Source organism: Leptosomus discolor, chromosome 1, assembly GCF_034619465.1.
Source record: "Leptosomus discolor isolate bLepDis1 chromosome 1, bLepDis1.hap2, whole genome shotgun sequence".
NCBI lineage: Eukaryota > Metazoa > Chordata > Aves > Leptosomiformes > Leptosomidae > Leptosomus > Leptosomus discolor.
Window position 1 is genome coordinate 69,790,028 of NC_141391.1, and position 72,089 is coordinate 69,862,116.

Here is a 72,089-nt window from a genome sequence, read left to right on the forward strand (position 1 = left end):
TGGATTTTCAAACAAACTATTACTATCTCCAACAGCTATAAATATGACTATCCACCTAAAATAGAGAAAAACATAATCAGCTATTGCTTTGGCAAGACACCAGCACAAAAAATACACATTAGGCATTTTTTTGTTGTTATATACAATGTGTTGGTGCGCATTTGGGTTGCAATTGCAGTGTACTTTGGAGAACGGTATTGCACGATGGATTTACTTGTTACTTAAAAACCTGTTCCGCCTAGGAGCAGCTAGTGAATGAACAGCAGCATTTACCTTCATCCTGCTTTTACTCTGAAACCTTTATTCACGTGGTGCAGGTGACCTATAACGCTAGTCAGGACCATGCACCCTGTGCTATTGCTGGTTTACACTTTCCCACTTCTTAAAAAAGGCACTGAATTTTGGATGTACTGAAGAGAAAGGAATAGAAAGATTCACAGTCCCTAGTGCATTCTAAGAGCTGAGACTTACTGTAGCAATACACCTTTCACAGCTTATCAGTATGCTAGCAAGTTTCCATTTAAAAATGAATCATCTCATCCCACTGGAGTAGGAAAACAGAACTCATCAGATTCCAATTCTGGAGATTACACAGGTTTGATTTACCTCTAAATCACTGAATTCAACCAGTTTGAGACCAAGAAGGAAAGTCCTTACAGTTTGGTAGGTTTTGCCAAGTAAATTACCAGACCTAAATCCAAAAGAAGTGTGCTCCCTTTTCTAGTTTTTGATTTATAATTTAGGCAAAATCTGACCCATTTTTATAAGTAAAATTGTATAGTGGTATTTTAAAAGTATTTCAGCTTTGTGTTATAACAAAAATTATCATTCTAAATGTGGAAGATCTCCATTTCCCCTTAGTGAAACCATTAAACCAGGCAGCAAACTTTACAGTATAGAAAAGCTGCAATAAAGGCTTAGAAGAACAGCTGTAAACTTTAAGGATTCCATATAAATTTACGAGACGACACCTGAATAGAGAACAGTGAACAGAATCATTCAAGAGTGGGACTTTTCATTACATTCATATAGTCCATATTCACATTAGTTACCCAACCACATGTCTTTATTGCCTCTTCTCTCCTTACCCCAAATGCAAAGACTAAGCAAACCCTTTGCTTTAATACAGTAGCTCCGTGTGAGTTTACCTGGCATGCTCTTGGTTCATTCTTAAGATTAATCCTTTAATAGTTTGCCCCCACCTAATACGTGACTACCCTCAATACTAAGTGAGATCAGCGGTGGCCACCTGGTACCCAACTGCGCACAATTTTGCTGACAGGTGCTCCAAGCCAGTTGAACCCTGCACAGCTATATTAAGCATTTTTGCTGTACTCCTTTCCAAGACTCTCAGGCTGAGACTCAGCACCACGCCATGGGTTCACACTTCTTCCAGTTTGGATCTATCTGGTGAGTAGCTGCCTGGCTTGGGACCTGTGTAGAAGCTCGAGGGCGTTTATCTGCAAACCAGTGTAAACCTTGAAGCCCTCCAATGTTTTTGGCCAAATACCACCGTCAGTAACAGCATCGTGGCAGCGTAGGCTATTGTGCAAACAGCAGCAGCTCCCAGTTGGCACAGGGCTACAGACCACTCTGGAGTGGCTGGCATATCACTAGTGTCCCCACCCCTTGGAAAATATCTCATACGTGCATACTTTCATAAGACTGAACCTGGGACCAAGGACTACACTGTCGATATTTATGAAGAACAGCTACCACAGCATCCTTTAAATAAAACATCCTTGGAAGGGGAGTGCTACAGAACAGGTGGGCTGTGACGTGTAAGTCCAGAAACGACAGGACTTTGACCGACTCTTTGTGCCTGCCCAAGGTAGGGCTGTCCAGTGGTACCACAAATGGTCACAATAACTCAAAGACAGAGCTTGTCAAAATGCTCCCGGAGCTAAAAGTGAAAACACGGATCTCAAATTCTTGCCACTGCACGGGAAGTACAGCAACTGCTACGGATTGAGACAGCTCTTTCACATTCCTGTGTCAACACCCACAAGGCAAGGAAACATTAACAGCTGTAGAGGAATAATACTTAGAAGTACAACTTATGCACCCATATGAACCAGGTATGATGGGAAAAGCCAGACTGAATAACAAAGAAAAATCACTTCTACTCCATCAGAAATTATTTGAGACTTTAATGAAAACTGCAGATGAAGAAACTCAGGTCACCACAATTCCTCTCATCTTAAAAAAAAAAAAACCCCAAACACCCCAAACCCCAAGCTTTGACAAAGAGGCTTTAAGTAGTCAAAAAATAAGGGTGAGGTTTTGTCAAATGATAGAAAGGTACATTCAAAATAGGAAAATAAAAGTAAAATCTGTGTCTTTTGCCCCTTTATTAAGCAGTTAGTACTGAAGATAGGTAATGTTTAGGCCCAATCCAGCAAATGAGGTCAAAAAGGCAGCAAAACTTGCAGAAACTTATCTCAATTAGTAAAGATGGGAACAACACAAGAACTACTAATGAGCCTGTTGAATGGAGAGCATGTTGATTAAACACAGCATGGGCAAAAACAAGATGAGGCTTGTTTAAAATAAAAAAATATCTCAAGCTCGTCATTCACACTGCTGGATTGTAAATTAACTAACTGCTTCCAAAACAAAATACTTTAACAATTCACATGTCAATACACAGAAGCTGTTTACAAAGGATGAGGTAACTAAAAAAAAAAAAAGATTTGATAAATCCATTAAAATATAAATCATATGGTAAAAACTTCACTTACATGTCTGTTTGGTTTAGTTCTAAGCTACTAAGACTAGAAAGGGGTTAGGAACTAACAGAGCTTGTAAAAAGGGACTATAAAAAATGGTGAAAAAAAGGATTGCAAGAGGCATATGAAGGCTCCTGGAATAGGAAACATGGGGAACATTTCAGAAAAATGAACAAGGGGCATGAAAGAGTAATTGCAGCAATCAGTTTACTGAAAAGGAAAACCATTCCCATATATCATTTTTCCAAATACCACAAAGAGTCAATGAGACTGAAAAGCAATTCACTCAAACCTGAAAATGCTCATACAACATACAGTTGACTTTGCTATCATCGTGCCATACTTGGTACATGCTTAGATTCACCTAGAGAAAGAACTAGGTGTTAGGAGGCAAAAACCTACATTCGCTGCAGGATTCACTTAGGACATTCAAGCAGCCCACTGTGGAGTCCTTCTGTAGGTAGATTGTAAACAACTGGTACTTCTCACCAACCTCCTAAAGAAAGCTTCTATATTCATAGGAGATAGTCGTGCGTAGGCACTCTGCAGGATAATGCATGACCATTCTGGATTACTCTGTATCACTGTTTTCCTTCATTGAGCTGGAGCAAGAAGTGTCACTGCCCAATTTTTCACGTACAGAAAAATACAGTTGTTAATTCAAATGCAGTTGTCAGTTCAGATAACCTTACAGAAATGATTTCAAGAGTGGCAGGAAAACAGTACGTGTGTAGAACTTCAAAAAATTGTACTTGCCTCTCGGGTCTCAGCAAGACTGCAATTCATGCGCAGACGCACCAGTGCAGTTTCCTGGCAGTGGTACGACTTAACAGCAATGCAAGCCAGACAGCGCTGGTGTCTGCTCAACCTACACTGGAGTTATGCACAGAGGTAGTTGTACTACCGCCGGCTGAAACACAGAACAGGTAAGGAACATGTTTAACAGCAAAAAAGGTATGAGGAAACAGGTCCATCTTGCAGTTTTCATTAAAGCTGTGAACAGACTTACTTATCACAGAAACAAGTAACACGGAGCTCATTAGACACCGCCTCAGAACAAACTGTCCTCTGCAGTTGCAGAAGTTTTCTTTTTAGGCCACACAAATTCCAAGACAAACCAACTCATTATTCACTCTATTTCACCTTGCTAAAACAACACCGGGACTACCACCCAAGGATAAATCCAGTACTCCATCATGACATAATACCTTTTTTATTACAATATCCAAAAAACTGAGTATGCAAGATTTTGAGATCTTATGATCCCTTCTTCAATCTCAGGAATGTGCCATCTAAAGACTGTATATTTAAACCATAAAGGAGTTTAAATGTAAAGAAAAGAGAAAAATGCATTTTCTTCATAAACATTCTGTGTGTCTCTTCCTACCAACCACACCATCCTCTGTAAAACCCGAAGATTTCTTTACGTAAAGCAAATATATATATAGTGTTGGTAGCCCGCCCCACCCCATCCCAAGATCAGTTTTTATTAATCTTCTGTATTAGTGTCAACAATCAGCTACAGATACATATTACTTTGAGAATTAAATACATAATCGTTTAATTCAAACAAGCAGAAGGGCAAGAGGAAAAAGCATTATGTGGATGGCACATTTGGTTGTAGATTACCAAAACATTCAGCCTTTACAATTCAATGATTCTTTCTCTAGTAATTAACTTTCAAATAAAATTTCTCTTTGTTGCAATTACAGACCAAAATACACTAGATAGTTTTCTTTTACTACAATCTTACCATAGTAGTTTAAGAAGTACTATTACAAAATGCTTTTAATTAGTGTACTCTTTACAAAGAGTCAGAGAGGCAATGTAATAGCAGAGTACAGTGTAAAGAGTGCTTCTAGGAACTAGGAGTTTTTGTAATATACTACTCGGTAAGCGATATAGCTACAGAACTCACAGCCACAACTGTTATGTCTACTCTCTCTCACTTAAGTAGCTGCAGCTTCAGTGCATACAAACTGTGCCCGATGTCTCTGAACGGAGAGTTCTGCCTGTGTGAGCAATCTGAACAGGTTAACACTGGTTTGAATTGAAAACGCCCCTCCTTGATCTGAGCTAACTATGTAAACGTACACAGGAGAGGGGAGTTTTGAACTCAGCCGGGAAGGTGAGTGCTTGCCATGGCCACCTCAGGGAAACTCTCAACCTGAAGAGAGGTGGTCAGAGATTAACAGAACTGGAACACAAAAAGAGGCTGGGGGGGGAGGAAAAAAAAAAAAAAAAAAGGACAAACAGCAACTGACAGAGCAAACACTTTAGAAAGAGCCTATTCCTCAAGCCTGCTTCAGATATTGCTCTGCTCTATAAAAGTGAATTTAGGACCTAAGGCTTGTAAGTTATAAGAGGCCCAGGTGGCCAAGTCCATCTTCAACGTCACTGAAGGGCTTTCACAAGATATAGCTTTTCCCCGTGTTCACTGGTGAAGATGGGAGCCTTTTTGTAGTGTTCCACCAACTCATCCATAGTATTAAAGCGACGCTGCCCAATACAATAGACATTGTCCACGAGCTGCACCTTGAAATGTTTGTTCTTCCCCGATGCCTTTAGAGATACCGAGAAGTCACTGGGCTGTTGAGAAGAATTCAAAAAGAAAAAAAAAAAAGTTACATAAAAGTGAACAAAATGAAGGCATAATTTTGTGGTTTCAGGAACAAACTGTGTCATACAGTTGATGGTAATTTATGCTAGTCTTTGTTCCACAGTTCACTGCTTCAGCTACTTAAGAAACCCAATAGTCTATTATTCAATAAATAATTGCCGTCATTATTAACGTGCACAGTTAAGTCAGTTAAGTGAAAGCTCCCCAGATGCACAGTCTGAACTTGCCAATTACATGACTAAATTGCAAATATTATCTTAGTTACTTAATCTAGAAGCACGAGAACGTCAAGGAGAAGGGAAAAAAACTTTCATCATGTATGAATTCCTTGCCAGAGAGTCCTGGAGAAAGCAATTATTGCAATATTGCTTGGGTGAGATGAAGAAAATTCCCCTTTTTTTTTTTTATAGAGCCATGACCACTAGAGGGCCGTTCATGCTTTGCATTGTAAAAGACAAAAAACACATTCACCTTTTATCTTCATTACCAAATGTATGGGGAATAATTTCTTGTATCAAGTACACACTTTTTGTAAAAAAAAGATAAAGCTATAGAATAAAAACACACTACAAATCTCACCATCAAACCACCATCCACAAAAGACAAATTTTAAGCACGAATTAATTTATCCAGGACAGGAGAATTTTATGATAAATCTCTTCATCTTGGCAATCAGTTTCTTGTTGTCATCCATACAGTTGGGATAAGACCATTCCACCTTCTGCACCACATGCCACCGTAGGAGGGTAGAAAGGACACACTGTCCCTCACTTCCAGCTGAACTCCATCTCTAGCCATTGACCGCTGCTGGCTGGCCATTGACATGGCAGTACGGGCTTTGCCCCACGAGAGATGGCTGCAGGTGGATGTCACCAGCCATCAGGAAAACAGAATAATAAAAACAAAAAAGCACATGCACCAGAGTTTGTAGCAAGCACTTAATAGAGGTACGTAATACCTGATGTGACTCTGGAGGTACTGCTGCAGGGTCTCTGCCCACTGAAGGCATGGCCTCAGGCAAAAGCCATTGAAGGTACGTGCCAGACTTCAGACTGAGCCTTCCTGCAATCCCTTGGTCCTCCCCCCATGCCATGCTGCTGCTTCAGTCCAGCCACCACTGTGAACCTGAACTTGTCCAGGCTAAACAAAACCCACGAGGGACTATCTGGTTCACAGCATTGCCTTACCAACAACCCCGGGCACAGCTGCGGCACAGCAGAGGACCAAGCAGGGGGGAGCAGGAGCCCTTGGACATTACTGCAGTCACTAGACTTCAGTTCATGAAATTACAGCCTCTGGAGTCCCCTATACTGCGTCTGGGGGTCAGATATGCACTGAGGATGTACCCAAGCAAGCTGAAGGACAGCATTTTCTCAGGCACGCTGTTTTTTTCCTGCAATGATGCGGGTCTCTGCCCCACATACCCCCCACATTCTGCCTATCCTGAAATCTCGCCCCTTGCATTTCCCCCTCACCTGTTTTAGTACCGATGCCATCTCTCCCTTCCCCTCTGACTCTGTCTGCCCTGCCTAGAGCAAACAAAGCTCCTGCTATGCCTGCTGATCTGGCTCTGGCCCAACTCCCCAGACTCACGCCTCAGCTTTGACCAGCAGCCCTTCCCCTCTTGTGCTATTCAAGCCAGCAGCTATCTCCCCACACCTCTGGACTAATCCTCTTCTACCTTGAGCCACTACATTCCCAATCCACAAGCATCACTTCTTTAAAAATTATTTTACGTATCACCCATAGGAGAATTACTTCTTCCATCCACAATCCAGAGTCACTGGGCCTTGGCCAGGTCAGTGCAGGCTCCATCAGGAAGGCTGCCTCAGGCATAGAGCAACTCCAAAGTCACCAGCTCAAAATACATGCAACAACCCCATGACTGCCAAGAGCAGAGGACTGGGGAGGGTGAGTGAAAGGGATGGAAATAAATGTGCATAAGAGCTTATCTTTGGGGTTTCCAGTGCTCCACCCAAGATAACATTTGAGCCCTGTCATCCATTTCTAGCTCCAAGTTTGAAAACTGCTATTTTAAGCCAGCTAGCTCTGATACTAAAGCCCTCCCTCAGGAGCATCGCAATCAAGGCTGCACAGAGCTCACACCAAGACTGACCTATTTTCAACACCTGTCCTCCCGGGTTAAAGCTAACCCGGTTTTATCAACACTGTGCTGTGGTTAAGACACCAAATGCAGCGTGGACAAACCCTCCGGCAGCCATAAACACACAGACCTAGGAACTGTTTCAGTGGACATCTCCATAGCTCTAAGCAGCAGTCCTCAAACGGTAACAAAGCATAGGCCTGCACACACAAAGATCTTGGACACCAGGCTCATGGAAGAGAAATCTAAGGCACAGGCCTGGGCAGCGTGCTGACTGCTGTGCTCTAAACACAGGCTACCAGGCAGGTCCATAGGGTCTCCTCAAGGACAGCACTGACAGGAGCACTTATGGACTAGCTGCTTCAGATTCAAAACACAAGATCAAGTCTTGCTGGCTAAGTTCTGCTGCTTTCACGGGCAATACCTACACCAAACAAAACACAGTAACCAAAAGGCCCTCATTTAAAATAGAGGAACTTACACATGGGCAGTTCATAATCTGAACCAAATAAATTTTTTTCTTTTAGGAATATGAAAAGATGTTATGACAAAGGTTTAAAAATAAGTGAAATAGTCACTTCGGACTCAATGTTTTCTGACAAAGCACAGTTGTTTTCAGCATGTCAAAACTATGATTTTTCGAAGCTCCTTGTATCTGCTAAGAACCGTCACCTTTAGACCAGAAAGGATGTGTTAATGACACGCAGAGAGGTGCTGGAATGGGTCTTAGACCTCTGATCTACTGTCCTATGTCCCAGGCACTGCCCAGACTTAGATCTTTGTGAGGTGATCTACACAATACATTAAATACTTTCCCTGCTTTTAATTACAACTTTAATGAATGAACATTCTCCTGAACTATTGACCGTTCTTCCCAGCCTCACAGCTGCTAATTAGATTGATGCATAAAATAGAGGACATTATTATTGCTTATTTTCTCCAGAATATGTTACAAAGTTTATTCTTTTTGTGATCTGATTTAATTAAAAGAAAAAAAAAAAAAAACACCAAACCGGAAAGGCTGTTCTAACTCTTTTGAGAGCCATCATCCGGTGCAAAGAGATGGAAGAGCTCAAACAGCTGTTGCAAAAATGCTGAAATCCTTTATTTGCCTCAGTGTAGTAACTTCTACAGGACTCAAGAACAAACAGCAAAAGCAACTGGACTTAAATTTGTTTTTATTTTAGTTCTTTCCCACCCTAACAAACATACAAAATGGTTAAAAGGACTATTTAAAAAAAAAAATCTCTAGATAAACTACTGCTCTTAACATTACCATTTCAAAGTATGCTGGTTCGATGCAGCTTGAACTGGTTCCCTGCTGTCCTCCTTGGATTTGCTCCAAAACTGTTTATTTTATTTACTGTTTAAGCTATGTTTCAACTGCTGGCCAATTTTTCTCCCTTCTCCCTCTTAAATTAATTGCTATGTTTGGATGTTTGCACACTAACTTTTCCAGGAATAAAAGCCTCACACACACCAAATAAAGGCACATCAGAAGTAAGCTTTAATCTCTGAAATCTGTAGAGGAGTTGATACTGATGCAACAGAATTACAGGGCATAGCTTTGTGGCAGGGAACCTGTGAATATTTCTGTACCTCATAACTGGGAAGACCTAAACCTGAAGTCAAACCAATTCCTAAAACTGAAAATTGAAGATTAGCTGTTATGCATCTGCAGCTCTTCAGTCCAAGTGTAGTACTCCTTTGAATTTTTTCGTATTCCTTTATTTTAACTCTTGCTTATGACTGAGATGACCATAGGCTAGCTGGTGCCTACAGCGCGTGGAAGATAATGAGTAGGAAGATGTTCCTTTAATTTTACTTCTTTGGTCAGAAACTTCACTGTCTTTTAAAAAAAGATGGAATACTTTATTTGATGATGATGAAGACAAGTTATAAAGCGATACAAGGGAGAACAAGTGAAACCGGGAAAGAAGGCTCCTTCTTTACAATCTCCATTTGAGAATGAAACAAGACAACTTTATCATAAATGGCAATGTTGGGAAAATAACTCGCTCTGAAAGCGTTTTACTGATTCTATAATCTTTTCTTTGTCCTTTCAGTCCAGTTCCACTTGCAATGCCCTTCCTCCACGGAAGACATTCTCATGCACTCATTCTTCAGACTATTCTAGACCCTTCGAGCTCCCATCAGTGAACCTGCCCTGGAGCTCTCCAACTCCTTCTACTTCCATACCCAAGTTTTCCCTCACTCCTCCTTCTAACCAGTCACCCAGCCAAAAAAATCAAGTCGTAGCTCAATGGTCTAAGGTCAGGCTGGACAGAACCATCTGGGAGGGTTAAAAATTCCTTTTTCTCCCCCTTCCACCTCATTTAGATATAAACAAATACCCTTCCTCTATGTAATGTTCACCATGTTCCGAAATCAATGTTACACAGGTCAGAAACATGAAATGGCTCCATCAATCTTCAAATACAGCTCTAATAAGATTTCTATTCTTCCATTTAAAATAAACTACTAGGATACTTCCTTAAGCCTGTTTTTAAAGATAAACTTTCTCCTCCTCTCTGCTGTACTCATCAATCACAGCATGTCACAGAACATGACAAATGCTTCAGTTTTTGAACAGTTGCCACATTTCATTGCTTCCATCCAACACTTGCAGGATTAAAACCCCAGGAAAATGTGGGACACCCTGAACGCTACAGAATTAGCATCTCAAAAAGCATACAAACTCTCAACCTGTGCTTCCTTCCTCTGCTGTCACCGTTGCTGGACAAAGAACACAGAAGCCAAATGTGATCTCAAAGGGCTGACAAATCCAGTCACACTTACAATCGTCAGTACCATCTTAATACTATACCCTGCAACCTCAATTTAGGATCAGTTACTATAATTTGATAGTTGTGATACTATTGGCAGAAGGTAGCCATTTCTTCCTAATGAATAATTGCTCCTAAAATTGTCCAAAAAATTGCATAGATCATTCATGCTAATAAACAGAACTGACCTGAGAAAAACATCATCTATGCTTCATGGGAAGACATCGTAGGGCTATGAAGCAGTGGTGTTTGTCTAATCACCAGTTTCACACCCACTCACAGCAGAGTGCAAGGGGACTGCAAGTCCTGACAGAAGCTCCTTTTGAATTCTAAGGGTGTCTGCAGCAGAGCATCTGCTCCGAAGCTAGAGGTGTGGTGTGGTTGCCCTCCCTCATCACTGGCCACAATCTATTACTGCTTCCCATTAGCTACAGCACTAGCAAGCACACTTGTTCCCCGGGGTGAATCTGAACAAAACCCCTCTTCCTTCCAAATTTGCTTCTCTCCCCAGTGGAATCTTAGATCTCCAAAGCATGATGATTCCTTACCCAACCCAGGCCAATGGTGTCAGCCAAGACTTGTTTGTCTTGTGTTAGGTACTACACAGAGAGAACAAAAATCTGACCACTAAAGAGGCTGCAATTCAAATAGGGTAAGAGGTGGCTGTACAGAGACCGTGTAGATTAAATCTGCATTATTTGTTCAGAAGCGCTACTTAAACGAGACAACATACTTCAGTTTTTATCAACCAAACAGCCTGCAACAGAAAAAACAGATCAAGCAGTATTTCTAACACTGTATATTCCACTTCAGTCTCCTCCTTTGCATCTCCAAAACTAAGGTGACATTACCCAGGTACAACAGAGTTGGCAAAAATGTTATCAGTAGGTAACTGTGCCTGTTACATAAACGATGGGCTTAAATGGTTCAAACAAGTTTATGGTTCTAATAATAGTATTCCGTAATTAATGAAGATAATCAGGCTTCTAGCTACCTGGCAAAGTTCATCTCAGGATATTCTCCAGTACGGCAGCATCCCTTAGATCTAAGTGTAACTGAGGAGAATATTTCTGGCTAAAGGAATCTAGCTGAGACACAAACATCTGGTAAACTAGATCTAGAGAAACATTGTGAAATCTTGCAACTACTAAAATCTGAAATGGAAAAACATGACAGTCTCATCAAGTGAATACAGAATAATACAAACCTTCATCTATCCAAGGAAGCTTTTCAGAGCTCAGTAACAATAGTAAAACTCAAAGAAAACTACGGAAAACTTCTATACAGGTGACTTTTCATAACTATGGTGATGGAAGGCTATAGAAAATCTTAACACAGGTAGAAAAAAAAAAAAATCAGGCACAGGATTCGCAAAATGACTCACAGTTTCATCTATGGGCCTTTTTAGAAAGGAATAACCCCTGCATCCACAGATTTAATAGGTGGGTTCATAACACAATTTAATGGGAAGTGGTGGTCTGGTGGAAAGTTGAACAAACCGGAGACCTGACAACTCTGCTTTGTTCAGTCTGGTCTCTCTAATCAAGACCTTTTGCTCTGACTGTGCAGACACTCCTGGTGACTCCTGGTCACAGCACGAACAGACTCTGTAAACGTACATGTGAGATACGGCAACTGTGAAGAATTTAAGAGTTACTCCTAAAATCTTTCTTTGTTCCATACGTAAGCTTGAAATAGATCTTTTATGATCTTTTTCTTTATGCTATCAAGTATGTCCATTTGCTTCTTATATCACTCCTGGCATTTCAGAAAAAACAACAAAACTGAAACAAACTAGCAATCCCCAATATTTTTGTAATTCACACAAATTATATAATGGTGTGCTATATAAAGATTAGGGCAGACAAAAGTCTGAGATGTAGCAAAATATTTCTTTAAACCCAGTAAAAACTAAAACTCTCAAGTAGCCCTAGGACAAAGGAGGCATCTACATGCAAAACTATAGTTTTTCTCACTTATCAAAAAAACCCCCAAATATAGGGTCTGCAAGACCAGATCAAAATTAGAAAAAGAAAAAAAAAAAAGAGAAGTTCCTCAATTCAGCATTTTTTTCTGCATGCATGTGCAAAAAACTTGCTGTAATACGAATTGAGTAAATTTTCTGGGATTCCACTAAGTGTTAGATGCTGGAAACAACTCGAAGACCACATTCTGAACGAATGTTTTTGTGCTCCACAAGCAACAATTTCCCCAGCAACAATGCAGGCAGCAAATTGAAATTGCTTTGAATACAAGTACATTTAGTGTTATGATGTCATATTAAATTAAAAGGTTACTGTGTCCTTGCAAGGAAATTTACTCCAGAGGTAGACACTTAAGAGCAAAGAAACGAGCCGCAGCACAGTGGTCACTGTGACATGGTGCGCGCTGAGAAATGGCTGTGCATTATTACATTTTAAGTAATGTATTAATTTTAAAACCGCCCTTCTGGCACTTTCCCAAAAGACAGAAGAATATTGATAGCTACTGTCTCAGGAAAACCCCAAATGCAGCATCCAGACCTGAAAGTGAACTTCTACCTGCTGGACAGACACACCAAGGGTACACCGCACCCAGTATACCTGCCTGCCCCTGACATAAAGGGTGCTACCTTGAAAGGACAGCTGTAATTTAATGATTCTGCATTTTAGAAGACTGCATGCCCCACCTCAGTCTTTTCTTCTGTTGACTAAACAAATTTGATTCTTCTCAGCCTCTATAAGTCAGTCATGTTTTCTAAATTCCTATTTTTCTTCCTGTTCTCCTCTGGTTTATTTTTATTTAATGTCTATTTTTCTTCCTGTTCCCCTCTGGTTTATTTGCTTTTGCCTTTGTTTGGTGATTACAGTTAACTAAGAGCAGAAATAGGAACTCAATGACACAGAGCTTCAAAGAAAGGGTAGTTTGACAGCTATCATGTCTTCTGAAGAGTAAATTCATCAAGGAAAGATATCTGAAATTTAATTTCAGATACAATCCTGTATCCAGAAAAAAAAAAAAAAATATTTAGGACTATTATAGAATTACATTTTGTCAGTAATGCTACATATAATGTAAAAATTTCAGGGAATAGAAAGAGTCCTAACTTCAATAATAATAAGCTACTAAACTTTTCCAAATATTAGAATGCAAAGTTTTATTTGGATTTAGAAAATCCTACAGCATTAACAATTTCCTTGCCTTTCACCTGTTGTTCTGCTGTTACAAGAAGCTTCTGTTCATCTCCCTTGCCAAGAACCAACATGCCAGCCAATCCCAAATTTTAGTATTGCATATGAGGAACACACGAAAAGTCAAATTAAGCTTGAAGTATTTAGTTGCTTCTCCACTAGAGAGAATCCTTTAGTATGCACTACCTAACGAATGTGCCTCAATACTACCTCAGATTTTTACTTCATTCTGGGACTTCTTCTGAGTAGCTGAAATTGTAACTTAGGAGGAACAGAATCAGCAAACGAGATATGAAACATACTTCCAAAAAAGTATGGGCAGCTAAAAGGATATTTCCTCGTCTGAGCTCAAGCTTAATTCTCGCCCTTACTTAAAGCAAATTCTTTGTTTTCCAGCACGCAGTCATGCCAACACCTACTAGTGAGTAGTTACTGAAATAATTTACATGAGGAGTAGTATATGGGGGGAACTGTTTTCCCCCAATTTATAGATAATTATGACAAAGAATATCACAAGTTCTAACCAGAAGTGATATATGCAATCAATACAGCCTTCTGAAGACACCAGAGTCAAGAAATCTTTTAAAAACCATATTATGGCTCAAACTATAAGCAGTTAATGCTGCTTTAGTTTTTATTCACAACCCACGTTGTAAACCAGGATAGCTCACAATATGGGCACGGTGGAACCTCATATAAAATATGGCATAGAGACAGATGTCCGTAGCTGTATAAGGTATACTTATGCTAGTAGTACCACACTCAAACTAGAAGACTGAGCTAATACAACTATATTAATTTTGAATTTTTATACGTGAAGCAACAAAATACTTAGATGGAAGCATCTACTACACAACATTTTATCTTCATGGAATGGCCCTACAATTGAAGCAATAAATGCAGAAAAGCCCTAATCACAAATTCAGATTTGATTTTTTTTTTTTTGGTAGCTTTTGAAAGATGCATTAGGGAATTATTAAAATCTGTCACCTTTCAAAAATCACAGTCAAGGGATAATTAAATTTTGAGTGCTTTAACAATGAATTCTCTGGCATCAGCACACATGAAAGGCCTTTCAGTGTAATTTTAAATTTGAACTTTCAGAATTACAGAGATCCCTAATCAGCATTACTCATATCCCTCTGATGTCATCAAGGCTCAATTTACAAAGCATATGAGCTGCTGACTTGACCCTCTCTGCTGTGTATCAGAAGCTTAATTAGATACAATAACTTTACCTCATTACAACCTAAATAACCTAAGTAGAGCAGAAATACATTAAAATGGGGGTGTAACCAATAGCTTAAAGAACATATGCTATTATTCAACTAAAAGCAGAGCAAAACTGACCAATACAACGATCCCATTTGAAATTAGCTTTAAAATCAAATTAATGACCAAATTTGCAATTCACAAGAATTCTTTTAACTTGTAGCTCTGTAAATTTGAGGAGGATTGCATACGAGGAACATATGAAAAGTCAAATTGAAGCCTGAAATATTTACTTGCTTGTGCATTAATTAAAAAACCCTGGGTAATACAGACCACAGCTGTTAAATTTCAGTGTAAATGTCACTGCACTTCAGTAGCAGACCGATTCTCACGAGCAGTAAGCACAACAGTTGGTAACGCCGAAGCGTCAGTTGCTTCTTTAAGGCTGAAAAGCCCTTTACTACAGACAGGGAAGCTATTAGCTGTCATGCTTGCTAACCCAAGCATCGGGTATTACAAAGCCTGCCGGGCTGAGTACCACTTACCGAAGATTCACTATCTCTAACAAGGAAGTCTCCTTCCACTCCCCTTTCGTTCAGGGCACATTCTGCTTGGTGTCGGGTAACATTCCCGTAATACCACTCTCTTCCAGCAAACCGTCCGGTAGAAGATGGTCCCGTGTAGCTTATCTGAGGCGGATGGGAAGTGTTAATGGTAGGACCATCGCTAATGATTACTACATAGTTTTTAGGAACAAGACCAATTTGCCCTCTGGAATTTTTACATTTCCACCATTCTGGGTCATTTTCCGGCTTTTCAATGACTTCCATTGTTTCCCCTTTTTCAAAATTGAGCTCTTCTTCTGTGACGGAGCTGAACGGATACAGTGTCTGAACAACGTGGAGTACTTTGGTGCCCTGGCCGTTACTCATGGAAGCGCCTTTCCTTAAGCTGAGAAAGCTGGGTGAATCTGCAGTTGCCTCCTCAACCTCCTCTACCACATAGTTCGAAGGAAACCAGCCAATCTGTCCATTGTAGCTACCTCTCCACCAGCCGTCGCTGCACTTCTCCATGACAATCACTCGGGATCCTTTCACGAGGGACAGTTCATCCTCCCTCTCCGCCACATAGGCAAATTTCACATAGGCTGGAATGTTAAGATCGTAAATCCGGTCGGCGCTGCTGCCGTTGGATGGGTATTCTGCGTCCGTGCTAGGAGTGGGTGAGGCGTCTCTCGCGCTCGTCTTTCTCTTGGTTTTCCCCAAACCTGTTAAAGAGAGAAATGTAAAGTGGTCACTTGGAATGCTTGTCCCCAGATTGCAAACGCTGGATTTGGTGCCATGCTCCTTCGTCACTTTAACAACACTGTTAAATAGAGATCTCTTCTGTAAGACTGCATAGTCAGGAAACAGTAGCACCTTTGAGAGATTATCTTTAACATCCAGCCGATGAACCATTAGGTAAGGAACAATTTGCGTTATAATGGCTCTCTTCCCTTCCCAGAAGTACCAGAATTTTTACAGACTTAAAACCAGTGTTTTTTTCACTACACAACAGGTAGTCACTGGAACGGTTGCACAGCTTGCTGTTACGTCTCTTAAAATATCCAGCCAAAGGATCACGCTTTTGAATTTTAGTTACGACTTCAATTTGGCTAAAGTAAAACATGAAAGAAAATCTACAGAAATAAACTAGCACAGCAACAAAAGCTTAAGTTTCCCTGCAGATTACATTTTACTCTCTTCATTCTTCAGTCAGTCCCCAGGCAGCTACAGCTGCAACTTCTTCCAACTGCAAGCCCTCTTTTAAATCCACACCTCTTTCATCTACATTTCATCACGTGCTATAAAAGCGTCAACCTGATGGTGAGGAAGACCATTTGCATATTTTCCCCTATAATCTGTAAATTCTGATGTACTGTTTGGCTTTAATTATAGAATGAAATACAAAGTATAGAAGAAATAACAATAAGATTAAATACATAACTTTTTTTTTTTCTTTATTAGAGGAATGATGCTAATATCAGTCTAAATATGGAAGAAAAACTGCACAACGCACTTAGTGTAGTTTTCAAACTTTTGCAGCAAGGACTGCTTAAGCTTATATATAAACAGAAAGATAAAGTGAACAAGTAGCCCTCTCTTGTGACATTCACTTATAAAAGTTCTGAAGAGAAAACAAAAGATGAAGTCTCTGTATAGCACAAACCAAGCAACACCCAAAATGCCATGCAGGGAACAGAAAGCTAAAACCAACACAGAAATGGGAGCTTTTGTACTTTTCTCCGTGCTCCCGGAGCCTTGCTGGCAGGCAAGAGGTTCGCTTGAGACACAACGAGTACATGCTGAATATGGCAGATTGAATGAGGAAAAAAAAAAAAAAAAATAGGACTTTGCTTTTGTTTCTTCAAATAATCTGATAGAAGGAGATGTATGCTATTATATTTTTAACAATTCAGGACTATTTAATCTGGCCACTCCACTGCTGAAAGGCATGTTCATTTTTTTACCAGATACACATATATATATACACACACATGTGTATACAATAAGTATCTTTAGCAAAGCTGTTTGTTCAGCGCATAACTATCTGGTTTTTTTCCACAGGGTTAGCTGTACAGCACAAACAGCACGCACACAACCACACAGGGATTGCTGACTAGAAGGGTTAAAATATATTCATTAACACAGTTTCTTAAGGTCTCAGAAGACAGCAGAAAATTCCGGTGATCCTAAAGTGTTTCCTGACCTTCCCCAGCAGATCCTTGCTTCCTGCTGGAGCCTGCATACATCCTAATGTCATTCTAACTACATCATTTCAGCCAAGCCGGTGGCTGCACTTTCAGGCAAAATAAGGGAGAGCAGCTTATTGTACTAGGGGAGACAATTGCAGGAAAAGAGTGTCCAAGCAAGCGCTAATCGGAAGCTGGCCAGGCTCCGATCTCTGCCAAGACTGGATATTTTCATCAGTTTAAAGATCATTTTCAACTAAAAGACAAGGATATATCAGAACTAAGGAGCATTAAATTAGGGTGTCATAAACAAACACAACTTCAGGGCTGTTCTTTTAGGAAAGGAGGTAAATCACTTCTAACTTCATGGAAAACAAACAACTGTCTTTCAATAGATTCACTCCACATAAAGCCCTACACACTGAAATTGAACCTTCCAGATTAAAAGCTTAGGTTTTGATGTACTTTGTACTGGAGATATGAGCACCACTTCTTGGAATTACAGCAGAAGAACTAATAAAATAAACAAACAAACAAACAAAAACAGCTGATGAAGTAGCCGGCCAGGAGAAAACCAGAGCACAGAGATAACTGTGAGATATGGGGATGTAGTGTGACAAGAGAATGCCATAAACTGAAGTAGGTAGAGAAAACAATTGTTACCAAAGAAGTGAAAAACTCAAATCCTCAAAAAAATTTCTGAAGTCCAATAAATGTATCTAAACATTTAGCAAAAGGTTATCATTCAAGCACTTTCTTTCGCTTGGAGCTCTGTAAGTTGCATCTATTTCCATAAACTTTCCAATGCTGCATCTGACTTTTTAAATTTCTATCCTCCCTGTTCAACACAAACCGTAACAACATAAGGAAAAAAAATAATCAGAAACTTCCTGGGTTTTCTTTCTCAATAAAGACAGTCGGAGCTCTTCAGTTTAAGCTTAACATTTAATGTAATCAAACTTTTTCAGGCCGATAGCATGGAAATGGTTAGCCTTTTGCAATAGCAGCAACGCACAGCAATGACTGTGTTCGACCAAGGTAACTAACTATGCAGAGACCCATCTGCAGCCAAGCACAGCAAAGGGTGTGCACAACGTTACCCGACACTCATTTTGACTCTGAGGTTACAACATTTGTAATTGCGTCTATGACAGAAGAGGAAACAAGTTGTTCCATGAGCAGAACGAAGGAAATCTGTTCCCGTTTTTCTCTGTACACCTCCTGCTGCACTACTCCTTCTCTGCCTCCTCCATCTCCTGCAGGATCCACAATAAGCCCCCTTACCATATGACTGCCTTCGCATCCCCAGGTCCTTCTCATACCTCCAGCTCACCACTACAATCTCCAGACTGCCCCCAAAGCATACTCCACCTCCCCTGGTGTTGCCCTCCCTACCTTCGTTACGCTGGCCAGCCAAGCACGGTGCCCAGCGCCCCGCTGTCTTTCAGCCCTGCCTGGGCTGAGCAAAGAGCTGGGGTTGCTCTGGCTTCTCCTCCAGTGACGGACACCAGCAATGACCCTCCCAGGCACCGAGTTGGAGAAAACTAGTTAGTTTATCTCTGCCAGTCTGTCAAATTTGCTTAAAATTGGCTGAGTTATCAAGGGTGGACAGATGGACGGACGATGACAGCTGACTGTGACAGCATGACTACTGTAAACTTCATTTCCTTAGGAAACAAGTCTAAAAATATAATTGAGTAGGATGGCTGGTCATAGCTAAGCAAGAATAAAGTTAGGACCATTAAGAACTTCATATGCATCTATGACAAAAATTACAACTCCATTAAAAAAAGGTTCAATCTACATGAGTCACCTCTGGAAGTGTAAACACTGCCATTACTCGCTACTGACAGAAATGTTCACTTACTACTATTGTAAGGGTACCACTATTCTTATGTGTGAAGGGAATGAAACTCATTTAAGGAATTTCACAGAAAACAAAACATTCAAGCACTTCGGGAGTCACATTTGGAAGAGTCATATAGACTTGTGACTGCAGTCATAATTTTAGAATTTTTATTGTCTTTGTTTTAATGAAAAATTATCTACTGGTGAAATACAACTGTATTTTCCCATTCCGACTCATTTTTTACAGTTCTCTGTAATCCTCTGTAATACAACTAGTTGTCACAAGGAGAAACCTAAAGCAATGGATTAGCTTTCAAGTGAGTGGAAAAGAACGGGAGCAAAAGCACTGCAAAGCAGCAGAAAGCCTGTTTTATGTTACGGCTTCTCACAGGAAATAACACTGTTCATAATCTACAGCTGACCCACACTAAAGCAGTTCATTTTCACTCTTACAAACATGTTGCCAAGTGATGTGAGTAGGTTCAGTTTTTAAGGTGGATATACTGCTGAGATTAAAAAAAAAAAAAAAAAAAAATTGGTTAGCATCATTTCCAGAGAAGAGATCCACAGCAAATCCTCCTTCTCTCTGCAGTGAAAGAAATGTGAAAGAAATTCTCTGGCCCCAAGGTCAGCCCTAAGGAGACTGGGAAATGTGCCTCCCGCATTACTTCGTGCCCTCTTCCTTTCCTCGCTCAGTTGTGGCTCTAAAGAATAGCTTGTTTTGCGAGCAGCAGGCCAAAGGAAGACCAGTTTCCTACGAATTTGCTTCCTGTCTCTTAAGTCCCCATAGTGCAAACCCCAGCTTCGCACCCTTTCGTTACCAGCTTGTCCCCGTGACGGCTTTCCCAATCTATCTGTAGGTCCTCCAGTTAGCACCTCCAATGCCCCCTCCTCCCTGCAGCACTTCCAGCCTTGCCACTCTGTGCTCCTTAAGCTCCCCCAGGAATTGTCTGGAGTTCCCCCCAACGCCAGACCTCAAAAGTGGTGCAGCTTCCTTCTGGTGACTCCCCTTTGGCCCGATGCTGTGGTAGCATCCATTCCCCTACCCTTACCTATGTCCTCTGCCATGCTGGCCACGCTCCTGGCCCAAAGCTGGGCAGCCTGTGAGACAGCAGAGATGCCTCAACTGCTCGGTGTTCTCCTGCTAAAACCAAAACGATTTTTCTCTCCTCCTGCCCTCAGTGAAGGCACTGAAACAAGGCTGCTTAGCTACTATCTTTATGAAAACTGGTGCTCAGGACAAACAAGCATAATGATCTTTAAAACATTTTCCTAACGCATACTCCAACAAATATATACATAACACTTGTACAGAAAGAGATTTTTTGACCACTAGTAAAAATTCGTACGCCATTTGCTGATTATTGTCTATATTACATACCACCTTTACTAGAAAAGGCCCATTTACAAAACAGATATGTTTTCCTAATTTTAGGAAGACTCTTTGATGAGTCTTTCCATGCTCCTGTGAGCTGGTGTCCTTGCCTAAAACTGATGAGTGACAACATTTTGTATTTTACCTGCTTTTGCTCATCCTCAGAGACGAAAGAACAGATTCACTGACATGGCTGTATAATGCATCTCCACAGGCTTGTCTGCACTCACATTTATTTTATTAAGTTTTCTTTAAGAATATCATGCACAAAAAAATGAAGATGCTTGCAGACAAATTTTCTTCCTCCCAAGACTGCTCCCTAAATTTATTACTTTTCATATGTAGCTTAACTTTATATAAATACAGTTGCATTTCTTTTCCAGAGGACTTTTAAGTTTATTCGATACCTCACATTACTGACTTTTCCACTCTCCCATCTTCTGTATAGAAAAAAAGTCAGTCAATACCCAAAGCCAATTTCTGAAAAATAGTTGGAAAGTGAAACTAGTGTCATCTGAATTCTCCCACCTATCTTTTCTAAAACATTCTCTGATTTTAATAGATAAATCATGAGCAAAAAGTATTTTCTGCAGCTTACCTGCACATCAAATCAAATCAAAAACAAAGAAAAAAGGCCTTTCAGAAAAAGGTGCTATACAAGAGAACTGTATTGCTTTGAGAAATCGTAAAAGCAACACTAAACGATTTCCAAAACAGAATTCCTCAATCTAGAACTCAATGAAACAGACTATGCCACTATACATGCCAGATACAACTGCTTAAGAAGCCTCCAAAAACTTCTTATTAAAATAGCAAAAGCAATTAAGGAAGGACACCCCCCCCCACCACCCCAAAATAAATGACCTTTAAACTATAAAAAACATTGCAAAACCAACAAAAAAACCATTGCAAAACCAACTTCCAGTAGTTCTGGAAGCTACTTCCTCTTTAACGGACTTGATTTCTACTAAATGGTGTCCTTTAAATATCCTGTATCACTTCTGAAGTAGCTGGGTTTAAGTCTAAATACACAGCTGGAAATAAAACAACAAATGCTGCTGAGTAATGCTGTTACCTTCCCTCTCCCCTGGCAATTAGAAAACTAGCTTTTCATGTATTTTCTTTTATTGCTATATTTACATATCTTAATTGATTCTTTTTCATAACAAGTCAGAATTGATTTTTGTATCATGTATTCAACCTTTCACGTTCAAAATCAGTTTTCCATCATCACTTACTATATATTTTATTACAAAGTTGTAAATCAGCAAAAAATTAACTCAAGTATGATAAGGGTCATCCAATAGATATCTTAAATTAATACTGCATCAAATACTTCCAGGTACTTTCTTTCATAGTCTGTTGAGAAAAAGCTTGTTGCATTTGTAAATTAAAAAACTTAATTATGCTGTATCAACTAGTCGAAACACAGGAATTGATACTGGAGCTGAATTAAAAGCACACTTATCTACAGTCAAAACCAATAGTGGGTAAAAAAATGGTATATCTCATTTTTATCTCTCCAAACTAAATTTTGAAGATGTTTTTATTTTTTAAATCCTCCAGAAACAAAAAAGTGATGCTCTGCCCACTTTGAAAAGCAGGCAGGGCTAGTGAGGATCCCTCACTTCCAACCTCCTGGCTCTTCACCAGCCTCTGAGTTGCCCAAAACCAGCCATGTCTTCCCCAAAGACTGGCCCTGCAACCATGTTACTACCCAAAAATCAACGCATGATGCACGGTTCTGTCAGAAGTTGACTAACTAGCATGATTTTAGCAAGATAAATGCAACGCGAGAGTGATTTTGATGGGTCAGCCGGAGCACTGAGGTGCACCTCAGCCCCCTCCGTGGTGCTGAGGCTGTAGTTTGTGGGGTAGAGTGTCTCATTCCTTCCATGGGATAACACCCTTGCCCAACTTCCCAGTGTGCCAAAGCCTTTCAGCACAATGCTCAGCTTCAGCACTTGAGCTCACAGCTATTCAGTATCAAACTAATACATAAAACCAAAAGTATTGAAGAGCGCAGGAAAAAAGGAGAAAATTCTGGGAGACAGTTCCTTCAGCTTCTGCCTTAAATCTTATCCGTGCTGCTACAACATAACATGAATGAGTATTTGAAAAATTATTTATGGGAAAAAGTAATTTAAAGGATCTTTCATTGGCATCACAAATTACCCAGCATCTGAAACTTCTTTACATTACTGGTCATTCTTCTCCGAATTTTTTTTTTTTTTAAAAAAGTAGTTAGTTGTAAAATTTTTCATACAAATTTTATTGCATCTCAATTTGTGTATCCTCGTTCTAGAGTAAAATGCTTTAAACAATACTACTTGCTTTATGGTTAAAACCAAATTATCACAGAAGCCACCACAGAGACCATAAGTACAGTATGTTTTTCATGAAAATATTTTCATTTTAATCAGATTTTTAAAACAACGTTTTTTCTTCTTTAAAAGGAAATCCATTATAATTCAAATTGAAACAAGGCATTCCACAGCTGAAAAATTTAACATTACTATAATTTATTAAGACAACTTCTATTAAACAGCTGAAACATTCAAGTGAAACAAATCTGAGGCTGATAAATTTAAGTCAGTCAAACAGATGACCTAGAAGAACTCCCAGTATAAATACCTAGAGCAAGACCTTGTCCAAGTAACGAATAATAATAGTCATCTCTGAAAGAGTTAGAAAAAATATTTTTAAAATAATTTCTGTTAAGTTTAGTGACTTATATTAAACATCAAGAAATCAATTTCAGCTAAGATGGAAATATGGTTAAGTTCCGCCAAATATAAACCCAAATTTTACAAAAAAGCTCTCATAGTTTTAAAAGTCTTCAAAGACAAGGAAACCAGAAATTCTCATTCAATTTATTATTCAAGCATTTTGTGTTAGATGCAGCACAAACGAGTAAGTTTATCAGAACCCATTTTTATTTAGAGGTAACATTTATTTAACATTTTAGCCAATTTTTTTGTTTAAATCTTGATTTTTCTGTGCATTTTAATAGCATTGCAATTCCATCTGGCTTCACACACAAGCAGTTAAAAAAAAATCCTTTTCTGTTTACCAAGTTATTAATCTCCTAATACTAAGGCTCTGAACTATATTACATATTTATGCATACAGCTAAGAAATATGCAAATAGTACATGTCTTAAAACTAAGTAATTAACTTTTCAGGAAAGTTCTTAAGAAAAAATATAAACTGATGTAAATTAAGTAATCCATTCACCCAATATAGAGATAAACACAACTTTTTGACAGTTGGAATGTCCAGATCAGACATTCATTCAGTTTATGTTCGTTATTATTATAATTTTTATTATTTTAAATTAATTTGTCTTTGCTTTTTTATTAAAATGGAATTCAGCAGACTGAAGTAGAAAGAAAGAAAAAGAACACAGAAAGAAAACCAAAACATTTCTGCACATTGTCAGTCTGCAGCCTTCCACCCCTTCTTCTCCCTCTCCACCTACACATCCAATTTCCAAGCGAACATTCAAAGGCCAAGATCCATATGGGATAGTCAGTATTTTAGAAGCAACAGCTCCATCAACAGCACTCTTAAAGGACACTGCTATAAATTCCAGAAATCGTCAACTGCATTTGTGATACAGAAATGAAGCCTTACAGCTCTATTAATGACTTTTTGTATCTTCTTCAAGAAGCTCAATGTCAAAAAAAAAAAAAAAAGCCACACTAGAACAAATCAGAAAATGGAAACTTTTCTTTAAATGTCAAAGTGAAATTCTGACATTTCAACAACCAAGCTGCTTTATCACTCTGTTTTTCAAATACAGGAAAAAGTACTGTCAGAGTTTCCCATACATCAAACAGTATGTGGTATGGACGCTTCCATAACAAAATCAACTCAACAATCATATTAAAAACAACTACTGTGTTAATTCTTCTAATTTAGACTGTGTTAAACATGCCTATCTGTTATCAGGAAAGGTACATTCAAATTCTAATACCAGAGACAGAGTTTACTGTACCAAGAGCATTTCAGAGCAAGAAGTTAAAATGAAAGATCTACTACAGGGCCGTATGTGGACAGAGTTTTCCAAAGACGTTAAACACACGATCCAAAGGTTTCCATCAACTGCCTCATGTATGTTCTTACCCCAGCAGAAAAGTGAAGTCAATGAAGTCTTACTGGGCAAACTTAAAACAGTCTGGGGATTTAGAATCCTCTATGGAACAGGAAAACGGCATGCTTGGTCTCAAATGGAAGGCATATAAAATGAATGGGGTTTCTCAATATCTATGGTTCCAGTTTCTGCCTATAAATTTAAATTGAAGACAGCTTGCTTTAAATACACAGTCTTTGCTTCCAAATAGAGATCATTTAAAGATATTTCCACCTACTTTGTAATCTTATTAATGGTGCTCTCTTGGTTTTGTAGGACGCCCTGATAAGAAAAAAATAACCAGGACTACCTTAAACCTAAGGCAGCCCTATCATTTTAAGAACAGATTTATAAGGTAAGGGGAGAGGGCACAGTAGCCCTTTAGGACTTTCCAGTGCTTTCTGCTCCCTTGACGTAGAGAAGGAAAGCTACACCATTTTGCCTCTCCTTCACAAACTCTAACACTATATTGACAAAGAAATCCCTAATATGCATGAACCTGTACCCAAATACATGCTCCTGTCCCTCAGTAAGCATACAACAGCTTATGTTCCCCCTCCTCCTCCAGCATTTGATGGAAAGATGATTTCTAGTTTGCTATCTTGCATTTCTATGAAGAGAGTTGCATGGGACAATTCAGAACACAAATCCAACTCACTAACATGAACCCACTCAATTTTTTTTTTTTTTTTAAATAAATAATACAACAAATACAAAGTCGACTACCTTGAATGTAAGATGATGACCCTCCAGTTTAAAGACTCTCTCAGATAACTGAGACTGAATCATTCTATTTTGGACACAGGCAATTATAGTACTAGCTTGGTCTTTTCACTTCTTGTTTGCTCAAATTTGCTCTCAATTCTGTACACGAAAATGAAAGGCTTAATAGGTGTTACAAATACAGACTGAAGTTCGGATCATCGAGCCTGAACTGACCAGATAAATTACAAAGCAGTAATTATACAGCCCCTCAACTCAAAGAAATGCATTAGAAGACAATGATGCAAATACTGAATAAAGGGCCATCTCTCAGCATCAAGAAGATAAAGGTAGTTCCTCCTGAATGTTACATGGTCAGCTGCTCTTCGAGGCTATAGCATTTTATTCCAGTTGGCCCGTACCAACATGAAGCATGATGTAAAGCCTTAGTAATTCTACTGTAAGGTCAGAATGACAATGCTATACTATACTAATGTTTTCAAACATTAAATACCGTGTCACAAGAAATTCCAAGGTGTTTACTACCATCTTCTTTGGAAACCTCAGAACCACTTAGAAGCCTGTTAGATACTGCAACTTTACTCAAAGCTCCTTTTAGGAAAGGAAAGCAAAGTAAATACCACCTTTTCTTTACTAACTTCCACTCTGAATTGCAATGCCCATAGCTTCATTAATCAAGGGCTCTCAGGTTATTTGCAACCACATTCACAAAACCAGACCTCCCCATCACTGAAGGGGAAGTAACAGGGGAAAATGGCTTGCTTAACAAAACAGCCCATCTCCTCTGAGGTTTGGCTCTCTCAGAGAAAACACAAAACCCCACCACTCAGACACAAACTAAAACAATTTCTTCTATAGATTAAAACACAAGAATGAATTAGTAAGTAATATAAAAATAAATTTAGCTCCTAATCTGAAGAACAACTTCCTGAATGAACAATTTAAAAAAATCTCTTAGGAGTTTGTACATCGGTAGAGCCCCTGTACAAGAACAATGGCATTTTCACTACATCAAAATACATTTTCCCTTTCTTTTTTCTTTCATTTTCCATCTTCTTTCACTTAAAAGGTCCCAAAGACTGCTAAACAGGAGTGATGGCAATGACTGTGTATAGTTTAGACAGTCTACAGCTGAAGTCCTAAATCAATTTTCTGGTGCAACATACAGCTACAAATAGTCACTTAGTACAAGCAGCACCCTTGAATGTCCACCTGGCCAACCTGACCACCCATGACATGAAGAGTGGTGTCCGTCCAAATCTGTTTCCTGAGACCACAAAAACTACTTCTCAGTGAACAATCATGTTTACCATTGAAGTGACTCTCAAAGGAAGCCAGCTCTGCCACTGGAACCCTCCTCCTTAAAAACAACAGAAGTGGGCGTTTGCTCTCGCATAGCAGGTTTATGCTGGGTGTCTGCATACATTGCACACATCTTGATTCCTTCTTTATGGATGCGCTCCACAAAACAAAACATTTTTGAGATCCAGAAAAAGGAAGGAAACATTCCAAGACAAAGCTCATTTTTTGGCACGAATGCTAACTTATAAATCTTGTTTGCATGGTATGAAAACAAGACAAGGGTGGCCACGTATTGTTCAGGTCTTCAAAAAACCTGAGAAACACAAAGCAACGAAACGCGAATGGGACCGTGCAAAGAAAAAGAAACAAATGAATACTCCAAAAGGCCCTGAAAGATTAAACATTAAGACAGTCTAAGGCCTCAAAAAAACCCCACAAACAAACACAAAAAAGAGATCTAGTAATACTGAAAAAGTTATTTAGGGATGCATATGGGAGGAAATACCCACATCTAAATGAGAAGAATTCACTGATGATAAGAAGGTAGAAAAAGCAGCCGCTGTCACTTCCATATAGAAAATTTGCTTGTCCTTTGACTGTAATTCTTTGGAGAACGGTGTCCCTGAGAGTACATACACAGGCTATTGAGTCTTGCCAGCCATCTTAGCTTGTTCTTTAGAAGGGTGACCCAGCTATACACACTGGTATATGCATGACCACAAAAATCAGCTACTGTCGACTGTTTCTTCTCTGCTACACCTTCATGCACTAGGACATGAAGCTAAAGAAGAGGACAGTATCCAGAGCACAAACAGACCATATTTTCTGAAGAACTGTGGTCACGACATTCCCCCATAAGCACGTGCTTACAGGAAGGGTCCAACCCAGGAAGCAGGGTGCAATGCAGTGACCCACACTGCGGCCCCAGTTCTGCTGCTTCAGCAGACTTCATTCCTCTCAGGAACCTGAGGGAAAGGAGAACAGAAGGGAACACAATGCAAGAAATCCAGTACAAGACACTACTTGGAAAAAAAACGTAGTCTATTTTCACTGCCTCAGAAGAGAAGACATAATTAGCAGATTGCTTAAAGGATTTTATTCTATGGAAGAAACGAAACATCAAAAGAGTTAAGGGTTCAGACACAAACTTTTAACATTAAGAGAGAAAAGACTCTGCCTCCACAGCTGGAACAGGGTTTAGGAAGAGTTACTGGCAAGGGGATGACTCTCTTTAATAGGGAATGATGACACTATCTTGGGAGCTAGTTTTTGGCTTTTCTGCAAGGCCAAACACGACTACATGTTGAAACATAGCTGTCTCAGATGGAAAAGCAAGGGTCCTCGAAGGTGACAGCTGAAGGAAGCAATACCAAAGACACCAGTACATGCAGCCACACTGAGTTCAGGTGATTGTCTTATCTTTTCAGAACATAATTATGACTAAAATAAAGGCCCATTCTGCAACACGTAAATGTCAAACTGTAGCTCCAAGCCCACACACACTCTGCATGGGGAGAGGGGTGAGGAGTACCTATTACACAAAACTTCTAATACAATACAAAGAACAAATTTATTCACTCAATGTGGACTAAAAGCAGCAAGATTTCTTTCCGCCTTCAGCCTTGCATCATTTTACTGCAACGACAGCATTAGAAAAATCTGCTGAAAGGTAGGACACATCATAGTTTCCATTATATGTTTGTTTCAAACTCTTGAAGCAGCAAATCCTTTAAATAATCTGCCCCAATATATAATTCATGTAAGAAAAACTTTCAGTAGAATATAATATATGCAACTGCAAACTGAAAAATGAGCAAATTTCTGCTCCCATCATCAGCTAGCACTGGAGCTCGGGGCCACTGCAACAAGCAGGTTCAGCTTTCAATGCTGCTTTTGGTTTTTCACCTCGGAACAGATAAAGGGCCTGATGCATACATCTGGCAGAGACTCTTACCAAGTACTAAAAGAAGCATGACCCTGTACCTTGAGTTCTCCAAAATATTTATCAATTTTCTCTGCTTTCAAGAGTTTTTGCTGCAGGTAACAAAAAAGCATGAAGTTTGTGTTTTATTCTGGGGTTTGGTTTGTTTGGTTTGGTGTTTTTTGTTTTGTTTTGTTTTTTTTGCATTAGTCTGCTCTGCAATTTCTTTTTCTTTTCCTTCTTAAGCACATGTTGCTTCAGAAATTACTAACATGGTATTTTTTTAGAAAGTCTGAGTTTAGTTCCACCAGGGAGGGACTTCAATGCCTTTAATACTATTTTCACTCAACATAATTGATATGCATGAAGCTATTTAAATTTTTACAGGTGTACAATAGGTTCATAACCGTAAGTTTGTGAGTTTGTTTTGCATTCTGGGTAACTATTTTAGCATGCATAATAGTAACACTAATTCAAAATGAATATATACTTTTGCCATTATGTTTATATTAAATTGGTAGTGAGATAGCAGACCCTACTGTGTCAGCAATATCTTCTTGTATCATTTTCCATATGCAGAGCTACTGCTATTGAACACGCCTCTAGATGTTCACAGATCATCAATAAACTGAAAACAGCCACTTAAGCTAAGTCTAGGTTTGATGACCATGAGGCAGATATGTTTCCAGAAAGTAGCAAAGCATTTTAATTCCTTATTATACAAATCAACTGCTACCACCCCAGTGGTATCAGCACTGCCAGCTCCTAACTCCACATGCTCTAGATGGGAATGGAAGAAATCTCTTCCCTGTGTTTTGAATTCATTGTGCACATCTCCCATTTCTCTTTCTCAGCATCTAATGACAGTAATCCATGAAGCCAGACAGATCTATTAGTACTGTGAAGATGGAAGAAATGCAGTAATTCCAGCTGTTCTGTTTTTCAAACCACCAAAGACACCACACCTAAACAGAGTTCCTACCAGCTTCTTTCACTACCACAAAACCATGTTCCTGAATTTCATCACTGATGAAGAGTCACCCCGATGCCACTCCACCCCACAAACAAACATGCTTACTTTAAGCAATGCAACCAAAAAGCAAGATGAAGAGCAGCAGACAAAGCACTTTTGCTGAACAAATTCAAACATGGAACAAGCTATTTCAACACACAGATTCTAGGAAACCGAGCAAGAATTTGTGCTGTATATAAAAACTTTGGCTACTTCCTCTCTGTAAAGTTGAACATAAATTCCTGTGTATCAGCTGCTTAAAAGTGCCAATATGGATGACTTGCCCACATCCAGTCCTCCAAGAGACACGGCTGTCATGCCCACATTTTCTGACAAGCTAGAAAGCTTCAAAGCAACATAAAGTGACACGGGAAAAATACTTAACATTTGTGTGGAATTCTTACAGGCGGATTTTACTGCTAATTGCAACTAGAGATGTTTGGCTAAATTAAAGACTTCATATCATTCCTTCTTAGAAATCTTTATATGTGTTGAATAATTTGACAAGTGGCTACATACTGTAGAAAGTTCTGAAGGTTGGTTATTTTTTTTTTTTTTTAACCAAATTTATTCAATACCTGCTCTTGAGTGGAAAGACTATCATTTCCAACAGGTCTGTGACAAGGAAGTCCAACAACACCAGGAACCTGAAGTTCTAAAGAGATTAAAATTACTTTGAGAGGCTGTGTTATACAACCGTGCACTTATATAATGATACCATATTTATCCTTATTTCCACCATTCTTTCATTCTGTAGTAAATTTTACACCCACACAGCATCCAGAAAATACTAAAATTGAAACCAACTAATTAAGAACTTGGTCATAGTACCGATTTAATGTGTTTTCTGTGATCTTGTAGCTAATATGGCTAAGGCAGTTTGCTGATAAACAAACACAAATTCACCAAGCAAAGAGTACAGAAGACTCAATTTATAGCTACAACTGTGCCATACTGTGTGTGTTTCTCACGATTACGCTTTTAAAAACTAGTGCTGAAGAACTGGAAAAAATCCAGTTAAAAACAACAACAGTTAAGAGTCACATACGTAACTTTCACCACTGAAAGACTTAAGTAGTAATTAAACTTCAGTACTCAAGACAAGATTCAGAAGTGATTCAATGAATATCAAAATACCATCTCGTACAATTAAATCTACTAGACATACCATGTCAGAACTACTGAAATTGGGCCACTAAGATACTTTAAAAAGCAAAAAAACCCTCAAAACCAAACCAAAAAACAAAGACCACTAACCCACACACCAGAAGGTTGATGACTTATTTGGAGAATCAGATTTCATGACCATGTAATGCAGAACTATGATGGTGATAAAGTTTGAGTTGAAATATTTGTATCTAAAAAGGAAGTACACCAAACCTCTCACCCAACAGTGTTTTCCAATGTTAAAAGAAAACACAGCATTAAAAAAATTACCTATTCTGCATTTCTGCTTGTTACTAATCAGTGACTGTCTAAAGAAAAAAGACCCAACTTATGCGTCGATTTCCAGAAAGGCATGGTGAAGGCGGTATTAAGTAGCTCCCAAATGGGAAAATGTGAAGTAATAAATGTGAAAAAATCCTTTTCATAGAAATAAATAAAAATAACCAGGGGAGAAGGGGAGAGGTGTAAAACTTGTTTCCTGGAAGGGACAGTAAATATAGTACTCAGGAACTGCTGCACAGATCTATAGATTAACTCAGGAAGACACTATGGAGGCTGACAAACACAGGCAATACTCTTGGACACTCACAACAGTTCTGAAATAACATACTAGGAACAGTGATGCAAGTGAGGACTGGTTTCTGCACTTTACATCTCACTTGGCAATTCTTACTTTCCACGTGAAAAATCTGGCACAGAGTGAATTAAAACCAAAAAGTTACTGAAATGTTTTGCTGACTTACAGAAGCTTAATAAATAAGTCATTTGAAGCACCTCTTGTGCAATTTAAACATCTCTGTGAAACGTTACTGAAATTACTGTTACTTGCCATCATTGCCAACATTCATCTCTAGTGTTTCTATTGTTCCTACGCATTTTGCAAACGCATCTCCTGCATTCTTGGTGCCCAATCTCTCTTTCAATACCTTTTAATAAACCTTCTTTCTTTTGCTGAGCATCTGTTCAAAAACCCACACCAAGAACGAAGCGGAAATGTCTTTAAGGTTTCTTATGTAGTTGTTCACCAAAGGGAGCAAGATCGGACATCTTTAAGAAATCCCTCCCTGTTATGCAGTTGCTGGTTATGGAGCCAAAACAGTAATGTTCAGAAAATCGTGGATTCCCATGAAAATGGCACCCTGCTGCTGGATCACACACATCAGTCACCCGTGGCACGCTGCTGCCTGGGGAGCTGTGCTGTTGCCAGGAAAATGACTTGCAAAGGGATGGAAAAAATGCAGAAGTTTTATTTTGCTTATACAAACAACTCACTTCTTAACTATTTTTGCTTCCTTCAGATAAGGTTTCTGTTCAGCATGACAGAGATGAGCCAGCAAGCATAGATCATCTTTGCTGCAGAAGGGGAAACCCGTGGAGCCGCTCTCAGAGGCAGCTCTGGGGGTGGTGCTGGCAAACACCCGCTCCATCCAAATGGGTATGGGAATTCCTTCCCACCCCCAGTGCATGGGAAGAACTATATTACAGAAAATTAGAGTCTGGAAGATGCATGCTGGAGGTCTCTTTCTTAGTAAGCCTTAATCAAAATGTATAAAAAAACCCTCCCCACAAAAGAAATACTGTACGAGGAAACTATTTTAAACTTCATTATAATTAATATGAAATTTTAATCACAGGCCTGGAAGCTGGCTTTTGACTTAAGAATAGTAATAATTACCAGATTTCATTCAATATGAGCAAACAGAAGACAGTAATTTGAAATGGCTAAATTGCCATTAACTTTTTACTCACAGTATCCGTCAGTTAAGACAAAAAAGAGAATGAGAAAATTAATCATTTAAAATACTTAATAGGTGGCCTATACGCTACATTTCCATAATTAAAACCAGGCCATTGTAGCTGTGTATCCATTAGAGTTCACTCAAGAGAGAGATTTAAGAACAGAGAAGTAATGTATATCAAACAGAAAAATGATAAATACAGACAGCCATCAACAGAAAAAAATACAAGTCTCAAAATGTCTCCAAGTCACTTAAGGAAAGCTAGAAGTTTTGGAAAAAATTCCCCGATAACAAGACTAAAAGAAGATGCAGTATAACAGAGTAAGCCCTCAGAAAGGGAAAAACAAAGTGAATGGTGCAGAAAAGCTGTTGTTTTGCGAAAAGATGTAGGATGATCCAAAAGTGTCTCTTCAGAAATTACTGGGGGTCATTTGAGATTTGAAGTGAGGGGTTTTTCAGTCCACAAGTAACTGATTCAAGGAATGTGTGCTAAACAATTGTTAATCAGCATTTTAATGTGCCCCTGACACGTTTAAAAGAGCTGGCTCTGAACACGTTTTATTTGCTGATGTTCTTTTTCAAAAATGCTGAAATACAACAATGGAAATTCCAGAAGCCTTAAGACATTCCTGAAAATGGACTGATGTTTTCAAACCATCAAGCTGAGTGTTCCAGCTACCCACATTCCTATTAACCTTCCACCAACGCCAAGCCGAACAATAGTAAGGCTGATGGGATTCAATTAATAAAGTATTAAAGGGCTGATACTCAGTTAATGACAGTCAACAGAGTTCCAGGAAAATTCGTTTTCATCATCAAACAAGCATGATTTCATTCTCTGATGAGATTAAAAAATTTCCTAATAAAGGCAAATTCGTACAGGTAGTAAACTTTCATGGTGTATTTGGCTTTTTATGTACGAAACATCAATGTATTAACTGGTGCCATAAACTTTCATTAGAACACAGACTACATGGATTAAGAACTATTTAGATGATGCATCTTCAACAGCAAATATAGAGACTATTAATTAAATAGTAATAGCTCTTATCGGGTCTGCCACAATTTGAACTATGGCTGGTACTTTTCATAGTTATTGAATATCTGGAAGTACATATAAATCAACCAATACTGTGGCTAAGCATAAGGGTGGCAGATAGCTATGGGCAATCACACAGACAACACACTACATCATTTGTGCGATAACAATGCTTTCGGATGAAATATATTTGAACCCAAGGAAATGCAATTGATTAAGGAAGAGGTAAGGAAAAGTGCATCTCCATGGGAGCAACCATTTGCTGGAGCACTGCAAGTATGAAAGGTGGGTCCAGGTACGCCAGAGGGTCCCTCTCGTTAAAGCCCGCTAGCCTTGTCACTGGAAGCAGCTAACAGCCTGCTGTTTCTCTCCTGAGATTTCACAAGACTTACGATTAATTATTGACTGATTATTAAATGGCTTTTTTAAATTTTTTTTTTCGTTCAGTACCTGTTAGTTTGGTAATGGCTTCAAGACACAAGTTGGAAACAGAGTTGGTTTAAGGACTAATACTCATGACCACCATTCCCATCTGGGCCGGGTTAGTAAGTATTTTAATGTGAATTTTCTTGTGATCTTAGGAGAGGCGTGTTTGATGAGACATTAAACATATTTCCACAAAGAGAAGAACTTGTTTCACTGGGCGCAGCAAAACTTTCAAGAGCTGTTTCACTAGATCAAGCATCAGCCTTGCAATTTACAAGTCTTTGTTAAAAAAAAAAAAAAAAAAAAGTGCATTCTTGATGGCCGCCCAGAACAAAGGATCGTCTAAGGAAGGACACATGCTCTCCTTGTTCTGAAAGGAGAATTACTGTAGAGCAAGACAAGCAAGGCTTAAAGGCTATAGTTTAGTTGAGGACTCAGATTCAGGAAACAGTGCAGATACGTGGTGCACAGCACAGACATAAGTTTCATTATGCTAAGCAGCTCACAGCCCTTCAATTACATAAAAAAAGAATACTCTTAAGCACCAGATTCTTTGAGGGGGTGCTAAGAATATTGTGAGCCAATTTGTGGGTTAGGTACGGCTTAGGCAGTTTCTTACTGTCACAGGATGTACGAGCATAAGAGCACGAGAGGTGCTTTGCACGCTGCATGCTTAGCAGATACATGGGGTCACTACAAAAGAAAGAGCTAAGCTTCGCCACGTGGTATTTTCTGCTTCAGATGAAGAAACAACACACAGAGAAAACTACTAGAAAAGGTACGGGGGAATCAATAGATTGTAATAACGGTCTTTCAGAACTGAAAAACCCACGTACGTGCGTACAGAAGGTGGAGGTTTGGAAGATGCGACACTAGCAAAGGCTCAGCAATGAAACCACCAAGGTTTGTTCTCACACCATTTCATCGGTTGCCACCACGGTGAAGTGAAGCACCCTGCAGCACACAGCTTTGTTAAGATCAAGAAGGTAAACATGTATATATGTTAGGACACGGCTCTGTTCCTTCACTTAAACACATTTCTGTTGGATATAAATAAAAATGTGTTTATTCACATCAAGTAAATACTGTCCCCGTTTTGTCCAAACATCTGATAGATCATCACAACAGAAATGTAATCCTTTCATAAAGCGGCTTTTAGACAAAACATATATATTTTAAACAACATAAATCCATATAAAGGGATCTCAAAGTCACAATTTTTGATTTTAATGAGTTAATTGAGGTTGGAGCTTATTCTTTATACAAATCTTTGAAAAGGCATCATCACGTTTGCTGTCACTGTAATGAGTATATTCCAAGAATATCTGCAGAAAGGCCTGTGGTTTTAAATATTACCATAGTAAATCTTCCAATAACCTTGTTTGCCTGCTACCTGTCCTGTAGTCCTCAATTTCCATGTACTTTATGGCAGCTCAGCAATGGAGGACACCATAATGAAGAAGTGACCAAGAAACCTAACCTGTTAGACACAGTCTAGCACAGGGCATCTGCACGTGCTATTGCCATGTTATTTTTAAGTGAACCTTTTTGCTTTCTATCAAGTCCAACCCCAAATGCTAATTTTTCTGTTGAAGAGTCAGTATTTTCTGCAAACTGCAACAGAGTAATTTTTCTCTACGTAAGGCTTCACAAAACACAGGCAAAAATCAAAACACAAGCAAAAAATAACCTGAAAACACCTCCAGGTGCATATTTGTTTCTTTTTTATTCATTACACCCTGAAATAACACCAGCAGATTTTTTGGGGCCTCTGTATTTAAGATGATCACTTATCGCTATGTTTGACCTTTTCTAGCCATATGTAAAGCCCTTTATTTTTTAGTAATTTAATCAGTCATTAAAAAATCATTGCAAAAATTAAAAAAAATAAAAAATCATTTAACCTGACTTCCAAATACATTGCTTCAAAATACACTCGAAATTTTTCACATGCATATTATTTCATATGTATGATACACTATTGAGAAGAATTTATGTGCAAGTATAAAACAGAGTATATATTAAGGACTTGGAAGCAGAAGGAACATCTCGGACCACAGAAACTTAACCCCTGACATTGCACATAGCCACATCGTGTAATCTCATTCATGAAGTGATTTAGCTTTGCTATGATAGCTATGCTGAACAATCCAGTTAACATCCTTCTATTTCTGAGTGAAAGGACTTGGCATGAGAGGAGAGGATTCAGCAGTTGATATCTCAATGAAAACACAGTTCTTTAGCCACTGAAAATATACAATCTCTAACAAACTGGAACAAAAATAACATCTTATTCTCCTGGATGTAACGTGAGAAAATCTGTTACAAATTTTTCCACGTGATTCTCCCCTCATCCCCACTCTCTCCCTCCCTCCCTCCCTCAATCATCCACCATGTCACTTCAAACTAAGGATTAAGAAAATCCAAACAAGTATGTTAAAAAATACTTATATGCACATTACATTCCCAATCTGAAACCCATCAAGTCTACTGAACTTCTTCTAAAATACAAAAGGACTTACCCAATGTGTCTTTTAGATTTTTAACCAGAGAACCTTTCTTCAAGCTGTTTTTTCGCTCCACATAATTTGATGGCACATATCCCGTTTTGTTGGCCGCGTTTCTTACCCTCCACCATGTCTTGGAATCATCTAATAGCCAAAGACGCTCATTTTTCTTGATGTCAAGTTCTTGGTCCTGCTGTGCAGTGTAATCCCACTTTGCAATAACAATAACTTCTTCTGTCATCTTTCATGGAGTCCTTCTGCAACAAAACATTAAAACGTGCTCATCAGTAAATTACACCATGTAATTCTTACTCAATTTTTCTTTGAGTTCCCCTGAAATGAGCAAGAAAAGGGTAGGGAAAAATGAGAAAGCCATAAAGAGAAAAATCTCACAGATTGGAACTTCTCTTTTAAAAATAAGAGAAGTCATGGTGACCTTTCTTGCTTTTTGTCACACTAAAATATGACAATACCCTGACAGTAAATTCTAGTCATAATGTATTACATTCACTTCCTCTAAATGCATGTAAAATGTTATTCATATATACATTAACAAAGGCTAATACATAGAATGCACTTAGGTTTTGCATATAGCATTATAAAACTATCGTATACCTGGCAGTTAAAGTTCTGAGGAAAAAAAAAATAAAAGCAGCAACATTCCAAACATATATTTTCCTTTTGCCCTAGTTCCTCATCCTCATACTAACATATTATTTATAAGTTTTCTGCATTTAAACAAATTCATCCATCTTTAAGTTAAAAATACTTCAAGAAGTAATATAACTCAGCAGTAAAATCTGCTATCAAGAAAAGGGTACTGGCTCTAGTAAGCCTTTCATGACAATGTTTTGTGCAGGCAGCACAGGACTGCATTTTAGGAGAAGCCCTCGCTCCCCTTTTGCCCCTGGGAAGATGCCAGCTCACCGCAGTCCTGCGCCGGACTCAAGTCAGCAGGGTGGAGAAGAATACCCACTGTGCTTCCCTCGATTGCATTTCATTTCATTCCTACTCGAAACTTACCCATAGTTCTGTTAAGGCTGAATGAGTTATCATTTTTTACTTACCTGTAACAAGAACAATCTTTTCCAAAGCTGTTTGTCAGCTGCACAAAGACAGCTGCATGCCTCCGCCTTTTCCTACGCATCCCAATAATTACGGGGAACAATGTGAGGGAGCACAATAGAGTGCAAGGAAGAGAAAAATCCCATGCCAGTGCCATTCCAACATATTATAATGCCAATCAAAACATGTTGATTTTATCCTCTGAGTTCTGAGAAATTACCTAAAATTTTCTAATTGCTGCTGGGGGATTTTGGGGTAGAGGGAAGTGGAGGAAGATGGGAGAGTGAGGGGTGAGGTATTTGAAAATCAGTGTAGCAGATTATTTTTTTAAAAAACAAAAGCTGTATATTTCTTTTAAATTACAGATTAGTAGAAACAGGTCCCAGAGTACTTCAAGCTGTTAATGTCCAAGGATCTTTTTAACACGATTTGACTTTGTTGCCTAGTCCTTATCAGTCCACAACCCTATGAACTCTGATACCTAACAGTTTACGCGACAGAAGGGTGATTAAAAAAAAACCCCAAACCTCATCCAGAAGGTCTGTTCAGCATTTAAGTTATACCACCTATATTCAGGAGGATTTCCTTCTGCAGTCTGTAAACACAAGAACAGACATACTTTCTCCCTTTAGCTACAGTACAAGCTGTGAAAACTACATGCTAGACAGCCCAGCAGACTACTCTTTCAAAGGAAAAGAAGTGTTTTCCTTATTTAAAATTAACCCATAATCGTAATACACAGGAGCAGACTCTATTATAATTTAATAGCCACCTCTTATCATCATTTTTCTTTCCAAGAGAGCATCATATAGTGTTGAGCTATGGTCGCTAAATTTGACAGCAAAGCTCTGGAAAGCACCAGCAACATCACCTCCCACGGCCAAGACAGGAGAGTATTTTTGAAAATCTGAAGCTGAAATCAACAGGCTTAAGTTCTCATTTTCCAATTAGAAAACACAAAGGAACACACAATAATTAAAACATTATTCAAATATGTCTTTGCATAGTTGAGAGGCTCAACATAAATTCAAAAAGACATTATGGTATTTTGAACAAGTGAGAAGAAACATGACCCTTGCAGTTCAAACAGGCCATTACTTATGCAGGTGGAATTGATGATTTTACAGGAAATAAGTCACTGTACCCTTCAACATTTTTTTTTTTCCCCCCTAAAATAATAATCCCATCTGACAATGACATAGGAGAGCCTGAGCTTTGGACCGCAGTCTCCAATAAACTGCCCTGGTTTCTGACTCACATAAAATGGACAGATAGCCTACAGGTCGATAAGCTGATGTAGCCACAGGGGGACTGCAATCAAGCATGTTCTGGAGGCCAGCGTTGTCAATATAACCTCTCTCTCCAATTTATATCGGTTTATTTTATCTCAGCAATTGTAAAACAGTCAATCCTAACTATTCCTGGGGACACGAAGAACAAGAAGAAATAGGACAGCATCGATGCAGTTGGATGATGTTGCCACCACACAGGCTCCATTTCTAAAAATGTTTATTTTCACAACACAGGCAAATCAAAATTATCTATCCATATTACAGTATATTCATAGTAAAACACACATTAGGCATAATATTTGACTAGTGACTGATGGAAAACGATGGAACTCTTCCTATCCCTCTGAAGCAAACAGCAATAAATAATTGAATTGGCCCCTGTTGTAAGAGTCACCAAGTGTTTCTCCAAGGTGTTGGGCAAGAGCTGACGACGTCAACCATACAGTCCTCCAAAATTCACTCAGGACAGGGAGCTGCAAGCTACCCGATTTCTACGATTCCAGTTACTGTCGATGTGTAAAACTGCCACTCTGCCTGCAAAAAGATGTCATTTCACAAGCAGACCCGTTGCATGACGCAATTTTGGCAGCAGCGTAGAGAAGCCAAGTTTCTCAAGTAGCAAGCTCACACAGAGCCCGTTTCAGTAAAGTACTCCAGGTTTTGCTGAATGTTTAATGGCACAAGCATTCCTACCCAAGTAGAGATAGGATTTATGAAGAGTCAAAATGCATCATATAATTGCAATTAAACATTGTCCATGTAAAGCTGTATGTATGTGTGTGGAGGAGTTTGGTTGGGGGGGGGAGGGGCAGGGGCGTGTTGCTTGGTTTGGGATTTTTTGGTTTGGTGAGGGTCTGGGGCAGGGGGCGCTTGTTGCTGGGGGGGGGGTTATGTTTTGGTGTGTTTTTAGTGTGGGAAACGAGTACTAAAGTTCTTAAAATTACTTTCTTATGGTTACATCATTAGACTGGCTCCATCAAGGACAATAAGGTTCTCCATTTGCAGAGCTAAGATTTCCTTGTATGTGAATAAAGACACATTTGTTCCCCAGAAAGGGGGCTGTAGAACTAACAGTTTTGAAATGCTTCTGCAACACAGCTGTGTGCCAAACAAAAGATTAGAAGCAAACCACATAACTAGGTTTGGGGAAAGCAGTACAGCTTTCCAAAGCATCTGAGTGTCGCATAAAAACTTAACACACACTCAAAACATGAAATTTCTTTAGCATACTACTTACAGACTGCACAACAACAATAAAAAAATCACGGTCCCCATAGATTCAAATGTTAACATGAGACGCCTTCACATCAAGAAAATTAAAATCCATTGCTGCTAAGAGTGTACAACCTTCTGAAATATTCCTCCTCAAAAAGCGCAGAGTCCTAGTGCTTCTCATACGCGACAGGTTCACACCCCCCACTTTAAAAAGCACCAGTGAAAAGCTTTGAAATACCTATGCAAGGAACTGTATTTATGAAATGCAACACGTTCATTTCTCAGTAGAAGATTGTTTCACTTTAAAAAAGTATATGTATGGCCTTGGTTTTTTAGCTTACCATATCAAGCCATCATTTGCTTTACTTTTATGGCAATCCAACTTCCAACTGCAGTTTTTAAAACAAAACAAAACAAAGACAGCACGCTAAACAAGCAAACAAACAAAAACCACAACTCAGAGCTTCAAAAGGTAGTTCGTATATTAGCTATCTGACAGATGCACAACGCCAACACCTTTTAACCCAGCTTTTTCTTCACTTCAGTGAAGATTTTGCCAACCTTGTTTTTGCTAAAATGTTACAACTAATTTGTTTAGATTGAGCTCAGTTATTTTCAGCCACTTTGTTTCTTCCCTCTAGATCAGGTTTTGTCAGGAGAAAAGCCCTGTCTTCAGTGGCAGCTGCCCTACTGCAGAAACACACCTGAAAATTTTCCTACACAAAAACACCCTTGGGAGAGAGGGAAAAACTGAAAAATCTGACAGGCTAGGAAGGCAGTGAACAAAAACCCAGCCAAGGTGAAGTCATAAGACTGTACTGAAAGCCTGCTCAGACAGGTGAGGAACATTAGCTAACCCTAAGGCAGAGCAAAGGCAGACATCAGTGGAATATCCAGTACTGTAGCTCCCATATAGACTTTATCACAAGTCCAGAAAAGAAAAGGTTATGCTTAATAAACTGTCAATGATTCAAGTATTTAGCAATGTCAGGGAAAAAAAAAAAAAAAAAAAAAAAAAAACCAAACAAACAAAAAAAACCCACAAAGACAACCAACCACCTATGCCATTTTGAACCAATGTTTAAAACTGAATCATGCAAGCAATATTTGAGATTATGGAAACTTAAATGTAGAGGAACCTAAGAGAATTTGCTCCTACAAGCTTATAAATCTGCTAGTGATTTTTCATGTGAAAGATTTGCTCAGTTGATGCTATTTTATATATCAAACGATATATAATTATCACACAGATCTCTGTCTTTTACCAAGCCTGGATTTCCTCCCCCAAGGATTCCTCCCCCCTATATAGGGCTAATGTGTTCCTCCCACAGTGATAAGTAAGAAAGGATGCATTCCAGCATGCTGCCTGAACTGGAATCTTCTCCTACAGACTGACACATGTTAACCCCCCCACTAGTTTAACAGCCTGGCTCAATGGGCAGAAAAGCAGCATTTTTTTCTTGCCTTCAGGAGGAAAGCTCAGGGTTAAGTCGGGGATACGGTTAGTTAGGATAGTGCAAACAGGAGCTATGACTGATCGTTAAAGACGCAGTAAGGAAGGAAGCAGTTGGTCTCCTTGTTCACAATTTATTTTGCAAAAAGGAACACGGCTAAAAAACGACTGACAGTAATGCCTGAAATTTAATCCCTCACCAAGGGAACAAGCAAAATTCTATTAATAGGAAGCGACAATTGATATAACAGACTGTTCTGGAATAGGATGTCCTCCTAAGACACACTGAAAGAAAAGCACTAAATTAATATGGAGGCTTTTACACGATACTGATGTACACGAAACGCATAATTGCTACACAACATTACGTAAGATGTAATTACTATAGAATATTTAGTTAATTGTCTCGAGGGAATGAAAAGCTAACTAATGACCTATCACGGTTTTCTCTAAGATTTAAATGCTGAACAACCTCTCTTTCTCCTGTCCCCAAGCTCTTAAAATCAAAACGGGTTTTGAACCCTGCAGCATGTGTTGCTGACGGGCCAGCAATCTGATGCCCACTTGGTTAATCTTTTGCAAGCTATAGCGAATAGGCAATATTTGGTCCTCTAACGTAACGTAATTGTGGAAAATAAAAAAAAAAAGTCTCTTTCCATCAAGGCCTCTTTCATAGTAAGCAGATGTGCTTACTGTATTCTGTAACTAATAAAATCACTTCTATTAGATCACTTCATATGAAGTACACTAAGTCTGAAGTCTTCTTATTTACAAAGATACAATCTCGGGTTAGTCTGCCTACTCTTTCAGGAGGTTTTGAGCATTTTTTTTCCCCCCCCACTTACAGTTGTTTTCTTTGCTGCATGCATGGATAGTATTTTTTAAAATCAGCCTGGATGAATAGTTTTGACATACAGAAAGATCTCAAAAAAGCGCATCTTTACATTTAAGATTGTTTCACTTAGTTCTTGGTGATCAGTAAAGCACCAAACTCAAAGACAGAACTCAGAAGGCATTAAAAAGAATGAATGCTATTTCAAAGAACAAGTGAATTCAAACGAAAACTTGCAAAAAGGAATACACCTTTTGACATATTTTTAGCTATTTCCAGAAGAACACAGCATTTTTGACACTTAAAAGTATCCATGTTTGAAAAAATGGAACAATACCATCTCTCTTATGCAAAGGCCAAAGTTAACCTAAACCAAGCAAAATATATTTCTAATGATTGCTAAAAGAAAATCTCAAAATGCAGAGGTTTAAAAAGAGTAAACAAGCTGACCCAAATTATAGCAAATCGCAGCCCTTCATTAAGACCAGCAAAACCATTTCCATGCTTTGTTACATGGGCTGTTTGCTGGTACTTAGACAAACGGAGATGGACCGCATAAAAGCCACCTTGCCTAACTGCTTCTGCAGTTTAACACTTTAATACTGCATATAATGTGTGTCAATCCACCCCAAGGGACACATTTCTTTGGAAAGAGGTCACTGCACCAAAAATTATTGTAAGAATATTCCCCACCCCTTCATTTAAAGAAAGTTAACTAAGTAGCTGGAGTGACCAAACGTTCACCATACGGCCATGCAGTTCTGAGGTGTCAAACTGATACCTGAACAGAAAAATCCCCACATACCTGTGCTGCCTAAAATTGCTGACAGTTTTAACACAATCTGACGATTAAATTGGGGTATTTCACTATTAGGTCTCATTAGAATGCATTGACTATAGAACTAAAAGTGATAGCTGAGTAAGTGCAAGTGATTATTATCTAATTTACTTTGATGTGCAAACTGAAGACACCGTCACAATCAATAGAAACTGCTGTCGGTACTTTAGGAGGGTCAGTTTTCCAAAGCTGAAAGCAAGGATGAATGGAAGCTGTAAAGAATAAAGGTGAATCATGTAAATAAATGGATCCACTGCAAATGAGGAACGTTTTATTACGTTTCTCAACCTACTGTTACAATTTAGCATTTATAAAAGAAGTATTATATCATTTAAAGTATATCCTGTTTAAAAAGGGAAGTAACAAGCTTTCTGTGTCCCCTCTCCCTGGTCCTTTCTTTGAAAATGAAAAACTGATAGTAACGAGCTAAAGTCAGGAAATGCAAATTGAAGGTAATCAAAAGGAGAGCCGTTCATCTCGTTAAGAACTATAAAAAGTTATTAAACTGTGTCTGGAATAAATTAAATATTAGCAATAGAATAAGTACAGAATTAGATAGAACATTAAGTTTCCTGCACAGGATGTAAGAAAAAGATGTTTAATAATTATTGCCACACTATGGGATTATTTTACAGTGACAACCATTTTCTTTCCTTCTCTGCCATTAACTTAGGGTGTAAAAATAAGAAGATAAATTAAACACTTTTAGTCTTCAAATGCACCCCAAGATAGTAGAACTGTCCACAAAGCTTTTACAGTTTTAGCGTCAACTCTGAGGAAAATCTGAAGTAATGAATAAGTTCTGGAGAGTTACAGTTGTGCCACTAATTTGAAAGCATAAACTGGACAATCCTTGATAACACCACCAAGTAGTCAGACAAACTCTAATCCTGAAGAAAAATAGAGGAAAGAGACAAAGGACCCTCCCCTAAAAACCCACACAGCATACCAGCAGATTACAGATGTGCAATTAGTACTTACTAAAAGGGTTTTAAGGAAGATAGGCATGAGAAAACCACATTTTCTGGACATTTTTCACTTCATTCGAGCTCCTGGTTTAGGTCTACCCATCTCCCCAAGCTCACACCCAAGCTAGACAACAACCAGCTAAGGGAGAGGCCCAGGCACTGGGGTGACTTCAAAGGCAGTCTCAGCAGACACCATGAGCCTTTCTGGCAGCTCCCAATACATTTGTTCTTAGGTGCAAAAGTACTCAATTTCCTTATGAGTCACTCAGGAAAAGAAAAAAAAAAAAAAAAAAAAATTGTAGATAAAACCGTGAGGGTGATACATCCCGGTGGAACGGTTAATCACATCAGAGGTGCTGCGGCTGCAGCCCACTTACTTCTCGTCTTACTTGGTCTACGGGTGCCAGAAGCATGGGTTTTTTTTAAGATGATCTTAGTAAAATATAAGTGGGCTTTATTATATCTTCAAAAAAAGTGAAGGATCAGTCTTAATTAACCACCAATTTAGAAATATACTAGCAAAGTAGCTTCACCTTAATGCTACCCAACAGCCTGGCCCCGCACACCTCAAACCCTCTTCCTCTCTGTATCGCCTGACATTGTTTCAGGGCACACTGCTGTGAGGTTTAGGGGTTTGTTTCTTCAACCGGATGCCTCTGACAGCTTCTAAGCAATGTTTGCTTCTCTCGGCCCCACAATCTGGTATCCCAATCTCTAATACAACTGCACCTACACTCCAGCACCTTGCATCTTGTATTATAGAACAACTGCAAACAGGAAACCTCAAGACTAGCTTAGTGGTAACGAATTTCTGCATAGCTCCAATAAAGCACAAAAGTGGAGCTTGTTTTGTTTTGTAAGTGGCTTAGAAGTCTTTTTAAAAGACAGACAAGGAAATAAAGGCACATACAGACTAGAAACAGAAATATATCCTTCCTGCTAAAGAGTCAGTACAGCACTTTACCATTCAACAAAAAAGAAATCTCACTTTATATATGTCTATATTCCCACCCAATGTTTTCAAGAAGCTATCACACAAATCAGTCTGCCCAGATGAAATAAGCAGGGACTGCTTCAAATCATCTTTTAAAATGTAAACTCGCCATTTAAGGAAAAGGAACAGTTTTAATCACAACATCAGCATCTCCTCAGAAGACCCACCTATCTTTTGTGTGCAGCCCAAAGTCTTAATGATGGCCATCTCTGATGGCTGCAGGTGGTGCCTAGGCCCTTTACAGCTCTCCAAGCCCCACTCCAGCAGGAAGGTGTAGCACCAGTGTCTATGGGGCAAGAGCAGTGGGGATGCCCTCTTGGTATCCCTATAGAGGGATATTGAGGGAGAGGCTGCCGAGCACAACGAAGACAGCAAGGGCAGTCCCCCAGCTCACATCTTTCCTTCTTTCTTGTAAACCAAGGTCACCTCACAGTCACACCTGCTCGTTATTCTGACTAAATTATGCTTCATAGTTTGAGGCATACAGTCTCAGAAAAAGTTCAAGTTTTAAGAAGAGGACACAATGCTGTCACAACAGTAAGACTCTGGAAAATATCAGATAAGAGGAAAATTGCTAACGTTTATATGAGAAAAGTAGCAGATACTTTAGCCTGCTGCCTCAGTAGTGGTAGAGAGAGCGAGCTGTCCGGGCTGTTACAAGGTAGGCTGCTGCAGCACCAAGAGAACACAAATCTGAGTTCCTGCCTTCTATTAATTCATGCAATACCACCCTAATTTTATACAGTGTTCACTCTGTTTCATGTTGTGACCTTCATACAGGCTAACATTTCTAATTCCGTATTTTTTTAATATCACTAGTAATACTGCTATACCACAGAATTTCCTGGTCTGAGGCAGTTCAAGATACAAATGTTTAATCACTGTGACAGTCTTTAAAACACATAATACTGAGTACTATCTTTCCTATTTATGTGATAAGCACTCTGCTATTTCAGGAAGCTAAGTTTTAAAAAAAATCTTTTGATGTCTTACTTAAAAAGAAAAGGATATTTCTACCCCCTTTTTGGAACAGCATGCCTATTATAAAGTAGGCAGTGTTCATTTTTAGCTTCTGACAGATGATTTAAATTTAAAATTCCATTTCAAAGGACAAAAAGCTGGTATTCTACAGGAACAAGCTGGTATTATAGCAACATATGTTAAAGTTTTGCAATACTAATTAGAAGCCTTATAACTTACCTATGCTAAAAAGATAGATAATAATAGTAATAGAAGTTAGAGAGAAAAAACTCTAGCAAGTCTTTAGCTAAGCTGAAACTCAGTACGGTCACCAACAGACAGGGCAAAGGGCTTATAATAAAAACATGGTTCAAGTCTTTTCATAAACATGGGATGTCTTAAGAAATTGGCTGAGGACAACTTTAAGGGATAAAAAAAATCCACCATATTTCAGTTTGGGATTTTTGGTTGGTTGGTTGACTGGGTTTTGGTTTTTTGTGGGTTTTTTTTTTTTTTGGGGGGGGGGAGGGGGAGCGCAGCATGTGTTTTTAAGAAATTTGTATTTTTATTTCATTCAGAAAGCAGTACAAAGATTAATAAACAGTACTGGCAACCTTCCAGAGACCAGGCAAAAAAAAACGCTAAGAGAGAGGATTTTTGTAGTTAGATGATTTTATTAATGCTTCACCCAACCCAGACGGTATTTTTGCAAGAAAATATTTCCCCATATCTGGAAGACTATAGAAAATTGTATCCTTGCCTTCTATACTTCTTAGAAAACACAAGGAGCATGAACATGAATTACTAAGTTACCGTCGCTGGTTTTAGTCTGATGAAAGAGGGGGGGGGGGGAAAAAAAAGTCTGAATATAAAGCAACTCCAGCCACAGACAGCCAGCTAACACCCCTTCCTACCAACCCCCTCCTCCAGCCTTTAGCTCGCACATTCATGCCATCTGCCCTCAGCCTCCCTTTCCTGCATCTGCTGCTGCAAGCTCCGCCAGCAGGCAGGGCTCAAGCAGGTGCCGGCAGTGGATGCAGGTTCTCTTGTTCTGTCTCCGTCAGCAGCCTACACAGATGCAGCTGCTGCAGATGACCCTATCTGCAGGTGACTTTTTCCACTATTAGGGTTAAAAGCTGCTTCTTGCTTTACTTTGAAGGCATTGCCATCAAGAGTGATGGTTTTCCTCATGCTAGACAGCAATGGTAAAACCCAGACTGTGCAGAGAGGACACCTCCAGACCCTTCAGCTGCAAACAGCACGAGAGGACCAGACCCAGAGCTGCAAACAGGGAGGAGGCAGCTTTTTTGGCCTATGTTTCTTGGCTGCAGAGTAAACACAACAGAACCCCAAATGCTGCCTCACATTTAGTTAAATATAGCCAGAGGGTCAGGCAAGAGCATTGGCTCACCTTTTCCTGAATTCTTTTAAAAGTAGTTTCAGAAAAGCCACACAGCTAATAAACAGCTCAACTACACTAAAGGAAACTTTTGGGAAAAAGAGACCTCATCTCGCCTCTAAAACAGCAGCAATGATTAATGGCCACATCTCCGTGTTGGTTTATGGGTGTTTCTACTAAGTCAGAGACACAGACAAGCTTAATGTTTGTTGGTGTTGCTCTGGACTGTTATCTCTCCATTCCTTCCAACAGACAACATTTAAGCTTACCTATACGTTTGGAAACACATGAAAAGAAAAAAAAAAACACACAAGAGAGGGGAAAGTCCAGGAAGAATACAACATATTTGTCTAGACAAAGACAAAACCACAAATCATTTTACACTTACCAATCTCTCCTCAGTCCCTTACAAAAGGGGGGTAGGAGGGACCCAAGCACACAAGATCATAGAAAAATAAAGCAGACACTCTACAGAGAGGACATTTAGGCAGTATTGTCTATATGACAGACTGATGAAATACACTCTGCGGAAGAAAAAGTTAAGTGTACAGCTGTTCATGCACTTTCATTCACACTATCAATAAACCTTCCTTATCACCTTGAAATTAGAACAGCCAGCCACTCAGGATATGGTGAACACCATGAAATTTTATAAAGGAGACATCCTTGAAATTCTTTCAAGATTCAAAAAAAAAAAAAAAAAAAAAAAAAAAAAAAAAAAAAAAAGCGCGTTTAAATTATTTGCTTTCACTGCTGCTTCTTTTCTCCTAGCTCAAACATTCAATGGTCTGCAGGAATTATACTTCACTGGAAGTGTTAGTACATTTATGTATTGTATAAACAAAGAACAGTCCTCAGACATAAGAAGTTTAACCTTGATCTCACACAGAAGGACAAAGCTCAGAATCACTGTGGATTGCTACATTTTACTGCTAATCCCTTGAAACATTGCTACCTACTTTTCAAGGGATTTCACTTTAAACTGTCTATAAAATGCTGAAAATAAAATTGAACTGCTGACCTTCTGTTCCCCAATAGAAAAATCATATATTCGCTTTTTAACTAGAAAGAGGAAGAGATGTTTGTTCAGTTCAAAAATGCGTTTATTCCCAACCAATGCTGTTTAAGAGGAAAAAAAAAAGTACATAGTCCATTTCTAGACAATGTTCACTTTATAGTCTTAAGCAGTTTATCAATTGCCTTACAAAAACACCCATTCAATCTTCCTCCATGACAGTAGGAAAATGTGAAAAATACGTATATTAAAACAATTTTTAACTTCCTAACTCACAGACCACTAAGTAATTTAAGGGCCCTGTTCAGGCTCTGTTCCCATGAGCTTTCCAGTCTACTGTCATTTCAAATATTAAATAAATTCTTAGACATCTGGATTTTTTTTTTTTTTACCAGGTCACCTGAATCTGAATTTTTATCCAATACAAAAAGGTGCATGTAGCAGTGAAAAAAAAATAAAGACACTTCTCAATTTAACTCTCAAGGCAAAGATCCACAGATTTTCACCTGAATTTGGGGTTAATGAACACCTATTTCTCATATATAGGAGAGTTTCTCAGGCAAAAAGCTACTTTCTAGAAGCAGGATCTTTGAATAGAACAGGTAAAAATAATCACCGGATGCAAGATACCGTTCTCGATTCTGTGCTTACGTACATAACCAAAGAGACAGCTTGAAAGATACACTGTTAGATTTTATTAAGTAACAGCTATTACCATTAAATTTATTCCTGTAGAAATCTGTACATCTTCCTGAACAAGACTGGACCACAAGATAGTTACTCGGAAAGCTATCCTTTTAATTTCCTGATAGAACGCATACCAAGAGAAAGCACAATTGAAATGAAGAGACAGTCTTGGATCTTGTATGATATGTGAGTGAATGCTGCAGCTTCACAAGTCTCTTGTCAGTCAGATAGACTGCTGTGCTAATAATACATAAATAGGAAATTATCAGCCCAGGCAAGAAAGGGCCATACCAATCCGCCTCTAAAGTTATCTTTCTCCATCCACCTAACAGCTCTTCAGGGTCAAGACAGGAATCCTCTCTTACTGCTCCCAAAACACAGGTGCAGAACTCTAACCCTTGCACTTTTCCAAATAAAGCAGGTTTCAAAATGATCTATCCTATAGCTCTTAAAAATGCTTTAAATTTGAAGTTGAGACTGCATTTTTGGTCTGGAATGTTGGCAGTATTAATATATTTCAATCAAATTATTTCTTACACATCTTCCTCCAGTTCAAATGAGGTCCTCTTCCAAAAAACAGTACTTGTGAGTGTTCTGCCACATGGTTACAGCAGCAAGTCATTGTCAATTCTTCAGCTGAAGGGGAGGGACACAAAACCAAGAGAGAAACACCACTCACCAAAGGCGGAAAGGGATGAAAGGGGATTTACTGAAACCCTTCTGTCGGGAGTGCCCCAGAGAATGCATGCTGCTGTAAGCACGTTAGGAAGGTGCTCCTTATTCTGAACTCTTACCCTGCAGTTCAGGTGCCAGCTGCTCTAAGACTGCTTACAAAGACAACTCAAAAGTTGTTCCACTACTATTACCCCAACATGATTTTCCACTGCACCAGAACTGCTGCTCAAAAAGATAAGCTTCTGAAAGTAAGTTTTTACCAGAAAAAGACTAAAAATATCTGACTTTTTCCATAGAAACAGTTACCCAAAACCAAGAATAAGCAATTAGAAGAGTCTACATTTCTATGAGCAAAACAGACCTTCAATAGAGACCAACATTGTCTGTTGACGCCGAACTGTTATCCTCCTTTATTCCCACTCCTCAGCTCCATTGCTTGAATAAAACTGAATCTTTCCAAATTCCTCTAAATCTCCTCCTACTCTTTTATCTTCTGCCAGAAATTTCTCCACAGCTCACTTTTCTGAATAAAATCTCCCTGCAATAAACAAATCGGTTCAAAATTAAACATTTGGCTTTGGCTGCTACATCACATTCCCTTTCAACCAAAATGTTATGTACTCTTACACTGATGAGACATTCTATCCTCACATACTTACGGACACATATTCTTCCTTACACCTACCAAATAAAAATAAAACGCATCAACAAATATGAAAGGGAAATAATAGTAGCCAAATAGTTTCCAAACATGGAGAGAGACTGTGGGGATCACTATCTGTACTAAAGCCAAGATTAAATAAAGGAAAAAGAGGTTCAAAACCACAGGTCTGAAATTTGGAAGTTTAGCCACAGTGGTCTTGTTTCTTCTAGGTTAATACAAACTTAAAAATTTATATTTCAATAAGAGTGACTATGCCATCATTGTTTCATACACAACTTTAGCTGAGAGCCACACAAAATATTTAGTACTCGACACCTTCTTGTAGTACCTTAGTATTAGTTGTAGTCAAAATTCAAGAGCAACATGCCACAACTCTGTTAATTATAACATTACAACAAAAGTAGACATTTTCTTCGTTTTCTAAATCAGATCTTACTAAAAGAAGCTGATAGTATTACTAAATCTGCATGAGGCCTCAATGAAAAAGGCCTTCTGAAGAAAATTCATACACAAATATTGGGAGCTGTGGAGCAGTGTGAAAGGAGTGGCAAGTTACAATCCCTTGACTCATCAAAAGTAGGAGCAAGTATACAAAAATTCACAAGTTACTTCAAGGTGGGAAAGAGAATAGGGAGAAGGGGGAAGACTCATGCATCCCCTCTCCCCCTGGACCTCAGGGAGAGCTTACAGAAGAGGCACCCTTTTTTTTTTCCCCGTATCACAGAATGCTTCAAGTGACTAATACCAAGCATTTTTATTTTATTTGTTCTTGTTCTTAAGCTTCTTGTTGAAAATGAAGCTCTGAGGAACAGGTCTTGGACTGAAATGTTATTTGATGTCTTGTTCCTGCTCCTCTAGTGTTATAATACATTTAAGTGCAAAAACTCAACCCTGAAACCAAGCTTTAGTTCCATAAAGGTAAGCGGCACAGCATCACTGCATAAAATGCTGCCCTCAGTTTTTGCTTCTTTTATTTTTAAGGATTCTGCAGAATTAGTCAGGGTACTGACTCAGGATGCAGAGAAGACCAGACACCACTTACAGGCCAGAATCTTTAGTTGACCAGTGGCCTCATTTGTGCTGCCGTTTTCCTCTTCTCCTAAACCACAGCCAGGGAGCAGGTCACAACCACCTCCTGATCTCTCTGCCACCACTTTTTTTCCTGAAGATTACACAGCAGCAGCCGCTCCTCACACAACTGGAAACAAGCCCAGCACACATATGAGACACCCCCATTTTGGCCACAGGATGTGTTGCCAGTAACACCGGAGAAGACTTACAGCTCACAGGTCAAGACTTCCTGAAGTTTCCGCAACTTACTGCAGTCAGAAAGTACGTTATAGCAGCCATGCATCCAAAGAGTGCCTGAAGCACAAACCAGCAGCTGCGAATGCAAGCTTCCATTATCCCTCTGACAGTAAATTCAATTTCTAAGGAGCACAGCTGTCAAAACCTTGCTTATGAGCTAGTTTCAAAACCAGTTTTATAAACATATGTATATATACACACACACAAGGTTTGCAGTTCTAGTCAAAACATTTAAGTCAACCCAACAATGTCACACCCTTTTCTTTTGAGCTAAATGCTTTACCTTAGCAAGCACCTGATCTTCATCATAAAGCAGAGCTCTGCCTAGCAATACTGGAACAGACCTTTCTAGATCCTATACAAATCCATGGCTGGCAGAAAATTATCCTCAGTAATCTTCAGGGAGAACTAAGAAAGGAAAACTAATACTCTGACTGTTTAATCTTGAAAAACAAATTCATAGATCAAATATAAAAAGAGGTATAACCCTCATTCGAGAGCATTTTCAGGGCTGGTATGTGATAACTTGAGAACTAATGGTATGAGACAACCCAGCTTATCAGGGAACGTGCTAAGCAATGGACAAAGAGCTACTGATTTTGGTGCAAGATACAGAATTCAAAATCAGCCTCTTGGGAAAATCTCAATCCCCCAACTACCTACTGCTTCAGGGAAAGTATCTCTCTGACATCACCTGCTGTAGCCTGCTTGCATGAGAGGCAGATATTTAACTTGCATTTAGGAACACATCTGTTAAGATATCCGTATGTCACATTAAAGAAAATAAATAAATCAGGCTACAGGTAAATGTTAAAGGTTAGTAGGAAGAGGTGGAACAAGCCGTCTCAAGGAAAAGACATGCTAAAAAGAAATGCAAGAACTCCCAACTAGTGAGAAAAACAACACTGTGAGTACCAATGATAGTAGCAGGGGACCTGCTGCAAGGGTTATTATGCATACAGCTGCTGAATCAAAAAGCAAGAATAGGATCATTTAAAAGAAAAGGGAGGGGGGGGGAACAAGAGGGTGACTGAGCAGGTAGAAAACAAGCTGCACAGAGGCTCTATTATGGGGAACCACTACGAGCAGCTGACACAGACAACAGCCTCCAAAAGAAGGAGGGATAAGATGAGAGCTGCAGGGGATTCCTGAAACAAAAGGGTGTGAAGAGAGAGCACAAAGGAAAGCGGGAATTAAACCTAGGAGACTGCAAGGAGTCTTCGATGTCTTAAAGTGAGACTCAAAATCAGGGAAAGGAAAATAGACTGTAAAACATTTGTATCTGTATGCATGCTATTCTATGCTTTGTGTTACTACTGGCTTAAAAAATAAACAACAGGACAAGCTCATTTTCTCAGTCCTCTCTGCTTAGTACAATTTGAGCTTTGTTACTACAGTGCAAACAGTAATTGTAATCCAAGATTAATTAACCAAGTTATTAGAAACAGAATTCCACAGCAAATATACCACACTAACCTTTAAATTGTTTCTGTTCTGAGAAATTCACCAATTGCAGCAGTTACCCAGAGTGCCCCGGCTAACACACAAAACCATTCACCAGATACAAAACGAGATGAACAGCATGCACAGTCTCTTCCCATTCATTAAGAGGGAGTAATTCAGCATGCCAAACTGTTTTTTAATATCATAATACATTTGATGTAATAAGTACCATTTGAATATGATGTTATATGGAATATGTTAAGAGCACTACCGAAAATACACACATTTACAGTTTTTGCTGTGTTTCCACTACACGCCAATTCTAGCGGGAACAATGAATCATTTTAAGTTCCCTCAAAGCCTCCACACCAGAAGAACTGCCTTCCAGCCATTATCAAATGGAGGAACAAGCCCTTCAACTGATTTCATAAGTGATGCGCGCCAACGCTGGCAGTGTGCCTGCTTCTGCAAAGCGCCAGCTCAAGCAGTCAGCACTAAAGAGCTACGAAACAGGCACGGCACCCCTCAGAAACCTGAAACAAGGGGATCTCCAGGAGGCATTCGCAAGCAGATGATGACAACAGCTCCTTTATGGGTCAGTTAGATATTGGAGTAACTCGACGACTTCAGCTGCTAATCCGCTTCCTCTTTCAGGAGGGTTTGGGATCACTGACCTGCCCCTATCACCGATATAGCACTATCACACAACGCAGTGCTGGCACAAGGACTGCTCCCTATGCCCGGAACCTCAAAAGCCTCAGGGTGACTTTCCCCAACCTATACCTCTATGTAGAACACTCACCTAAGTCACAAACACTTTCAGCACCTCAGGAAACCCTCCCTGTGATGTAGCTTAACTGCACAAACTATCTTGAAGAGTTTCTCAAGATCATATTTGAAGCCACATCACTTGTCCCTCAAAAGTGCAGCGCAGACTTAAATCTTCTAACTGAAACTGGTGTAACGCAGGGATACGTTTATTTAGAAGCCACAGAAACAGGGGCTCAGTAACCAGTTCTGCCAGCGACATTCCTCTGAACTCTAGTCAAGACACCAAGGTTTGCCACTGAGTGTTTTGTACTCGCTTCATGAATATACCTGCACAAAAGCTTAACCCTAGCTTACTCATACACATCTATTTTATATTAGCTTAACTCATAGCTATATTCATAAGCAAAGTGCTAGATTCTTTTCAGCAGGAAAAGCTTTTTTTGGCTCAGAACAACTGACACGCTGGATGAGAAGACAGCCAAAGTCCATACTGGCTATCAAACCACAAAACTACTTCCACCAGGAAACACATGGTCATTGTTTTCTTCTTTCTGAAACAAATTTTCATGTATTGGTGTTTTCTGATGAGGAATCCATACAAAATGCAGTTAAGGTATACTGCAAAGGCAATTTGTGGGCCGTAATAGGTACCATTGATACCTACAAACCTGAATTGGACCTGAAGCTGTCAAAGCTGGAATGCTAAAGTTGCATTCAAATGCTTAAAATCAACAGTTTAGGCACATGGGATAATTGACATAGTTACAGGAAACTTTTTTTTTTTTTTAGGGAAAGGAATCCAGACATCCACTTGGTACATACCTTTCGTTCTTTTAATTATGGTCAGAATCAAAATTTCCCATAACTAACATATGAAACACTAAGAATAGGTATTGTTTTCCTTGGGTCTAAACTCCTCAGAAATGAACAACTACAAACGTGCTGATCCACACAAAAATATCAAGAAATATTCTGATACAGCATCACAGACAGTTCCATCAAGTTGAAATGCCTGTGGTGCTTTTTCTTCTTTAAACAAGGAGGAGGAACAGACTTTCAGAAGCTGTGAGCAGGACCCTAGTCTCACAACAAGAGGAGCACATTTGTGTCGTGGTTGTTCCAAGCACACCTTTATAGACTAGGCTTTCCACCAAACGTAGTGGTACTGTAGCCACTGACATCTGATCACAGCTTGGCAAATCTGCTGGGTGCTAAGACACTGATACCTTGGCTTGTACCCCTTTGCTTCCAGTGTCATCAAAAAATCTCCCTTCTGCGTACAGAGATATCCCTGAAGAACCTAACAGCATATTCCATTTGTATCTGTATGCATGCTATTCTATGCTTTGTGTTACTATCAAGGTGTACCAAGTCTTAAAAAATTATACTATTAAAGAACATTTCCCAGAAGATTTTACCCAAAATACAAAAAAGTAGTACTCAAGGCGCATATTAATGTTGCAATCAGTTTTCAAAATATCCTGTTGTAAAAATACAAGATGTGATTTATTTTTTGATTCAAAGAATGTAAGTAAATAAGGAACAAGTTCAAAAGTATAGAATACCACTGCATGCAATAGTATGTTCTGTAATAGGTCAAATGCTTTTTGGATAATTTCAGATTTGTAACAACTGAATGACTGCAATAATTTGCCAGAACATTAGACTTCATCTGTAACTTCATACTAATTTAACTGCAGAAATGACAGATTTTTTTTTCCCCAAAAAGGATGCTTTTCATATAGTTCTCATCCTTCAAAAAAAAAAAAAATAGAGAGAGAGAAAAAACCAAAACCAAACAACTGAAAAAAGTCAGCTTGCTCAATTAGATGAAAGATGAGCTGGCAGATCTTGACAACCATGTACTAATTACACTGTAGTTCTGACTCAACAAAATTCTGTAAGGACACATTACTGTCCACAGTTCAGTGAACTTTAAGAACATTTTGAGTGTAATTTGTGAATATTTACTCTGATGTCAACTGCATTTCCTTTTCAAAGGGCAAAAGGTGTTCAGCAAAGCATTTCAAGTGTAGTCTTTACTGAACTCACACCTATGCATTCATTTCCTCTTGGGAATGGCATTAGAATGCTTTGTGTTTTGCAGAACCACGTCTTTACCACATTGAATATAGTCCATCAGAAATGTGTACACAAAGGATGGAAAAAGACATAAAATATTAACACAGAAGTTAGATTCAATTTTGTTACTGAAATTGAGTGTTGTCTAATTGGATACAGCAAGTATTCTAGGTGCCCAGATTTAAAAAAAAAAAAAAAAGGAAAATAAATTAAAAAAAAAGACAACTTCATCTTTCATCCCCCACTGACGTGTCCAAATAGTTGTATCTATTTTCCTTTTGGGAAGTACATAAAACCTTCACCTCCTGTAAACACCTTCACTTTGGGCATGTTTGGTTCCCCTCCCCCTTCTTGTTTTAAAGGGTAGAAGAAAAAAAAAAAAGTACTTAATAAGGCAAAATATCATAGAAATAAGTTCAACAAATAAAGATGACTAAATCCATAACCCACACTCCAAACCCCTATTTCCTTGAACAAAGCAAGGAATATTTTTTAAATCTATTTTCACTGAACATTTAACTGAAAACTATTATAAAAAAGTACAAGAAAGAGATTCTGAAGACAAAACTCCAGAAAAGTTTATATTACATATTTGAAATAAATACCAAATTTGGGGCAGTCAGTAAACTACAAGCTTTGAGTAGAAAAATTAGAATAATTTTATTGTGATTAAGTCTGCAGTTTGATGAATCTTTAGGCTTTAGGATTGTGTGATTGTTGTTTTTACATTAACAACCCTTTCAAGAATATTTTAATTTTGCTACCTACAGGCCACATAAAAAGTATAAAGAAAACTTACTGGAGTTTCTGCTCCAGAAAATTATTACAAAAGATTTCTCACTGTTAGTCTTTAAACACATATACACAATGTTCAAGGCTATACTCTCATCTGCTGGAAAGTCCAGGGTTATAAATTTGTTCATTACATTTAAAGACATGTATCAGATAATTTGAAAATGTAGTGCAACAGCCAATTGTACAATCTCAGAGTTTCTATCCCAGAAATTTTAGAATTTCCTTTTCAGTTTGAAGGAAAGTGAATCATTTGCAAAAAAAAACATCTGTTGATGTTATACTTAAGACTGGATTACATTTTTAATTCTAACTGGTTCAGCTGCACTTTATTAAAGAAATTATATCTAATTTCCACATCTGGTAACACTTCATTGAACAAGTATTTAACAGAACTCACAACAAATATCAAGGCACACGAAGACTTCATATACTGGTTTCCATTTGAAGGCTCCAAAATGTGAATAATTAGCCTTCATAACTTCCTTCTGAAGAAGGTAATATTATTTTTATTTTATAAACAGAGAATTTGAGTAAGAATTAATAAATCCACCTGGTAATGTAATGAATGAAACGAAGATTCCCAGTTTTTCTGCCCTGCGCTGCAAGCACTACAACGCTGAACGTTCGTTCAGTGTTCTGCCTTTTTGCTTTTATTTTTTTGATACAGTTCTAACTAGGTTTCATTTTATTAAAAGTTTCTGTTAATAAATCTCTAAGCCACAGATATCAACTACAGTTACTAGAAACAGACAACAGGGTACATGATTTAACAGAAAGAATATAGCCAGGTTCTACCACAAAATGAATCCTATGGAAAACATCAGCTTCATTAGTCTACCTAAAGTCTTCTGAGCCAGCCCAGTATAATACTCTATATATACTGAATGCAATTCTGTTCTGCTCTCACAGAAAAACTACAAACCTTCTTTCCTCTCAATATTTTATAAGCTATTACTTAGTTTTTAGAATTGAGTCAAAGAATAACAGTAAGCCTGCTCCACCACAGGCTATGGCTGGCTGCTACTCCTCCATTCCTCCCACACCACTATGTCCTGCCTACAGCGCCTTCAGGGGAAAATGTCCAAAGTCAAAGCACTAGTGAACATGAGATTGGAGCCAAAAAGTAGCAATATCTAGTGCTTAATTAATAATCTGATCCTATCCTTTTTTCTTGTCTTTCTTTGAAAGTAAGAACTAAAACTGATTTGTCTCAGATCACTGAAGGAAAAAGACTAGCTATTTAATCATCCATCCAGCAGTTTAAAAATAAAACAAAAAAAGCCACACAAGTACTACACTACATAAAAGCAAAACCCAAGCAATACCTCCAGTTCACTCGTTATCTTCAGTTATGAAAACAACCACAGAACTTGAACCACTCACCTTTGGCACACTGTTAAAAGGATCCAGGCAGTGAAAGGCAGGACTCTCCAACAAATTTACGTACACCACTATCTGAAATAACAAACAACACATATTTTAGTTTCAGAACTAAACTTAGAAGCCCTTAGCTGGGTAATTTAGTTTTCATACTATCAAAATCTCCAAAGAGATGCTGAAGAGGAGCAGAATGCTTCCACCTGTTTAGTATACATAGAATTCATCTTCATATTTAAATGTGGTCAATGAATACAAGTCAATTTAACCACAGACAATCCAAACAACTCAGGAAAGACAGCAATACAAACCTAGTCATCACAACGCAGAGAAAAATCAGTCATGAAGTGAAATTAAAAATTCAGCCCAGTTTTAGAAAGACTACATTTTTAAAAATACCACTATTTACTGTTTCCTTCACGTTTACATTAGTAAGTTTAACTTGCACATACGTCCGAAGAAAAGGGAAACGCTATTAAACCTGGAAAAGGTGAGGTACATCAGCAAAAGAGAGCCAGCAGTTTCGTGGGACCTGACTACTTCCACCCAGGAGGCACTCGCACATATTTGGATGTGTAATCCAGCTGGATTACCACCACATGCTGTTTGGGGCCCTCTGGCACATGAGACACTGGCCCAACGAGATGAGCTCTGAAGAAGGCAGTGAAGTGGGGCAGTGGGCTGGAAAGCTCCATTAATGGAAATTCCAGCTAGTAAAGAAGAAAGGTTTCAGCATGAGGTTGGCTAAGCAGAGCCACAAGCCCCCTGAGAAGTGATGGACCCTCTTCCTGGGAGAGTCTCAAATTCTGGACATGGTCCCAGCTGTGGCCTTAGGCCTACCAGGGCCTCGACAGCACAAGCATCCAGAGGTCCCTCCCAGTCTCCATTGCTCTGTTAAGTATTTCTAGCCACGAAAGTAACCTTTCAGAAGGGACTTCAAAGTATTCAAGCATTTGTTTCTGGTTTTTAATGATGCTTCTAACTCCATAGAATGTCTGACAAATTCAGGCAATATAAACCTATTAAGATCCAATTCAAAGAAAAGGGAAAAATTCTGAGCATCTTCCCATGCTGCAGCCCCTAGCTCATAAGGACAACACATTACAACTCCTACTCAACCTGAGGACACTCATGCACAAATATTTCTGTTCAAAGTCTTCTCTGAACAGGTTCCAAGCAGTTGCCACTCTACAAAAGCACCCTATGAAGAAATTCAATTAAAAAGAGCAATCAATCCTATGATCCCATGAATCACAATGAAGGGAAGAAAAAAGAAGTATTGACAAAGGTATTATAAATACCGTAACACAGACGTTTAAAAGTGAGATTTAGACTTCCACCCATTAATAAGTAGAGTAACAGAACCACTAAAACCAGTTTGACAAACATTTAAGCGCAACCATATTGTTAGGTGGTAAAGCACAAGACAGTTCCTGCCCCTCAGCTCCCCGGCGGCTCACCCCTTGCTCCCCAACAGCTGCAAGAGGAGCCAGAACATTGCTAGCCCTCCCAAAAAAAACGCATTAGGAAAAAAACACAGAGGAGGGCGAATCGTAGGAAATGTTATTCAAACAGAAGAGCCTTCTGATCCAGTTCAGTGGCTGAATGAAGGTATGCCTCTGACAGTAGAGAGCAGGAGGGATTGGAAGGTGACCTACCCCCTTTCTCCTCTGCCAGGGTGCTGGCTGGAACACCTGCTGCCCCACCACCTGACCTGGCTTTTGAGCTTTCTCTAGACACAGACCACAGGCAACCACAGTTTGCTGTAAAAGTTTTCCTGCCCAGTTATAGACTTTAACTGTGTTCTCACTGGAAACTGCTCTATATTTGAAATTATAAGACAGGTATCAAGTAAATGGGAAAGACAGATACCTTAATAAATGAAGAAACATTAAAACCCTGAGGCAGGGCAGACTTATTTTCCCACTGGCCAAATGCTTTGTAGTACATGTTTTTCTCCTGTCAATAATGCAAGAACATTTTTAATATTAAGGGGAAAAAGTGAGAAAATAAAAGTCACTTCATTTTTTGTTACAAGATCTTCTGAACAGTACTATTTTCCCCTTCCTACCTCACAAATCATCTATTGCCCATTACCATCCACCACTGAAATACTGTACCAAGCTTCTTTTCATTTTGTTTGGGGTGGGGCTTTTTGTTGTTGTTCCTTAGCGAAAAACTCAACACCTCTCTCAATTACTGCTTCCACCTTCACAAATGCACTTTGCATATAAAACTTGTATTTGAACGTGACCTGAAAAACAGTACTGTTAATCATCAATGCCTGAAAAACTAACCTTGTATTTATTAGTCAACTGGAGAGGAAGTACAATTGAGGAAAATAAGAGTCCAAATTCCATCTAAGCACATAAGAAAAGAATGAGTCATGTGTTTATCTCAATATAACAATGCTAACTTCCTTCTGTACAGCAAGAATGGTTTTATTTTCGCAGAGCAGTTAACATACATTGAAAGTAGCTCAGAATGTTAATGTTGATAGTGCAAAGAGTCAAAGGAAGAAGATGCACAAGAAAACCTCATTCCTACCAACACTTTGATGGAAACAAAACTCTCTTAATCTAACAGACACACAAGCACAAGATGCAGACTGGTCTCTGTCCCCTCTGGGCTCAATTCCATTGCATTGCAACCTCCTTTGCTGTTTTTCTCCTGGTTTTCTCTTCACTTTGCTATGGAAGAGATAGAGCAAGTTTTCTGCTACAAGTCACAGTAAGAGTCACTTCCCCAGAAGAGCAACCAATTTCCATCAGACACCCCCGCAGCCAAAAGCTTCACCTTGCAACATTGTGACTTGCTCAGTGACTCAAACTCAGGATGGAAACCTGGACCACAAATAATTCGCTTATACTTTAAATATGTTCCTTGAAACAATCTTTCTGTTACAGAAGTTCAAGATCTTTCTTCTCAAAGGGTAGTAAATGGAAACAGTGGTTACGGTTTGGGGCTATCTATCCCCAGGCAGAGTGTTTGCACCGTAGATGAGGTTTTCTTGTTCTGCTACTGCATCCTACTAGCCAGGATGCTGGACAGCTGTACTCGATAGCAAAGCCAGGCTGGGGAATGAATAGTTAAAACTTTGAGTGCACAAAATAATCTTCATCAACCTTCAAAAGCCTTGGAGCACACACGTCAAATGCTTACTGTCCACGCAAAAGACAAACTGGCACAACATTAGAAAACTTGGGAAATTAAGTCAACAACTTATTTGAAAGGAAGTAAGACAAATGGAGGCAGAGCTGGGCAGTCGTGTCCCAAGGTATCAGCAGTGCCCATCACTTCTGTACCATCTAGTGTGATGTTCATTTGTCACATCTCAATCCTAATCCAAATACTCATATGTGCTGCATGCAAAATGCCACAACTCCTTACCACTCATGACCGCCTTCAGATCCTACGCTTACCGTGAGGCCCAGAGCAGAGGAACAGAAGACAAGGAACAGGAATGGCAAGAGTATAGGAACTGGATGAACATATGGTTACAAACATGCAAGGCAGAAAGACAAATTTGTCTATGTTTGAACAGCAACCCCAGTTACTCGTTTGCTTTCTAGACCAAGGTCTTCGAAACACAAGGACTATACAAGTCCCACAATAAAAAGCACTTTTGATTAGTCAAAAATAGAAGTTTGAATTTGATGCTTGCAAACAAGTGCCAGAAGGTAAGTATCAGTAATATCTAATATAATAACTTATCTTTAACCATGTAATCTTTAAAGATTACAACCCTAAGAATAAATTAGTGCCGTTGTAATGATTACACTACAAGTAACATCCAAAGTTATTAGCTGCCTTTCCTTTCACTAATAGCTCTAATGTGCCCCATTTTCTTTATCCCTATGGCTAAAATCCAGATTCAGCTTTACAATGACTATCTCAATGATAATTCTCTCAGGCTCTCTTCCCAATACCTGACCAACTCCTATTTAAATTCTGACATGAAATAGCGAAAATAATCTCTTTGATACTTAATATGCTAATACACAAGAATGACCTGACCATAAACCTGTACTGCACAGAGTGGGAAGTGCCGACGGTAAGGCATTCAAGTGACTCTGATAACTATGATAAAATTCAACAATTGACATATTACTGGTGACCTTCTGGAGAACAAATGAAAAGCATCACATTAATACAAATTCTCCTGTGAGAAGATCAAGCTGGCAATCTGCCAGTTCATTACACCGTCTAGCTCCACTCCAACATTAAATATTGCCTTCCTTTGTAATTGACTGAAATACGCTACAGCAATTGCAGGTAACCACTTTGGGCTATTAAAGTATTCCATTAAGACTTCTCCATTAGGCAGATATTTCAAATGAAGTTACATCAAAATAGGCTATGTTCAAAATATTTTAACTATGCAGACAATCAGGCAAGCACAATCTAGCTCCACAGAGCAGCAGACAGATCAGACTAAGCGCTCAAAAGCTCAATGCCTGAATCTGCTTAAACGGAAAAGAAACCCATGAAGTTTGTTCAAGACTAGTATACACTTAGTATTTTAACCTCCTAGTCATATATATATATACACACACACACACTCACAAAATTCACTTAATATTACATTCTTCTAAAGCTAAAAAAATTGTAGTATTTAAATACACAACTATTCTTTAACTCAGGTAAGCCAAGGCATTAATTGAATACTACATTTTAAAACTAAGTACGAAACACAGAGAGGAAAAGAAAGCAAGACTAGATTCACATCATATTTACGGTTTCAAAAAGTCAGCAAATTGCAATGTTGCATTACAACGTGTCTAACATTCTGAAAACAGACAAAAAATATTAAAATCCTTTCATACTATATACACTACACAACTAAGCTTTTCTTCTCTTTAAGATTGTAGTTCCTTAATGGCAAGGAAGCAAGTGAATTGGGGCACGAGAACAGGTTCACTGCATTACATGCAGAAGAGCCTGCCAGATACTTAAAAGACTGGAAAAGACTTAAGCCTGTATGCCAGCTGTGAAAATAAGACTAGCCCTTGAAGCGAAGACAAACTTCTGTGTTAAAATGGGCTTTTTTAAGCAGTCCAGGTTTGGAGCCATCACCAGAGGCTGTAAGGATTAGCCTAAGAAATTCAGGTCTCTTCTAAACAGTGCACAGGCAGGAGGCTGTGTAACTTCTCTGTGCTCCTATCTGGCGTGCAAGAGCTGTAGCACACCTCCTGGCTGTGCTGTCTGTATCAAAAAGCAAGCGACCAGACATGTATCACTGGTCACTCAAACAACTTTTTTTTTTTTTAAAAAAAAAAAAAACAAACATATACTTGGGGGTGGAGGGGTGGTAGGGAGAGGAATGCGGCTATAGAAAGTGTGCAATGGCTCACACTTTAACCACATGCAATCAAAGAGTCTATGCTGACCTATATTCTCATTTAACTCCTGCAGCCAAATGCATATCATCTGCAGGCTCTGATGCATACATGATACATTTTCAAAAAACAAGAAATTTTTTTACATCTACTTGCACAACCTCCAGCTCCCAATCTGCTCATGAAACACAAGTAGTTGATTGTTATCAACGTTTAAAATAAATACAGTATTTCAAAAACCAACTTCCATTGCCAGCTCCGTCTGTAGTTGCAATCCAAATACATGCATGACTAGCATCTTTTTAAATTGAAGAGAAATGAGGAGGGTTACATCTGCTAGTGACTGCATCTGCTAAGAATTCTACAATATATGCTGTACAGATTCACATTATTTTAAGAGGAATCACACGCTTCTTACATGCTCACAGTTAGAAATTTCCCCCAAAAGTCTGAGCTATTAAAAAACCTAATGCTGATACAAAATTACTACCTAAACTCACTGTAATATGCAAATTTTTTAATTCCTGGCTTAAGCAGGATTTTCCATCTTGATACTTACTGATATTGACCTAATTCAAATTTGATTATGCTGAGCTGCAAACTTTCAGGGCAGCCCCTGCATGAGAACAAGAAAAAACCCACAAAGCAGAGTGGAGAAATCATGAATGGGAGGCCAGGAAGCCTCCCCCCCCAGCAAGGCTACAAACTCTTTGAGAGGACATGTAATATTGTAGGCTCAAAACCGAACAAAAAACCCCACTACCAACAAAAACCCACACACACCTCTTTCAGACTCACAATCAAGCATCAAAATAAATGCAAGCCATGTCCAGTCACTCTCTGCAAGCTGAAGGAGGCTCACAACAAAGGTATGGTGCCACCAAAATAGCCCCAGGTTTTTTTAAGCATTCCTATTCAAAAGCCGTCTGTGAAAGGTGAAGTATTCAAACTCCATTTTATCTCAGTTCCCCGATTTTTTCTTTTCTGTTTACAATGAGTAATAGGACTCACAGCCTTCCTAAGTTTCCTTACTTCAGGATTTACAAGCTGGCTATATAAGCATATGTATAAGTATCCCTAAAGCCCACATAGGAGAAGCAACAAAGGTCTTGATTTATGCTTAGGACACCTCTAAGCACCTTAAGAACCCTTACAAATGCATGCTGAAAGACCTGAATTACCAATTATAATTGCAGATTTATAAGCAGAAATGGAACTACAAGGCTGTACCAAGGCTGTTCTCAAACTTTGTCTCACAGTATCTGTAAGGAAAGGAAAGGATTACACTTGAACCTTACGTAGTGCTTAACTAAGCAAGCTTCTCAGACCGCGGTTTGAACATAAGAATTATTTTGGTTTCCTTAACAGGATACCTTATTCGAAATACAGATTGCATTTTTAGAAGCATCTTAGCATTTACAATTAGGTAACTTTCTTCAGCACTTTAGAAATTAATTTTTGGACATACAGTTTAAAAATTTGTTCCAGTGGAACTTCAGACTTTTTCTGATTGATACTTCAGTGTTTCGTTTGTAAAAACTGCACAATGGCAGTCTTTCTTATTAAGTAAAACGAGCTCAGAATCTTTGAGGACATGAGTGATTAACAACTCATCAGCCCAAGCAGCTCCTTCACAAATCTATTTTTCCTATGGCATCTTTGCCATTAAAATGTTTTACATCAAGACATATACGACCCACTGAATCATACCAGTTCTTCCAAACTTCTCTAGTAGAGTCAGAGCTTTTAATTCCGTACGTGTGGACTTCAGGGCTCTGAAAGATGACTACAAACAGCATATTAATATACTCTTTACAGTAATCTAGTAATCTACACATGTAAATTACTGAAAATGCACACCTCCATTGGAAAAAGGCATTCACAGATGCCTTTTTCAGAGAAGTGAAAACTACAGATTCTCATGAATTAACTACCACAGAAGGATGCAATACTAACTCATTATCAGAGAAACACTAGGCAGAGACACCTGGTTACTACTCTTGGCTAGGGAGACTAATGTTTGAAATCAGCACATAAATCTCACATCTACAGTTAGCAAAGATTTGCTTTGGGGTGAGATGTAACAGCGAGTGGACTGTAACAGGGGCTACAGAGAGAATACAGATCACTAACAGAGTAGAGTCAAGTAACACAGCCTTAGCCCACTGGCAACTCAGAGTTAAAGGCTGACTGCAAACCTTATTAGAGCTCCTGTTCTGGTAAATTATTCATTCTTTCTTAGTCCAAAGAAAATCTTTCCTATGTGTACTTTCAACACAGCACTGCCTGAATTTGAAATAATAGTGCCAGTATCGTCTCGGTGCTAAAATACATGGATAAGGCGATGTTAAGAGGGATAGGTCAAGGTCAGTGGTTATCTTTGAAACAACCAGGCAGATACAGGGAATTGGAGGAAATGCACAGAGCAGATCCTCAATGATGTCTTCAAGGAAAACATCGTCAGAAACTTCTTGACAACTCAAACTGCCAAGCGGCAACTTGATAAGTGAGGCTGATAGCACAAGGCCCGGTCTGGGCGCTGCCCACCTGCTGTAAAGGCTGCCGTCACCAACAGCTGCGGCAATCACTCCCTGCCCCAAGCCTGTTTGCTGAGGGTGTTCTGGTTTTACCCTTCCCCCAGGTGCACGGCCACCGGGTATAAAAGGATGTTGTAGGCATTACTATCCCTTCTGAAGAGTATGCAAGCTCTGTCCTATTCTGTTCAGGCAAACTGCTGTACTGTCTGAAGTACTGTCAGCATAAACGAGAGCCATTTCACTTTGAAGGGACAGCACAAAGAAGTTTAGGCGCCTTGGCCCTCAGGTGGAGAAATGTATAATGACTTCAGCTGAGGGAGCAAGTTGAAGAAACCTCTCTCAACTACCACTAGCAGAAAGAGTAGAAATATTTATTGTTTACTCAAAGCTGGTATTTCATTTACAAAGTTGAAAAGCACAGGGCTACAGAACTCACAAACAGACATGTAAGTGGAACCCATTAGTAAAATTGAAGGAAGCGGAGGAAGAAAACAAAGACCACCACACAAAATCCCTTACTGAAAGTGGAATATGCTGAAATAGCACCTGGTATTAGAATTCAGCAGTGCACTGATGAAAATCATCGTCTTTGGGAGGAACAAGATATTTTTGTCCCAATATATTTGTATATCAAAGGCTGGGAAAAAATGGCATTCCAGACTTAGTTTTTCTGAGTCTCCTCCAACGACCCAAATGAAGAAAAGCAACAAACTTCATGCTTTGCATGTACTGCAAAGCAAGTACAAAGCTACCGTACCTAGAGGTTCACAACTAAGAGCCGAAGGTAAGTGGAAGACAAACTCTTGGAACTAGTAGGTGGTACATGCTAGTCAGTGACATGTGGTACCATGACTGTCTTCTTTGACAAGGTAGAATTGCAGTCCCCAAAGTCAGCACCTCCGATGTGTAGGTCAAAACAAAACTGCTAGGTTCCTCAGATCCACAAAAAGGAACCAAAGACAGAGCTGCTGGGATTGCTACTTCCCAAGAACAGAGTCCCCCAAAACACCCGCTTTTTCTTCCAAGCTAATCATCAGAAATTGTTGAAGCACTTTTTGCCTGAACTGCCCCAGAAACTTTGCTTTAGGTTGACAACAAGAAGAGAAACATTAACACAGCTTTGGTTCCAGCGCAGCATACAGCAGCCCTAGCCTCAGGCACTGCTATTATTGCTGTTTGAAAGATAACTAGATATTCCAAAATCTCATAATACGCAAATAAAATTTGGCAACAGCCTACCTTCTGAGGTTTTCAGCACTGATTTTCTCCCTTTCATGTCTTGTACACATGTGATGGTGTCTTATTCTACTCATTTTAATCACGCCAATTCAGTGGCAGACTACAAATGAAAATGCAATAGAAACATTGCAGGCCCTGTAACAATAGTCAAAACAAAGATTTCCTATGGCAGCTGTCAAATTAATGACATCTCCAAAGCTATCTAAATACACTATCTGGGCAGAGATCCAATTATGTCAATTCTGTCTGAATAACCCAAAAGAGAGTCCTACTGGGGTTAGAAGTGGAAATAATTTTAAGCGCAGATTAGCTACATAAGCGGCTCCGCAGTTGAAACCAGAACAAGGGAACAAAAACCTAAAGGCATGACATTTATCTGGACACAAGGGAGAGGGGAAAAAGAACTGTTAGACATCTGGCAAAAGGTCAAAGCCAATTACCTTGTCCAAATTTGCCCCCCAAGATAATAGCTTCCAGGTTCACTTCTCCAAAAAAAAGGATGTATTGAATCCACTAATTAAAAAGATTTCTCTTACCTCTACATCTTCCACTACTGCTTTGGTTTTTCCAAAACTTCTTTTTCCCAACAAAATATTAACAGCAGTAGCAGAACACGCCAGCTTCCTAGAAGCACGAACTAAATCTATCTAAAGCCTACATAAAAGAAAACAATATTCTCCCTCATTTAAGTATTAGGCAGCAGTAACAAATGGTATTCAGGGCTTTTAATTCAAGAGTATGATTTCTTGCTGCTTTCCTTAAAGCATTGTAACTGCTGATTTCCCTTTTGCCTTGGAAGTGTCTCTGTTACTGCTTAATTACATGGCAAATTGAGTTTCCTGAACGTTTACCACAGGATTCTGTTTATTTGTGGTTTTAAAAGAGAAAACAATCAAGGTGGGGGGGGGGGGAAATAGCCTTTTAATTCAACATAGAAAAAAAATACAAGGATTTTTGTTTTCTTTCTTTGCAGGCATACTAAAATAACTCATTTGAAACTACAGATAAATATAAGTTTATCTGGTTTTTTAAACAAAACTATTCAAAAGACTGCTCGAAAATAAAGTGCATGTGCCAAATAACTGAAACAATATATATTGGTTAGTAACTACATTATAACTGGAAACCTTTATCTCTATTATGAATAGATAAATAAATCTTTAAATAAACGTAAGTGAATGATGATGCAAAATAGCAGATTGATTTTGACAAAGTTTCTAACCCTGATCTGTCCCTGATCTGGAGAGAACACTTTCAAAGGTAAGGATATAGCTCTCTGTACATATGTTGCAAGTGCTTCCGCTATCAGCGTGATATCAAATTCAGCAGAGAGTAAAGCATTCATTATGAATAGGCCTATATTTAGGATTGCACATTCCAGGTTGTGCTTCTTACAGCAAGACTCACACAGTTAGAGGTGGGGTTTTTTGGTTGCTGTTGAGTTGTTTATTTTTTTCCTAAGCACAGTCATTATGGATATTCAGAAAAGTCTGAAAATAAGAAATTTATTTGGTCGGTTTGGTAAATTCTAGAATGTACAGCTAATTCAAAAAGGAATTCAAAGAAATGGGTAATACACAAATGCAGGGCTGCACTCCAGAACTCGAGACAGCCTTAATTCAAAGCAGTGCCAAAGAAGACTAGCTACGATCTTCACCAGCTCAGGGCATTTAATCTCAAAATCCTTTTTTAGAAGCATGCACAGAGATCCCTTTGCAAGCCAGCAATTTTGCATACTACCAGTTTGGACCAAATTCAGACCAGTAACCCACCACTTTTTCTGCTGTTAAAGCATAACTGAGAATATCAGACAACAATTTTAACCAAACTTGTTAATAATATACTTTACTGCGAGTATTTTCTTACAATGAAAAAACACAGTTTATTTCAAACAGCTTCCAATCGAACCATGCAGTCAATGAGGCTGTCAGAAATATTTTGGCAAAGCATAGAACAAAATTCTTCAGCTTAAACTTTAAAAAAAAAAAAAAAAAATTGCAGAATATGTACAAGGAATCCATTTGTTGCCCGTTCTTTATAACAAGAGATTTCATTTTTGCATTTGCTCTCTAGGACACACCGAACACAGTACCGTGAATCCTCCTTTGTGTCTCACAGGCACTGCAAATCCAATTACTTCTCTATTAGGTCTCATTTAAATCCCATACGGTATGACAATAAACTGAACGAAATGAGCATCAGCACGTTTTTCAACCATCTTTACAGTATGACATAGATGGCAATCTCTGCTTAATAAAATTTCATTTACAAGGAAGGTAGCTCTGAATTTTCTCTTTCTCTGTCAGGCATTTCAGGGAGACTTGGGAAATGCCACTTCTTCCTACCGTCCCTTGAAGAAGCCCGTTGGCCATTGCTGTTTTGTGCTTCTCAAACACTTGAACCTTCTGCTTGTGGCACAGCAGTTTGTCCTGGTGCTCAATGCTTAAAACACACGCAAACCCTACCAGCCACCACCTAGTGAATTCAACATTTACTGCAAAGATGTCATGGGGGGGGGGGGGGTGTGTTTTTCTTTGGTTGGTTGGGTTTTTTTAAGATTTCCTGTGTGAGGAACCCTTTGGCACATGGTAACATCAGGCTGGGAAGCAGGAGGGGGAGAGCAAAACAAAACCCCACCAAGCTGAAGGGTAGTGAAAAGATGATGGGATTTTTAAGTAAGCTCTTATCCTATCTGGGTGTAAAAAACTATCATTGCTAAATATTGCAAAGTAAATTTGCACAACTTTCAGAAGCTCTGAATACTTCACCACTTCAGTGCAGTTAATTTATGGATATATTACCATCACATGCCCCTCTGCCTTCATTACAGTACTTCCCAAGCTTGTTTTACTACCCAGTGACTACTGTTTATAGATGTCCACGTCTGCCCTTTCTTTTGGGAATGCAAAAAAACCCAAAGAAAACAAAAAATCCCTCATTGTAGTAAGCAGTTGCCACAGTCAAAGATGTCTCTGAAGGATACCGAAGAGCCTTATTGAATAGCTGTTTCTTAGTAGCTGACCTGACTAAATCACCTTCCTCATGCAGGCTAGAAATCAAAATGTCATGCTGACATTTAAACACATGATCTGTTGTTAAAAAACAAAAGCCAGGAAAACATATGCTGTCCACTTTCAAACATATTCATTCCCCAGACACTTTACTTCAACAGAAAGCCTCAAAGTTTCAAGAACAGACTTTTAAGTATTTCAGTCATTCCATTAAACAATTTTAGTTATAATCTTACTAAATTTTGTCCTTTATATTTCTTCTACCAACGTTCAGTAAAACCACGAGAAAAGCATAAGTTCCAGGTTGAGGGAGAGAGGATGCTGAGGAGCGGAGAGAGAATAATTAAATCATTTCAACGTTTGTGCTCCAATTCTACAATTACAATAGGAAGATTTGGGCCTGTGTTTTCTCTTTGCAGCGTAGATTATAAACACAGTAACATTATTGATTCTTTTTTTCTTCTTCTTGCTATAAAAGGAAACAGAAGGCGGAGGCATTTTTCAGTGTATATTACTCAACCACATGGTCTTTTCTAGTGTATTTCCACGGGTGTTTTCAGCATGCTCTTTAAAACGCCTTCCCCACTGCTTTGCCTATCTTTTGCTCCAATTTAAAACCTTCACATTTATCTTCATTTTATATCTAAAACTATGGACAGGCCACATTAAGGAACAACAAAAGCCAAAGACCACAGACCCTGAATTAATTCTGCCTGCATCTTTGAGCAATATTACAGACCTTAAGCTTCACTTACAAAAAACATGAAGATGCCCGCTTCATGGTCCAAAAGTCTTTGCTTGAAAATGAAGCTAAGAGTATCTTCGCTTAGTTTTTAAAGCTAACAAAGAACTGAAAACACTAAATTGTACTTGTATATTTCAATAATTTTGAAAATTCTGTTTTACTTTCAAGGAGGCAGAATGATTTCCCGTCCTGTCTACAGGATTTTAATTATATTTGCTTTCATTGTATTTTACCATTCTTTTCAGTAGGGTATAATGGCAAATATGGATCCTATAACAAGAATTTATCCTCTAGGGAAGTTATACCTCTCGAGCTGCAAAAGAGCACAAACATCCCACATGCTTCAGAATACAAAGCCTATTGCCGTGAAACCTAAAAGTAAGAGTCTCAGAAACCCACTGTCAATTGCTAAAGCATATACACAATTTTTCTTTGAAAAATCAGTTATAGCAACCTTCCATTTAAATCAGTGATATCACAGATGCCACGAGTGCTTTCTTCTTGACAAACATAAAGTAACAGTTCCCAGTAAAATCAAGAATTTGCAAAACTAGAGCCTAAATACAGGCTACGAACATATCAAGTGCTTAAATTATAGCTATTGTATTTTTAGAAGCACTAGGTACCTTAAGAAAGCAGTGTAACAAGCTTCAAGTTCTTAGCACATTTGACATATGGTAGCAAAAAAAAATATGAAAAAAAGAAAAAATCAGTCCAGGAACAGACACCCTGTGCAAACAGGATTCAAAATTCTGGTGATGGTCCAACAGTCAGAAATAAACATACCAGAGTGAAGCAGTACTAAGAACAAAAACCATGATGCATCATCTAGTACTGGT

At 38.8% G+C, this 72,089-nt stretch overlaps 1 protein-coding gene across 1 annotated transcript; it reads right to left on the reverse strand.

Annotated features, from left to right (window-relative positions):
* Nucleotides 1-4,109: 4,109 nt before the first annotated feature.
* NCK2 (NCK adaptor protein 2) lies at nt 4,110-36,787 on the reverse strand. The gene is made up of 3 exons (XM_009953994.2): nt 36,562-36,787; nt 15,167-15,888; nt 4,110-5,318 (listed from the first exon to the last, which is right to left on the reverse strand). Exons 1-3 carry the CDS (start codon nt 36,785-36,787, stop codon nt 5,124-5,126), a joined length of 1,143 nt encoding a protein of 380 aa, XP_009952296.2. The 3' UTR covers nt 4,110-5,123.
* Between the last annotated feature and the right edge of the window lie 35,302 nt (nt 36,788-72,089).

Excerpts from the sequence above, each read along its gene's own strand:
- NCK2 (XM_009953994.2), bottom strand. The coding sequence starts at position 36,787 with ATGACAGAAGAAGTTATTGTTATTGCAAAGTGGGATTACACTGCACAG. Across the intron at positions 15,889-36,561 it reads AAATCTAAAAGACACATTGG|GTTTGGGGAAAACCAAGAGA; the intron begins GTAAGTCCTTTT and ends TCTCTTTAACAG. Across the intron at positions 5,319-15,166 it reads TTAGAGATAGTGAATCTTCG|CCCAGTGACTTCTCGGTATC; the intron begins GTAAGTGGTACT and ends TCTTCTCAACAG.